General features: G+C 37.6%; 3 protein-coding genes and 1 long non-coding RNA gene across 4 annotated transcripts; 1 reads left to right on the forward strand and 3 right to left on the reverse strand.

The window, feature by feature from the left end:
- Positions 1–6,392: 6,392 nt before the first annotated feature.
- On the reverse strand, positions 6,393–7,001 carry LOC114282222 (uncharacterized). Its single transcript, XM_028224868.2, has one exon. It carries the CDS (start codon positions 6,999–7,001, stop codon positions 6,393–6,395), a length of 609 nt encoding a protein of 202 aa, XP_028080669.2.
- Positions 7,002–35,523: 28,522 nt separating this feature from the next.
- Positions 35,524–37,763, reverse strand: LOC114282244 (uncharacterized). Its single transcript, XR_003636175.2, has 3 exons — positions 37,624–37,763; positions 37,425–37,486; positions 35,524–35,577 (listed from the first exon to the last, which is right to left on the reverse strand). It is a non-coding gene; the product is annotated as an uncharacterized LOC114282244 (long non-coding RNA).
- Positions 37,764–40,676: 2,913 nt separating this feature from the next.
- On the forward strand, positions 40,677–45,019 carry LOC114282264 (transcription factor bHLH143). The gene is made up of 4 exons (XM_028224915.2): positions 40,677–40,905; positions 41,861–42,435; positions 42,624–42,784; positions 42,883–45,019. The coding sequence occupies exon 4, from the start codon at positions 42,901–42,903 to the stop codon at positions 43,906–43,908; it is 1,008 nt and encodes a 335-aa protein (XP_028080716.2). The 5' UTR covers positions 40,677–40,905; positions 41,861–42,435; positions 42,624–42,784; positions 42,883–42,900; the 3' UTR covers positions 43,909–45,019.
- Positions 45,020–53,259: 8,240 nt separating this feature from the next.
- NPH3 (Phototropic-responsive NPH3 family protein) lies at positions 53,260–57,121 on the reverse strand. The gene is made up of 4 exons (XM_028224914.2): positions 56,637–57,121; positions 56,291–56,360; positions 54,885–56,189; positions 53,260–54,156 (listed from the first exon to the last, which is right to left on the reverse strand). Exons 1-4 carry the CDS (start codon positions 56,747–56,749, stop codon positions 53,611–53,613), a joined length of 2,034 nt encoding a protein of 677 aa, XP_028080715.2. The 5' UTR covers positions 56,750–57,121; the 3' UTR covers positions 53,260–53,610.
- Positions 57,122–68,891: the final 11,770 nt, after the last annotated feature.

Here is a 68,891-nt window from a genome sequence, read left to right on the forward strand (position 1 = left end):
CACATGACGTTTATAAAACAACATATCATGCTTAGTAGAGGCTGATCTTTGATTAGGTGAGGGGGGGTGCTCATTTCAGGACCTTCCTCTCTCGTACCCAAGTTCCCGAGCCGAGACAACTTTGGTAATAATGGACACGTGGCCTTTGGCACAAGTCAGGGTTTCCTAAATTTTCCAAAAACAAAATATTTAGGTGACAACTCTGTAATCTAGCAAAGCAGTCCAGTTTTGGCATTATCAATTTTCCAAAATGATTTGTCGGATTGGACTCTTTGGTGTTTATCAGTCTCACATTGCACTTTGTGAGATTAGATTCAAAACCGTGACAGGAGTCCGAACTGTCGGAGACCAATTTGCGCCTCTCCGAAAGGGGGCGCGTGAAGAAAGTCGGGTCTACAAGGTACGCAAGTGGTGGTGTCCAAGTCGTAATGGCAGTAAAAAATGAGGTGTCTACAGTTGCCCTTCTTTGACAAAACTCAAAGTCATGAAATGACGTGAGTTAATGTGAAAGCCCGAAGACGGCCCATTTTGCCAAGGCCATAAGATTTGGGCAAACAAACAAGACATAAATTAAATGGTTGCGCTCGTAAGCGGTCTATGTATCCCTTTGTAAGGAATCAAACCAGCGTAGTTCTGGGGCAAGATGCAAATGATATGCACAAAGATACTTTGAAGTTAGACTCACATGCTTCGCGAAGCCAGCTATTTTGAAAACTCATGATCATGCAAGATGATGCAATAAGCAATAACAACATATGAATGAGCAGCTTCAAGCTTAAAACCAACACAGGTTCCATGCAAAAAGATCTACCACACACTCCAACCATGCCAAAATGTGAGACGAGGAAAGAGAACACCGCCCAGGGTTGCGTTTCACGCGTCCTGAGAAACTAAGAAACGAAAACCGCTTGGGGTAGCATTTCACACGTCTCGAGATGAAAACCGTTCAGGGTCGTGTTTCACGCATCCTGATATAAAAGAAAAACCGCTCAGGGTCGCGTTTCACACGTCCCAAGATAAAACCCACCTAAGGTCGCGTTTCACACGTCTTGAAATACTCGAGAAATGAAAATGCTCGGGGTCGCGCTTCACGCATCCTGAGATAAAAGCAAAACCACTCAGGGTCATGTTTCACACATCCCGAGATAAAACCCGCCCAAGGTCGCGCTTCATATGTCTTGAGATAAAACCAAAATCGCTTAAGGTCGTGCTTCACGCGTCCTGAGATAAATGTCACGTCCCTAAAAGTTTGGGCATGATCACTTCAGAAACGGACATCAATTCGATTTGCATGACATGTCGGGCCTGAACGGAAGCAATTATCAACATAAACAGTATCCATTGAGCTACCTCTAATATGCCAGGATCACAAGCATTGCATCAGATAGACACACATACACTGAACATACATATGAGAAACAGTTATGAGCATACATATTTACAGACCCGGCCCCATGATTGGGCGTGTAGTAAAAGCATTGGTAAAAGAGGGTTATACACATTTCATAGCATTAGACAGAAAACTTAGAACACAAAGCTAAAAGCTTAGCAAGAACTCCACAAAAATAAATGAGCTTCATCTAAGTGCTTGGACGCATTGAAGTTGACAAAAGAGGAACGGGCACGATGGGTTAAGACTGACCTCCAGGTTGATTACCTACAGAGACAGACATAACACGAAGTGAGCAAGGCTCAGTGAATAATAGTACATAAACAATTCACTGAATAAACTTGAATTATAATGTATATAGGTGCAGAGGGCATATGATTAATCTTATTTCGTAATTATTTTCAGAACGGCCTTAGGCCCAATCTTTATACAGAGTGGCTTCAAGCCTAGCAACATACAGAATGGCCTCAAGCCCAACAGATTTTACAGATCGGCCTTAGGCCCAACAAATTTTATAGATTGGCCTTAGGCCCAACAGACTTTACAGATCGGCCTTAGGCCAGGTATCAACAGAGCAGACTAGTCTTAGAGTCATACAGACATACACAGATTTTTTCAATTGTTCACGTAAGTTAACACAGTTGACTTGCGGTTAACAGAGTGCTAATAATAATTATTAGTGATAAGTAAAGCGTACTACTACAGTACTATTACTCGCAGTGCTATGGTGGAGCGGCAATTCCTTCCGATATGTGCCCTACATACACACGCAGTTCAGAAATTAGTTCATTTTCCATTTTAAACAATATCTGATTCGTTTCGCTTCGAATGAATTTACAAACATTTTAAAGGCATCAAATACAGATTTTAATAATACTAGAGGGTCAAACAAGTAAAACGGAGCAGACAGGATTTTTCGGCATGGGCCGCACATGCAGTTATGAGCCCCGCACGTGCTTTTATTTCAGTAGCTTCAGTCCCAAAATCCCTTGTTTTCCGCACGTGCAGCAGTGCTTCCCGCATGTGTGGCCATGACCCCCGCACGTGCGGTTGTTGTTCCAGTTTTGCATACTTCGAATCAAGGCTAATTTTCAACTTGGTAAATATATTACAAGGCACAAAATAAGGAAGTTTATGTAATATAACAGCTCAATGTCACCATAAACATAATCACAAGTTCAATTAGGGTCATCATCTTCAATTCCACATGCATAACCCAATTTCTTCAAAGTTTGAGTTATCTTTTGGTTCCAATCACATATACATATATATATAGCCATCTGAACATATAGATGAGTTTCAACATGAAATAACAAGTAAGATGCAATTTCTTCATATAACTCAAATGAGTTCCTAACACAACCAAATGGTAAGAATAACCTTCCTATTAAGCACTTATCAAACACATGACCTCAATTGCAAACCCTAGGTTACATAAATGTGAACAAATCTCACTCAAATTCAAGAGAAGAGTTGTAGAAGATGAATAAACTTACCTTGAGCTTAAATCTCTCAGATTCCTTTCAAGTTTTCCAATCTTCTTCCTTGCTGAACTTCTCTTCATCCTCTCTAACTCTCTTCTCCTCTAACCCTCTCTCAGGAGATATTTTATGCCTTAGCATTTTCTAAATCAAGGGTTAAAAGGATAGATATATATAAATGGTGAATAAGACAAAATTTAATCAGTTTAATCATTCCGAATCAAATTTTTACAGAAAATCATATTATGATCTAAAAATTATGCTGAACTCAAATATATAATCAATTTCAGATTATCAAGCTTCTAAGGCTTCTAATTTTTTATCTGAACATCATACTTGTAACAGATATTTCTCTTATTAAACAGATATGAATCTCTAATCATAAGATTCACTCACTTAAACTTAATTTCACACGAAATGTCACAGTAAGCATATAAATGCATAGAATAAGGGACTGAAAGCATACCAGAAAATATATATGAGGGTTGGGTTATTACACTCTCCCCCCCTTAAATAAGTTTGCTCCCTCAAACTTGTTTTACCCTATGACAGGAATAATTCCGGATATTGGTGTTGCATGTCCTTTTCTTTTTCCCAAGTAGCTTCGGTTCCGTAGTGTTCTTGCCATTCGATTTTCACCATCAGAATCTCTCGGTTCCGTAGTTGTCTCACTTGCCGATTCAGAATTCGAAATGGCTTTTCTTCATAAGTTAACTTATCGTCCAGAACGATTTGGTGGTAATCAATGACATGAGACGGATCCGGAAGATACCCTCAAAGCATAGATACATGGAATACATTATGTACTTGACTTATACTAGGTGGAAGGGCAACTCGGTAAGCCACCGAACCCTCTTTCTCTAGAACTTGGAACAGACCGACATATCAAGGTGTTAACTTGCCCCTTTTTTCGAATCTAGGATGTCCCTTAATCGAAGTAACCTTTACAAAAACATGTTTACCTACTTCAAATTCCAAATCTCTTTGTCGGTTGTCCGCATAACTCTTTTGCCTACTTTGGGCGATTTTCAGTCTTTCTCGAATAGTCTTAATCTTTTCAGTTGTCAGTTGGAAAATTTTAGGCAGTAACAACGCCCTATCTCCAACTTCGGCCCAACACACGGGGGAACGACATGGCCTTCCATACAGAGCCTCATAGGGGGCCATCCCAACACTCAAATGGTAACTATTATTATATACGAACTCTACCAACGGTAGATGAGTTTCCCAACTTTCCTGAAAATCCAAAACACACATTCGAAGCATATCCTCTAATGTCTATATCGTTCTCTCGGATTGTCCATCTGTCTGAGGGTGGAAAGCTGTTCTAAATTTTAATTCTATACCCATTGCTCCTTGCAGACTCTGCCAGAATCTAGATACAAACTTCAGATCTCTATCTGTTACTATTGAAATTGGAACACCATGGAGTCTCACAATTTCATTCACATAGATTACAGCAAGTTTAACAATTTTAATTCTATACTATTGTACTGAGTTGTCACAGGTAGGAAATGGGCAGACTTAGTTAACCGGTCTACAATGACCCATATAGAATTCATACCTTGAGGAGTCCATGGTAACCCTACAACAAAATCCATGGTCAGATGTTCCCATTTCCACTCCGGGATTGGAAGGGGTTGCAATAACCCTGCCGGTCTCTGATGCTCTGCCTTTACTTGCTGACATTGTAAACATTTAGAGATGAAGTCCGCGATCTCCTTCTTCATACTTGGCCACCAAAAATTTTGTTTCAAATCCCGATACATTTTAGTACTTCCCAGATGCATTGAAAATCTCGAGACATGTGCTTCTTCCATCAATTTCCATTTAAGTTCTGACACATTGGGAACACATATTCGGTTTTGAAATTTGAGCACTGAGTTTGCCAAAGCGAACCCGGGTTTTGGTTTTGTTTCTAATTCATCACAGATCTTCTTTAAAGATTCGTCTTCCATCTGACACAGTTTGATTTCTTCAATTAATGTCGGTTGGGCCACCACTACTGCTACTATGGCCTCCCATCCATGCATCACAAGGTCTATATTCATTTTATCCAATTCAACCACTAACTCTTTTTGTTCTGTAAGCAAATTTGCCAATTTTCCCATACTTTTCCGACTAAGTGCATCTGCAACCGTATTGGCTTTACCAGGATGGTAATGGATCTGCAAATCGTAGTCTTTAATAAGCTCTAACCACCGCCTCTGTCGCATATTCAATTCTTTCTCGGTAAAAAGGTACTTGAGGCTCTTATGATCGGTGTAGACTTCACAAGTAGTGCCATACAAATAATGCCGCCATATCTTCAAAGCAAAAACTACTGCGGCTAGCTCAAGGTCATGTGTGGGATAATTCTTTTCATGGGGTTTGAGTTGTCGTGAAGCATAAGCGATAACCCTTCCATTTTGCATAAGTACACAATCTAATCCCTTATGGGAAGCATCATTGTAGATCACAAATCTTTCGGTACCAGATGGTAAGGCAAGAACCGGAGCTGTAGTTAACTTCATTTTTAATTCCCGGAAGGCAGATTCCCATTGTTCTGACCATTCAAATGCAACTCCCTTTTGAGTCAGTTGAGTAAGCGGTATAACAATTTTGGAGAAATCTTGAACAAACCTCCTGTAGTACCCGGCTAATCCCAGGAAGCTACGCATCTCAGTCACATTCGTAGGGGTTCGCCAATTCACGATTGCCTCAATTTTGTGTGGATCAACAGAAACTCCTTCCTTCGTTATCACATGCCCCAAGAATGCTACCTCATGTAGCCAGAATTCACATTTCTTTAGCTTTGCATACAATTTCCTTTCTCAATGTGCTTAAAGAATTAAACGAAGATGATTCTCATGAGCTTCCGCATTCTTCGAGTAAATGACGATGTCATCGATAAATACCACAACAAACTCATCCAGATAGGGCTTGAAGACATGATTCATCAAATCCATAAATGCTGCTGGTGCGTTAGTAACTCCAAAGGGCATAACCAGAAATTCATAATGACCGTATCGAGTTTGAAAAGTTGTCTTCTCAACATCATCAGCTTTGACCTTCAGTTGATGGTATCCGAACCGTAAATCAATTTTCAAAAAGACTTGTGCCCCTTGTAGCTGGTCAAACCAATCATCGATCCGAGGCAAAGGGTACTTATTCTTGATCATTACCTTATTAAGTTCCCTGTAATCTATACATAATCGGAGTGTTCTATCTTTCTTTTTCACAAACAGAACTGGTGCACCCCATGGAGAGACACTCGGGTGAATGAACCCCTTATCAAGTAAATCTTGCAACTGAATCTTCAATTCCTTCATTTCAACTGGTGACATCCTATACGGAGTTTTAGAAATGGGTTGAGTTCCCGGTATCACTTCAATTGTAAACTAGATTTCACGGTCTACTAACTCCCCCGGTAATTCCTCTGGAAAAACATCCGGAAATTCACAGACGATCGAAATCATACTAGTACTCCCATTCATTGGTGGCTCCTCTAAGACACTGCACAAGTACCCCTGACACCCTTTCTAAATTAATTTACAGGTCTTCATTGCAGAAATCAAATAAGGTGGAGAAGTCACTCCATGTCCCTGAAAGGTAAATTCTGAATATCCTGGAGGGTGGAAACTGAGTTGCTTAGTCAAACAGTCAATAGTCGCACAATATTCGCTCAACCAGTCCATGCCCAGAATAATATCAAAATAAGTCATATTAAGGGGTAACAGATTGGCATATACCCGGATATCCCCAAATTGGAGTTCATAAGCAAAATAAACAGAAGTGCAAACCATAGTGTCTCCCAAAGGTGAAGACACACATAAAATATAAGATAACTCAGATCTATCTAAATTTTGAGCAAATTGTTTTAACACAAAGGAATGGGTGGAGCCAGAATCAAACAATACATGGGCAAAATGACCGTGAACAATAAATGTACCTAACACCACTGTTGCAGCATTTTGCACATCTCCCGGAACCAATGCAAACACCCTCCCCTGTCTCGCGGTGTCTTTATTATTAACAGGCTTGACAGCTGACTTGGTGCTGGGAGCTGGTGTAGACCATGTTGAACTTGCAGTAGCCCTATTTCCATTTTGTTGATTTCTCTGAGGACAGTCCTTTACCAAATGGCCCATTTTGCCACACCTAAAACATGATCCAGTCAACCGATAACAAGTCCCACGGCTGTGAGCCCCGCACGTGCTTTTATTTCAGTAGCTTCAGTCCCAAAATCCCCTATTTTTCGCTCGTGCGGCTGTGAGCCCCGCACTTGTGGCCTGGACCCTTGTACGTGCGGTTGCTGTTCCAGTTTTGCATACTTCGAATCAAGGCTAATTTTCAACTTGGTAAATATATTACAAGGCATAAAATAGGGAAGTTTATGTAATATAACAGTTCAATGTCACCATAAACATAATCACAAGTTCAATTAGGGTCATCATCTTCAATTCCACATGCATAACCCAATTTCTTCAAAGTTTGAGTTATCTTTTGGTTCCAATCACATATACATATATATATAGCCATCTGAACATATAGATGAGTTTCAACATGAAATAACAAGTAAGATGCAATTTCTTCATATAACTCAAATGAGTTCCTAACACAACCAAATGGTAAGAATAACCTTCCTATTAAGCACTTATCAAACACATGACCTCAATTGCAAACCCTAGGTTACATAAATGTGAACAAATCTCACTCAAATTCAAGAGAAGAGTTGTAGAAGATGAATAAACTTACCTTGAGCTTAAATCTCTCAGATTCCTTTCAAGTTTTCCAATCTTCTTCCTTGCTGAACTTCTCTTCATCCTCTCTAACTCTCTTCTCCTCTAACCCTCTCTCAGGAGATATTTTATGCCTTAGCATTTTCTAAATCAAGGGTTAAAAGGATAGATATATCTAAATGGTGAATAAGACAAAATTTAATCAGTTTAATCATTCCGAATCAGATTTTTACAGAAAATCATATTATGATATAAAAATTATGCTGAACTCAAAGATATAATCAATTTCAGATTATCAAGCTTCTAAGGCTTCTAATTTCTAATCTGAACATCATAATTGTAACAGATATTTCTCTTATTAAACAGATATGAATCTCTAATCATAAGATTCACTCACTTAAACTTAATTTCACACGAAATGTCACAGTAAGCATATAAATGCACAGAATAAGGGACTGAAAGCATACCAGAAAACATATACGAGGATCGGGTTATTACAATAATACCCGCCTAGGGTCGCGCTTCACACGTCCTGAGATAAAACCAAAACCGCTTGGGGTCGCACTTCACATGTCCCAAGATAAAACCCGCCCAGGGTCGCGCTTCACGCATCCTGAGATAAAACCAAAACTGCTCGGGGGCACGCTTCATACGTCCCGAGATAAAACCTGCCCAGGGTCGCGCTTCACGCGTCCTAAGATAAATGCAAAAGGTGTGAGATTGTACCACAAATACATATTGAAATAAAAGTGTGCAATAGATGCACGACATGAACAGGTGCGATAGATGCACAAAGCGAACAAGTGCGATAGATGCACAAAGCGAACAAGTGCGATAGATGCACAAAGCGAACAAGTGCAATGGATGCACAAAGTGAATAAGTGCGATGGATACACGAAGTGAACAAGTGTAATAGATGCACAAAGTGAACAAGTGCTATAGATGCACAAAGTGAATAAGTGCGATAGATGTACAAAGTGAACAAGTGTGATAGATGCACAAAGTAAACAAGTGCTATAGATGCACAAAGTGAATAAGTGCGATAGATGCATAAAGTGGATAAGTGCGATAGATGCACAAAGTGAACAACTGCGATAGATGCACAAAATTACAAATCAATATAGTGACAACGCATATTCCATGGAAGATAGACAACCGATGCCTAATGTTAATTAAAAGCATGTTCTATGCAAGAAAGAAGATGCACGTTCTATGCAAAACTTAAACATATTGCATGCATGAGTCATGAATGATACAGGACATGCGTGCAACACAAGTCTATATGAAAATGCATATCCAGTGACAACCTACAATTTACCTCTCAGAGACTTTGCAACATGTTCAAAAAGGATATACCTCGTTCATATTGGCAAGTAGGGCATATTCATGCACCGAAACGCAGTTTCAAGCTCCCTAAGAATCAATCTAAATCTAAAAGAGAACCTCACATACACTACTCGTGGAACATAAGCACAGAACAGCACCAAGACACAAATAAGGACCACCGGCCACCTGCCGACCTCAAGGGAAGACCGCCGGCCACCAGTTCGGCTTGCCGGCCACTAATGTGGCCTGCCGGCCGCCCGTGCTTATTTCGGGGCAGAATGGTCTTTTTGCCTCGGTTCTTTATTAAAACCACACCCAAGCATCATTTGCACACACACCCAAGTCCAAAAATGCTCTCCCTCTCTCTCTATTTGTTTTCTCTCTCTAGATTTGCGCTTTATATGCTTTTTCCAACGCCTCACACAAACTTTTTTTCGTAAAACCCTCTTGATTCTCTACACTTTGAACCAATCAGATTTTGATTTTGTCGCTTTTTCTACATTTTCACCACTTTAGGCTTGTTCTCCTTGAGTTTCTCTCGGGTTCTGCTAACTTTCCCGGGTTTTCACTTTTTCTCCCATTTTCTCTTTTCTAGGGTTGACTTTTTCCAAATTTACCATCTTTTCTCCATTTTTCTTCGTTTTTCACCTATTTTTTCACCCACTTTCCAGATGGCAGATGACATTCCTCATGATGGCGCTCCTCCTAAGGTTCCACCTCCATTATCACTCCATATCGAGTTTGAGAAGCCAGTGATTGTTGAGGCCGGTAGGGCGGCAGAGGACATCGTAGCTGATCTCGAGGCGAAGTTCGTTCCAGAGCTTAAGCCTGAGCCACTACCATTGAGGGTACGGCCCTTTGATCCCACGACCTATCATCCTCGCACACACAAACTGCCACCTGAAGGCATCAGATGCTTTAGCGATTTCATTGGTGGTGCCCCAGAGGATATTTTACTGAGGGAGCCGGACTCCCATCTTTCCTTCAGCACTACTGAGGTACGAACACTATTTTCATGCAATCCTGCATTTCCTTTAATTGTATTTCTTACACTGCCTTTTATCTGAATGCTCTTTTATCACTATCTAATTCACTCTTTTCCTGCCACAGGAGGACTCCCACTCTTATAGGGGATATGGAGCGACTACAGCTAGAGATTGGTATGATGAGCTCCCCCTAAGGTCCGTGACCTTATTAATGAGGTTGGCTTCGACCTATTCTGCTCTGGACTTTCATGGAACATAGTGAGTCGAGCTCTTCTCGGAGCGCTGGTGGAGAGGTAGTGGGACACCACCAACTCCTTCTACCTCTCTTCTATTGGGGAGATGACGATGACTCCCTATGGCTTCGCCATGCTCACAGGCTTAGGAGTAAGGGGTGATCCGATCCCCTTCGACACGGATATGGGCAAATAGGAGGTCGCTTGGATCCACCTACTGGGAGCACACCCACTTCTGTACAGATAGGCGATGGTGAGGTACAGTTGGCTTGCCGAGAAGTTCTACGAGAGCGAGCCCGAGACACCAGAGAAGATAGAGCAGTATGCCCAGGCTTCTTGATGTTTCTTCTCGGTACCACCTTGTTTTCGAACAGGTGGAACACCGTGGGTTTATATTTGTTGAGCGAACCAGTGACACTGCCCCGAGTGCAATTTACGACTGGGGTAGAGCTGGCCTCGTCACCCTCTATGGCTACATGAGCTCCGCTTCCCAAATAATGGGAGAGCGGGTCGGTGGCTACTAGAGAGCTTGGGAGGTATACACCACACCCTTCTGATTTTGTACTTTCTGTTCAATATTTTTCATGCATTGCGCTTTCTATTTTGCGCTTTTTGTATCTATTCATGCATTATGCTTTCTGCTTTGCACTTTCTGTATCTGTTCATGCATTGTGCCTTCTACTTTGCAATTTTTGTATCTGTTCATGTATTGTGCTTTCTACTTTGAACTTTCTGTATCTGTTCATGCATTGTGCTTTCTGCTTTGCACTTTCTGTATCTGTTCATGCATTGTGTTTTCTACTTTGCACTTTCTGTATCTGTTTACGCATTACTGATAACACTATTACCCTTTTTCTTGTAATTATGGGTTTATGCCTATTTCCCAACTCTGGCTTCGGAGCCTATAGTGGAGATTCCCCCTGTGGTACCTTACTCACGACAGTATGACGCCTGGTGCCGGCATCAGAGCTGCGACGACATGACCTTCGCCTTCTTCCATTGATACTTTGACACGATGGCTGTTGACGAGGTAATCCAAAACTCACAGTCATTTTTGCTTTATTACTATTCTGATTCATACTTCAGCAACTAACGACAACTAACAATCTGTACACTCTCTTTTTTCAGATCACATGACAGCCTTGGGCGACGATGCCGAGACTAGTACGCTGGGGCCTAGGCCATATCCCGCTTCTGAATTTTGCTGGAGGGCCTAGTCTGCCGGGCCTAGTTTCTAAGTGAGTGGTTTATACGTCAGACCGTGGGCTCGCCTGATCTAGTTATTCCCATGCCACCCCCAACGTCCATGAGTATAGCAGATAGCTTATCGGTTGAGAAGATTATCAAGTTCATGGTGGGCCTAGACGCTGACTTCTTCAGAGTGGAGGAGGACTATGTGACGTTCATCCAGACTTACCTCATGTCTTCTTTGATGGGCATTCGCGCAAGCGAGGCAGCCGGTATTCCTATGGCGAGTGAAGCTGCTTAGGAGGCCGAGGTTGATATCAAAGGGACCCCTTGAGTTGGGCAGATGACCAGTTGGCCGGAGATTCCCGATCTGCTCACATGTTGGCGACCGACCGGGACAACTTACCAGATTCCGATCGAGCCGGCAGAGGCAGGGCACGGGTATGTCAGAGTTCAAGGCGCACCTCAAGTATGGACCACACTTTACAATTTGCACCCCATATTTTCCATTTCAAATATTGATCATTCGAGATATTGATCATTCAAATGCACTTGTAGGCACCCCCAGAGTATACAAAGAGCCTTGTCGAACTAGTTGCTTCTCTGATGGACATGGTGCAGAGGAGAGAGATGCTGCTTGGTCTCCATGGTATTCAAGTAATTTCCCTCATTTCAGCATGCATTTCACTACTAAATCTGTTGTGCACCTGTTGGCTACATATTTTGTAAAAGCCAGTTACAGTTCGACACGTGGCATAGTAAGGGTAATAAAGGAAGGTTATTCAAGCCTTTAATCCTGATCGTACACGTGGCAATAAATATTGGTCCTCACATGATCTGAGTAACACTAGATCAAATAACGGGATGCAAGATGACGTGTCTTCAACGGTTACTCATATTCAAATCCAGTACAAGAGGGAAGCTCAACTGCCAGTAATGGCGTAATGGAGCTACTTTTAAGGAAGCATGATCAGCGATCATGGAGGAGCAGTTTGACGGATCGAAGTGCAGTTCGAAGGTCATCACTGACGAGTATAAATAGCAGAGTAGCCCCCAGGAAAAAGGACGGACTCAGATCATACAAACCAGTCATTTACTTCATATATTTTCTTTTCCAGTCATTTACATTTTCAGTCTTTAAATACCTGTTCTTTAAATACCTGCACTTTAAATACCAGCACTGCACTTCGATTCATAGGAGTAGCTTCAAGTAGATTCAAGTAGATTGCTGTTGTAAACCTCTCTGAGGCTGAGTTCGGACCATTGTAAGTGTTCATTTTTATGAAATACTTCAATTGTTCTTCATATTACTGTTATTTTCTATTAAGTTCTCCTAAATCAAGCCACCAGTAAAAGTCCTCTTCATTGAGGCTGAAAAGAACTAAAACACAATCGTCTGATAATTGGTTGGCAATCACAATTTCTGTAAGGACTGATTGATCCTTGCTGGTACGCTCACATTCACAAAAATACCCTTCGAAAAGCCAAAAAGCCATCATATATTTTTGGCACGCCCGGTGGGACTTAATTAAAAATGGCTAGAAGAAGACGACAAGGAGAAAATGAACGCTTCGAAGAATGCGTGGAAGGAGAGGTAGAAATACCAAATCCAGAGGATAATGTAGTAAAACATCCTGTGGAAACTCCTATATTGTCAGAACCTATGGTCGAACAGACCAGTACTTCTGGACAAGAACCATATGTTCATATTATTGGACAAAACCAAGGAATTGGACCGTCCACTGTGCCATTTATTCAACCAACAAATCCATGGGATGGTTTAGTAAATGCCATGGGACAACAATTAATGAACACAATGGAAAGGTGGGCAACATCCTTTTTGGATCGAATGAATAACCACCAACCAACAAACACAAGACACACGGAGGAAGTCGTAAATGTCCCCCAACAAAGATTGGCTAGAGAAAAACAGCCTATGCAAGTTAATGGACATGCTAATGGTCAAACTAGTACCCAAAACTTTGAAAGACCATCGCCTCAGTCTTGGTATGAACCCATTTCAAGGCCTATAGCAGGCCAAAATGCCTCAGTACTTAATAATGAAGCCACACAAGTTGGTGGATCTGGCCAAGCACAAGAAACTGGCATAAGAATGGTTACAAATCCCATGTTCGAAGCCATACCTGGCACGAGGGGGTACACTAATCCCTTATTCGAATTTACACCCGGGGGGTTGGAGGGTTTTCCCACAAATGGCAGAGACACAACACCTGTTCCAGCACCTTTTGCAGGTCCTTTCGTGGGTCATGCTCAAAGAGGTTACCCATACCCTCAACAGCAACCTGCACTGCAAGGACAACCAGCCCCAAATTTACCGCCTTATGGACCAAGAGGACCACAAGCACAAGTTTGTCCACCAAATCCTGTGTTTGCCCCTCCAGTAGTGGTTCAGCAGGCACAAAATATGGTCCCTAGAGACCAGATTGCTGATATTATTAGGGAGATATGTGGACCAATGGCTCAGGGGGTCCAGACTCCCACATACAGAAAACCATACCCAGAATGGGTGGATAGGGTACATAAATACCCGAGGGGATTCAGGATACCAGATTTTACCCTTTTTTACGGGACTGGAAATCAATCAACGATAGAACATATTGCTAGGTTTGCTGCTCAATGCGGTGAGTTTACTAACCATGACTATATGAAACTGAGATTATTTCCAAATTCCCTAACAGGGGGAGCATTTGTATGGTACATCAACCTTACACCTGGCTCCATTCAAAATTGGCAACAAATGGAAGAGGCATTTCATGCCCAATTCTTCCAATCAGAGCCAGAAGTATCTATGGCAGATTTGGCTAGATTGAGTCAAAGGCCTGAAGAAAAGGCTACTCAGTTTATTGCCAGATTTAAAAGGGCTCGAAATAAATGTAGAGTTATCCTGCCAGAGCCAGAATTCGTCAGATTGGCTCAAAATGGTTTGGAATTCAGGCTTCGAAAGAAGTTTGATTCAACTGAATTCAGAGATTTGGTCGAACTGACCTATAAGGTGTCTCGATATGAAGCATTATTAGAAGAGGAACAAGATCGAAATAATGCATCATATAAGACATATTATAGAGATCCTAATTATGAAATAGATGCAGTAGAGATTGTAGGCAAAGAACCTGTAATCTGTGAAGCATTAATTCATAAGGATACAATTATAGACCAGCAGTTTAAAAAGAAAGACTTTCACAGAAAATACTCTTTCGATTTAACAAAAGCAGATGACATCTTTGATCATTTGCTCGCGGCTAATTTCCTTAAGTTACCTAAAGGAGTAAAACTACCATCTCCAGATGAACTGAAAGGAAAAGTATACTGTAAATGGCATAATTCTTGGTCTCACTCGACTAAAAACTGCATTGTTTTTCGAGATAGGATCCAAGAACAGATTCGAAAGGGAAGTTTGAAGTTCTCAGCTAAAATAGAAAAAGCCATGGGAATTGACAGTGATCCCTTTCCAGAAGTTGGAGAGGCAGCAGCCAATGTCATCACATCAGACTTTCAGAACTTGTCCTTGACAGAATTGGAGGAAGTCAATGTGCAGATGCATGTTGCTAATCAAACCAACATCAAGAAGAATGCTAGAGGCCCACCAGTTATTGAACAAGGTTTCTCGCACCAGAAGGAACACTCTGATGCAGAATCACTGGATGATGATTCTTTAGAAGCAGCGGTGATGCAGAGAATGTGCCCCAGGTGCAGACTCAGTTACAAGTGGTTGAAGGGGCTCCCAACTGATGGGAAGCAATACTACAGGGATGTTCAGAGACGTCCTAAGTCAACCAATGCTTACAACAAAAGGCCGTATCCGGCTAGTGATAGGCAGAGACCACCAGTGGTTGAGCCTGTGGTGAACAGAATGCATGACAAAGGCAAGAAGCTCTTGCATGAATCCAGGCCACATAACTATTATAGAGTGGAGAGTAGCCATTCCGAAAGAAAACTGGAGAGAGGTTCAGTTCATGGAATCAGAGCCAGAGATTGGCCCCCTTGGCCAGTTTCACGCAGGACAGAAAATGGTCACCCTTATCGAAGGTCTGAATCAGATTCAAAACATGAGGACAAAACCAAGCACTTACCTTCACGGCCAGTTTCGAAGATGGCTTCGAAGGTGGAAAGGGGCAGTTCAGCGTCTGAATCAGCAAGTTCATGGGTACCTGGAGTCCCAGACTGGTTTGTAATGCAAAACAAACCTAGAGAATTGCCTGTTCGAGGAGATGTTGTAAACCAAGGCAGGATGATCAGGCCTCCTATGGTAGCTCCGAATAGCTGGGTGCTGCTTAAACACCCAAAGACGAAGGAACCAGGAATGGTCCCAGTCATCTCAAGGTCACAGAGAAGAAAAATTCAGCGCAGGTACACCCAATACCAGAAAGATCTGAAGGAAAGTGGAGAAAATTCTTCACCAATCAAAATGGAAGGAAGGAAGAACCCAAAGTCAGACCATGCTCCAAAGCCGGTTCCACAGAGCAAAGTGGTCTGCAGCCGAGAACAATTGGCTAAGGTTCATGCCGAACTAACAGCCAGAGAGAAGTCTAGTCTTGTTGGATTGGAGAAGACTCTGATGGAGACAGATAGCGAGACCGAAGAAGAGAGTAGCGTAAGCCAGAAGAAAGAGGTCGTGGAGGAAGAGATGTTCGAAGCCTTCATGGCTGAGCAAACGTTTCTGACTGAAGAACCAGTTGAGAAAGATCCTTCGAATGGATCAGTTAGCAATGAAATACCAGAATGCATCATGCAGGATGTTTCTGAGGGAGTCGACCAAAGTAACCAAGAGGGGGAACAAGTACAACCAGCCATCCAGTTTGGCTCGTTTCCCCCAGTCTCAGTGAACATGGTACACATACTACCACAGGAATTCCGAGCTGGAGATGAAAACCAAGAGGGGCAGGAAGCTGATCCAGTTCAGATTTCTAGTGAAGACTCGCAAGCAAGCATGGTGCAAGATAACTTCGAAATGGTTACACCGATGGAAGATGAATATGAAAGTGAGGAAGTGGTAAGCATCAATCTATCGTATCCATTCGAGTACCCCTCAGATTCGATGACGAAGCACGTCAGGCCTTTGTACATCAAGGCTTTCTTTGATGGAATACAGCTGAACCGAGTCCTGATAGATAATGGGGCAGCAGTAAACCTACTCCCGAAATCTTCTTTGAAGAAACTAGGAAAAAAGAATCCCAGGTTGATACCAACCAGCACAACCATTGCTGGTTTTGCTGGAGATAAGCAAATGGCTCAGGGGATTCTTCCCATTAATTTAAGTGTGGGAACCAGGGATTGTATGACAGCATTCTTCGTAATCGACAGTAATGCTAAATACAATGCTTTGCTTGGAAGGGATTGGATCCACACTAACAAATGTGTGTCTTCTTCTTTACATCAGAAAATCATGATGGCTCTAGGCAATGGAGAGACAGAGGAAATCGATGCAGATCCTCAACCCTTCATAGCCTGTGGAGACTTTGCGAAGGCTAAATTGTATATTGAGGGAGTAACACCTCTCAGTATACTGATGAAAGATGACAGCTCAGCCGAAGTGACGGCTGATGAGGAGGTGACACACCTGAAGCACTTAGTCCAAAAAGGTGCTGATGAAGAGGTTGTCCTTAGAGATGACAATGATGCCTGGTTATAGGCAAAGAGAGGAACCGCAAGAAGCCAAGTCCTTGGCTTTGATTAAATTTTCAGCATTGGACATAAAAGCAATAGTCCAGAAAGTTCAGGAGCAAGAGAGAGAGGCCATGATAATTGGCCGCAAACAGCAGAAGCAACAGGCTGGAGTCTTGACTCTTGGTAAGTACTGTGCATTGGACATTGAAACAAAAGTCCAGGAGATACAGGAAGAGGAAGCCTTGTGGACAGACTTTGTCTACGAGGAGGAGGACAGAGATATTGAATTGAAGAACCTGGGGGCAGAACCAAGCTTGAAGATCACTTCAAAGGTAGCAGAAACCAGAGGGAGTTCTCATGCACAAGACCCTTTAGAAGAAGTAAATCTAGGGGAAGGTTCTGTACAACAGCCCACTTACGTAAGTACTTGTTTGAACGCTCTGGACAGAAACCAGCTTTTGGTTGTTCTGAAGAAATACAAAGATTGCTTTGCATGGTCTTATAATGAACTACCAGGATTGGACAGGTCATTAGTGGAACATAGGCTCCCTATGAAGCCTAATTTCAGGCCATATAAGCAGAAACCAAGAAGGATGAGTCCAGAAGTAATTCAGAAGGTCAAGGAAGAGATCCTTAGACTCCTCAAGGCAGGTTTTATTAGAACAGCCAGGTATGTCGAGTGGCTATCTAATATTGTGCCTGTAGTCAAGAAGAATGGCAAAATGAGGGTATGTATCGATTTCAGAAATTTAAATCTGGCAACTCCCAAAGATGAGTACCCTATGCCTATAGTGGACTTGCTGGTGGACAGTTCAGCAGGTCACCAAGTCTTGTCAATGATGGATGGGCATTCCGGCTACAACCAAATCTGCATTGCAGAGGAAGATATCCACAAGACAGCATTCAGATGTCCTGGGAATATTGGCACCTTTGAGTGGGTTAAAATGCCATTTGGTCTAAAGAATGCTGGAGCTACATACCAAAGAGCCATGAACACTATCTTTCATGATCTTATTGGAGGATATCTGGAATGTTATATTGATGACGTTGTAGTTAAATCCCAATCCATGGAAGAGCACCTGTTTCACTTAGAAGCAGCTTTTGAAAGGATGAGGAAGTTCAAATTAAAGCCCAATCCTCTTAAATGTGCTTTTGGTGTATCATCTGGAAATTTCTTGGGTTATGTTGTTCACAAGAAAGGAATACAGATTGATCAGAATAAAGCCAAAGCAATCATTGAAGCCAAACCCCCATCAAGTAAGAAAGAATTACAAAGGTTCCTTGGGCAGGTTAACTTTCTTCGAAGGTTCATTTCTAACACTACAGGGAAAACTAAAGTATTTTCTTCCTTGTTAAGGCTGAAAGATGAAGAGGAATTTGTGTGGACAGCAGAGCATCAAATTGCTTTCGAAGGTATCAAGGCCTACTTGGCTAAACCTCCAGTGCTGATGCCACCAAAGGGGAACAAGCCCTTGAAGTTGTACATAGCTGCAGCAGAGGATTCATTGGGAGCTTTCTTAGCCCAAGACAATGAAGAAGGCAAGGAGCAAGCTATTTATTACCTTAGTAGGTTTTTAAATTCTTGTGAATGTAAATATTCAGCTGTTGAAAAGCTGTGTCTTGCTTTGTATTTTGCTGCAATAAAATTAAGATATTATCTTTTGCCTACAACTGTCTTGGTAATTGCAACCACAGATTTGGTTAAATATATGTTATCTAGACCAATGTTGAGGGGAAGAATTGGCAAATGGATACTTGCCTTATCAGAATTTCATCTAGAATATGTCCCTCAAAGGGCAGTAAAAGGGCAGGTTTTAGCCAACTTCTTGGCAGATCATCCATCTCAAACTGAGAGCCAGGAGATAATGGAACTTGGTATGACCAGTGTTGAGCCATGGCAAATGTGGTTCGATGGGTCGAAAGCAAATGGGTTAATTGGAATTGGTATTGTAATCAAGTCTCCACAGGGGACAGAAACTACCCATGGTTTTAGAGTGGATGAAGCTACCTGTTCCAATAACCAGGCTGAATATGAAGCCTTAATTGTGGGACTAGAGATTCTTATTGGATTACAAGTACATGCAGTTGACATATTTGGAGATTCTCAATTGGTGGTTAACCAAGTGAAAGGAATTTTCAAGTGTCAAAGCATAAGTATCCTACCATATTATGTTGTTGCATTACATTTGCTTTCTCAGTTTCAAATAGCAAATGTAACCCATGTTCCAAGATTCTTGAACAATAGAGCCAATGATGTGGCTCAAAAGGCTTCGAACTTCAAGAGAAGGGATAATACCCAACGGGACATAAGCCAAACAACATATCAGAAATTAATTCAACCTTTGAATAAAAGGAATGTGATCTTGGAAGTCAATCATAATGACTTACAAGAACAAGATTGGAGGCATCCAATAATGCAGTACTTGGCTGGTCCATCTTCGAAGGCCAGTAGAAAAGTTAAATTGTAGTCTATGCAATATATGATATATGGTAATGCTCTCTACAAAAGGGGGGGAGATGGCTTATTATTAGAATGTCTAGGCCCGAAAGAAGCATTAACAGCCATGGCTGAGGTTCATGAAGGCATCTGCGGTGCTCATCAGCCTGGTGTAAAAATGAGATGGTTGCTTCGAAGGCATTCCTATTATTGGCCAACCATCCTTAAAGACTGCATAGAATATGCAAAGGGGTGTCAGGCATGTCAAAAGCATGGCACAATAAGGCACGTGCCCATAACTGACCTACATGCAGTAGTGAAGCCTTGGCCATTTAGAGGGTGGGCCATGGATATGATGGGAAAAATACACCCACCTTCTTCGAAGCATCATTGTTTCATTCTAGTGGCCACTAACTACTTCACTAAATGGGTCGAAGCTAAGCCATACAAGGCTGTAGACCAAACAGAAGTTATTGGTTTTATTAAAGACTTGATCCATAGATTTGGCATCCCGCAAACTATAACAGTTGATAATGGAACTGTGTTTGATGGGAAAATGGTGAAGGCTTTTGTGGCAGAATTTGGAATTAGCCTTGTTAATTCCACACCCTATTATGCACAAGCTAATGGTCAAGCTGAGTCATCCAATAAGTCTTTGAAAAAAGGAATACAAAAGGTTGTGGATGACAATCCCAGGGATTGGCATAACCTATTATTGGATGTTCTGTGGGCATATAGGACCTCACCGAGGTCAAGCACAGGAGTCACTCCCTATGCTTTGATGTATGGACATGATGCAGTCTTACCAGTAGAGATTAATGTTAAATCTTTGAGAGTAAGATGTCAAGATCAATTGAATCCTGAACAATACCATCAAAGTATGTGCTTAGAATTAGAAGGCATAGATGAAGCCAGAATTTTGGCATTAAATAGCATTTTTTTCCAAAAGAAGAAAGCAGCCAAGAATTATAATAAGAAAGTCAAACACATTGGCTTTGATGAAGGTGATTTGGTATGGAAGACAATACTCCCAATTGGGATTAAAAGCCATAAGTTTGGCAAATGGTCACCTAATTGGGAAGGACCATATCAAATTCATAGGGTTCTGCCTTTTGGAGCATACCATTTAAGAAATTTGAATGGTTATGTACATCCCAAAAAGATTAATGGCAGATATTTAAAACCTTATTTTCCAACCATTTGGGAAACACAAGGGATAGAGTGAACACCATATGCAAAAACACAAGCTTGTTCAAGTAATATTCAAAATATTGTGCTTTCATAAAGAATTAAGTACATTGTGCCACAAATTGGCCCAAAAATCATTACAATGCTTTAGTTGTTTTTGTACAATAGCTTTCCTATTGCTAAGAGAAGGAAATAATTGAATAGCCGCAGCCATGTCTTCTTTTCGATTAGCCAGCCCTTGATTGGTGATGTGCAGTTTCTTATCAGTTCGAACCAAGGCTTGGTTTACCGCGGCTAACTCCTCTTCGAGCTGAGCTTTCTTCTCCAGAAGTTGGACTCGAAAGTGGGAGGCAGAAGAGTGTTGTTCTTTCAGAGATGATACTTCGGTATGCACTTGAGAAACAAAACTCTGGTCCTTAGCCAGCTTATCATCCGCAGCCTTAGCAGCATGGCAAATGTTGAGATAAAAATCAATAGTAGCTGTAGCCTGAGATAGATGACTTGAGACACTCATGGCAGACTGCTCAGCAATATTACAGCATTGAAGGAACCCATTCCTGATGATTGGCCTTTGTAAAGCCTCGAAGGGGATCCTTGAAAAGGAAGTCAGCAGTTGCAAGCATGTGTCCAAATCTACTGAAGGTACAAAAGGCTTGTTACTGGAGGAAGGAGAACTCTCGAAGATTTCCAATAAGGAGTTAGCCAAGGCTAATGGCTCAGCTTCAGCAGTAGAGGTGGGAGAGGTAGAAGGTATGTCAAAAAGACTAGCTAGTCTTCCTTCAAAAATGTCTACCTCATCCCTTGACATTAAGGGCATAGAGAGTGTTGTGGTGGAAGACACAAAGGGCTGCATAGGGATGGGAGAAACGGATGGAGCATCTTTGGCAGCCTCTATGGTCTCGGCCACCAGCAAATCAAGAGAAGAGGGACTGGAAGTGGGCATTGGTGATGAACCATGAATTGAAGGGCTACCAGTGTCTTCTGTGGAAGAATCAACTGCCATTGGGGATGGAGTAGCAGTTGGAGTTTCTATAAAGGATGGAGAAAGAGCAAGGCTCGAAGGAAAAGTAGATTGAGGAAGGTTACGAGCCAAAAAAGGGAGGTATGGCTTTAATCCAAGAAAAGGAGATGCAGGAATACTGGAGTCTAAAGAAGGTATGACAAATATAGGCTTTTGAAGTGGAAGCACGACTCGAACAACCCTGACATTCTGCATTTGGTCAACCTCAACCGAAATTGATGAAGGTCTCATTGGAAAGGTGAGTGCAGTAGTTGTCGCTGCAAAAGGAGGAAATGCAGAACAATGTTAAACTTCAATACCACAAGCTGACAAAAATAAAAAAAAAAACAGCAGAGGTATGAAAGAAATTACTTGTTCCAGAGGCACTGGTACTGATGGGAGAACTGTGGAGAGAATAGTGTCCAGCAGACCGTTGTTTTCTGGCTAGTTCCCTTTGCAATGCATTGGCAGCGGCAGTTCTCTCTCTTAAAATTTGTTGTTGCCGTCTTTTCCCAGCCCTTTCAAAGACGACTATGGCTTTGGAATGTTCTTGTTCCACGGCCTTGGCGGCTGCCTCATGAAGGGGATCTTCAACCAAAGCAGTAGTTGAAGCAGTCATTTTTCTTCTCTTTCCTATGGCTTGGGCAATTGTCTCCGAATCAGAATCCTCATCAAAACTGGAAGGGGAGATATCAAACTCAGAAGGAGAGACAGTAATCTTTCTTCTCCTTTTTCTTTGAATTGGCTTTGTATGCCCCTCAATTGTTTTCTCAGCCCCTTTAGCCTGAGGTTCGGATCCCTTAAAAATAATCTCCTCCTCTACTTTCCTAATGGTTGTCTCTTCTTGGGGCAAATCAATCGCCTTTTTTCTTCTCATCAAAGGTCCAAGCAGTCTCTGTTTCTTTTGTTTCTGATTACCTTCAACTAAATAAACTTCCATATTACTCACCCACCAACTCTGATATCTCTTCAAAAAGGAGCCGTGAGGTATGAAAGGGATATACTCAAAAGTGGCCAGATCATCCATAAACTTGAAGGTTGCCTCTTCTAGCCTTGACTTTCGAACCTTCAAATCCCTCTTGGTCAGAGTTAGGTTGGTGTTGCTGCAGAGAGGTATTGGAACTCCTTGTGTGAGGCCAAATTGTCTAGCAAATTGAGCAGGACAATAAGGTTCAGCTATGCATTTATAGGCTCTGGGGTTGGTGGTCCCAATAAACAGTTCTCTAGGGATCAGTAGGGAAGCCCACATATCTTTGTGAATAGGCAAGGCACAGAGCCTGTCACTAAGGAAGTGATTCAACCAGGCTGGACCTATGCTAGCTTCGAAGGGACGGAAACGGTGATCAGGAAGAGCAGCTGGTAGTTGATGAAAGAAGGAGAAATAAAAGGAAAAAGTAGCTGGATAGAGAGAAGCATTGGCTAGTTTTATGCCATGAGTGAGAGAGTGTAGCCCAGAAAATTTGAGGCATTTGGATTGTAGTTCAGTAAAGTAGGCAAAGAGCCAAAGCTGAAGGATCCAAAATGGTCCCCCTTGACTAGCATCTAAAGGTTTCTCACAAAAGAGGGAACAAACTCTGTATACATGACCCAGAATGTATGGGGCTAAGGCCACTCTTTTCTGCAAAACCAAGGCTTTGGCAATAGGAGCAAATTCAGGCATGATTCTTTGGGAGGAGGTGCAGAATAAAAATTTGCAAAGCCAATATAATAAAAAGGAAAAGAATTCCCTATCAGTTACTGGACCCACTCTTTTGTTCTCAGCTCTAACAAAATCACTGTAAGATGAATTAAGAGAGGGGAGGGAGAAAGGGACTGCTAAGTCAGGAAAATCTGGTGTTATGGGGGTACCAATGGGAGATACTCCTAATAGATGGCAAATATCAAGAACAGTGGGGGCCATCATCCCACATCTGAATTGAAAGAAATTGAAGACGGGGTTCCAAAAGCACAAAGCAGTAGGAACTAGGAAAGGGTCCTCAGAGATAGTTACCCTAGATAGTCGAAGGGCATCGAGGAGGCAGAGCTCCTGGAGATCCAGTGTCTTAGCAGGAATGATTCGATCATACCATTCTTGCCATTCCGGTCTTATCGTGGGCCAGCATCGATGAGGACGATTGCTTTTCCAGTTCTTCCAGTCAAGGCCACCTTCATAAAGGAGACGTTGGTCCTCCAGACGCGGATAAAAGGTTGGGAGCTCAGTAAGGACTTCCTTGAAAATTGGTCCGAGCACGTAGTTCTGCTGCTCATGATGGCGAGGGACGAAGATACGCCCATCGATGGCGCTTTTCTCTCCGGCCTTGTACTTCTCACATTCTGCGTCAATAAGCCTTTTCAAAGCTAAAGATGAGCCTACGCGCTCTGGGGCTGGCACCTTTTGTGAAGAAGAAGCCATTGATGATACACTCTTCAAAAGATGAAGACCAAAGCAAAGAGGAACCAGTAGAGAGAAGGGTTTGTAAAAGGTAAGAGATTTCGGAACACAAAACGAAAGGGTTTTAAAACCTTTGTGTCCGAAATTATACCCCGTAAGTCGTTAAGTACAAAAAGTACGAATGCGAGGAATTTCTTCCAAATTGATAGTTTTGGAGGGAAGAGCTTATTCCGGGGATTGGGGCCAGCTTCGAAATGAAATATTTGGCTTCGAAAACAAGATCTTGGCGTCAGAAAATCAAATAACAACGGCTTCGAAATACATAAGTCAGCTTCGAAGCCTAGTATCTGCTTAAAGGTGCTAAATTGCTTGATTATGGGTCTGTTTAGGAATCAAAGTAACGACCTTCGGAGCAAACCCTAGTATTCTCTGAGTATGAGAAGCATTGTTCAGAGCATACTACATGCTTAAAAATGCCTGAATGCTCAAAGTATTGGTCTACTTCAAAAAATCCAAAGACCCGTTTGAAGGTTATCAGTCAAAATGACTCTTTAAGGAAGAGGGGCACTGTTCGAAACATCCAAGACCAATCATTGGTTTCTGTATGAGCAAGTGGGAATTGCCATAGGTTGCCCTTCGAAGCCAAAAGAGATCAGTTTAAAATTGATTGGCTATATCAACCATGACCATATATTGGTTACAGTTAGTGTTGAAAAAGTAAAGTCATTGAAATCAAAGTACTAAAATAATATCTGCCAGAATTGTCAATTGTACTCCATGAATTGGACAAAGACATGATTGGTTCTTTTAGTTCTTCATTAAACAGTTGATTCGAAGGATGAGATTGTTCAATTCGAAGTTATGAGTTAGCTTTTAGAGATGAAAGGAAATAGAGTCAAACAGTGTTGAGTACAGAAAGACTTTGTTTATATTAAAGCCAAGATGATTACATTAAGTAACTCTATCTGGGCACAAATTCAAGCTCATAAAAACAAGGAATAGAATAAATAACAAGGTCATGAAATTTTGTCCAGCAATGGTCAATAAATTTCTGTTCTTTCTTTATTATTTCTTCTATCTCTTCTAAAGTTGATTGCATAAGCTGATGAGCTCTCACTTCATAATAGAGTTCTTCAGCCTTTGCTTCGAAGGCCTCTTCCCTTGATTTTTGTTCCAATTCATCTATAACCAAATCATCCCAGTATGCAGAATCTTTATTCCTGAAGTCATCGAACTCTTCGATAAAATTCTCTGCTTCATATTGGGCATGAATTCGGAGAGATAAGAGTTGATCCAGATTTTGGATGGTGATTTTAGAATTTCGATGCCAGTAGAGGAGCACTGGGAGTTGGTCCAAAAACAAATGAAGCTCTGCTTGGGCAATAGGGTTGAGAACATGACCTCTAGTCAAGATATCACAAGCCCATTGAAAGTTCTTAAGAGGAATGTCATCTTCAAGAACGTTGAAGGGCAGATGGGAGAAAGCCGCGAGCAAAAGTTGAGCTTGCTTTCGCTCGGCTGAAGAAGGGGGTGACGGAGGTTGGTAAGGTGGAAAGACTTTGTCCATGGGAAGGGCAAGCCTTAGTTTCTCTGTCCAGGAAAGGATGGGAGAAGGAGAAGGAGAAGATGGTTCTGCTTCAGAAGACGAAGGGGAAGGAGCAGGTGTTTCTATCTCAGAGGATGCAGATGCAGAAGAAGGTGTGGATGCTTCTATTATGGGAGATGGCACGGGAGCAGATGGAACAAAGGCATTAATGTAGTCAAGCCAATCAGAAGAACAAATCTTCGCCTTTTTGGCTAAAAAGGAAGGGGTGTACCCTTGTGCTTCTTCTGGACGCTGGGCAGGGTGCATTATCTTCGTAGGCATGGAAGAAGTATACCAAGCCACAAGCAGATTCTCCTCCAAGCTACGTCGAAGGTCAATGGGCACGTAAGGGTAGACCACTGAGCTTCGAGCGTAGGAGGGAAACTCCAAGGGGTCAGTAAACTCAACAAAATGGTGATTGATTCGCTCCCTTAGATCATAAGTCTCAGGAGTGGACCAGCTTGTCCAGCCAGAAGCTCCAGAGGATGAAGAGGTCACAGTTTCATCCCATGTAGAGGTCTGTGAAGAAGAGTTTCCTAGATCCATATTTGCAACTTGTCGAAGCAAAGGCTCGAGGGTAGTTCGGTCAGAATACAAAGGGAGCTTAGGGGAAGAACTCTTTGTATCTGTAAGTTTGTAAACCAAGGGATTAAAGGCAATGTGTTCATAGTCCAAAGGTTTATAATCTGCAAAAGCCTCCATTACCTGAATATAGAAGGGCGGGTAAAGGTGGCTAATGAATGCGTGGAGGTTCTTTCGAGGGGGAACAACATCACTCAAAGGCTCTTCATATGCTTGATCAATAGAAAGGGAAGTTGATGCAGCCATAGCCTGTTCGAATACTAAGGTATTGGGATGTTCGACGAGTTAATGCAGATGATCTCCAAATGGATGACGGTTGTGTTTCCAGAATATGGACTCCATACACGTTCTAGAAGCACGGGAAAACTGCAATCCACTAATATCACCAAGTATTGGGTATATTAGTACGGGGGGTAATGTTGGCTACATATTTTGTAAAAGCCAGTTACAGTTCGACACGTGGCATAGTAAGGGTAATAAAGGAAGGTTATTCAAGCCTTTAATCCTGATCGTACACGTGGCAATAAATATTGGTCCTCATATGATCTGAGTAACACTAGATCAAATAACGGGATGCAAGATGACGTGTCTTCAACGGTTACTCATATTCAAATCCAGTACAAGAGGGAAGCTCAACTGCCAGTAATGGCGTAATGGAGCTACTTTTAAGGAAGCATGATCAGCGATCATGGAGGAGCAGTTCGACGGATCGAAGTGCAGTTCGAAGGTCATCACTGACGAGTATAAATAGCAGAGCAGCCCCCAGGAAAAAGGACGGACTCAGATCATACAAACCAGTCATTTACTTCATATATTTTCTTTTCCAGTCATTTACATTTCCAGTCTTTAAATACCTGTTCTTTAAATACCTGCACTTTAAATACCAGCACTGCACTTCGATTCATAGGAGTAGCTTCAAGTAGATTCAAGTAGATTGCTGTTGTAAACCTCTCTGAGGCTGAGTTCGGACCATTGTAAGTGTTCATTTTTATGAAATACTTCAATTGTTCTTCATATTACTGTTATTTTCTATTAACTTCTCCTAAATCAAGCCACCAGTAAAAGTCCTCTTCATTGAGGCTGAAAAGAACTAAAACACAATCGTCTGATAATTGGTTGGCAATCACAATTTCTGTAAGGACTGATTGATCCTTGCTGGCACGCTCACATTCACAAAAATACCCTTCGAAAAGCCAAAAAGCCATCAGCACCGCACTACCATATTCTCACTGATGCACTGGCATTCCCATTGTAGTCTTCCCCCAAACTGCACTGATACGCTGCATTGGCACACTATACTCATACCTTATACTCACTTTACACCTTTTGCACTCATTCTTCATACATAAACCGTATCTAATATGTCGACACTGATTTTCCAGATCACATATGTACCGAGGATACTAACAGCAGTGGCACCAGCGACACCACCTCCAACGGCAGGGAAGAAAGGTAGGCAGGCCCCAGCATGCAGCTGAGATGTGCACTATAGTCGAGGTAGGGATAAGGGTACTCGAGGCCAGAGCATTCCCTCAGAGCCCATTTTAAGTGACGATAATGCCGAGACCAGCGACTCCGAGGAGGTAGTGACCCGACATTCTGAGTCATCTAAGAGCGAGGGCAATGATGTTGATTCGGGATCCGGAAGCGGAGATGATGCCGAGGCTGGTTTTGAGGTAGGGAGCGAAGATGCTAAGAACGGCTCTGGCTCAGAGTCTAATACTGACAACGGTGCCGATGGAGACAACACCCCCGAGTCCCCTCCGAGGAAGAGGACGAAGAGGACCTCTCGAGCTTGAGATGACTGGCATCAGTTTTTGTATTTTTGCTTAGTTTCTTTTTGTTTGGTAGCTTAGCACATGTATAGCTTCAGATAGGTTTTACTTTTGCTTTTGAAACTTGTACTCCCTTTTGTAAAAACCATGATCAGAATAAAACCTCGCAGTTTTTATAAAAAAGTGTTATTTTTTTTGCATCCATGCAAATAGAAATGGAATTGAGTTTGCAACAAGAACGCTTGACTGAAACAATGTTCATAATCGGGTAAGGAGCTGACCAACAACTAAAATACAATATACAACTCGATAAGCAAAGCAAAAACAACTCAAACACAGATATATACACTTGCTAAAAACCAAAAGACTCAAAACAAGACCTCACGGCACAAAAACCAAGACTGCCAGACCTAAAAGGGGACGGTAGGCCAAAAAGGGGGATCATTGGCTACAAAGGTGAGTTGTCGACCACAATTAGTGGCCTTGGTCACCATTAGTGGCTTGCCGGCCACTAATGTGAAGAACCACCAGAAAGTTGATGGCTGGCCTCCACTTACAGCCCTATCTTCTACAAAAGGTCTGCTTTCGTGATTTCTTATCCAGAGCCTCATTTTAGCTATTGTTTCTTCCACAAATAGAGATATTCCTTGCCGAGATGCTTAAGGATTAGATAGCCACTTTAGATGGCACAAAAAAGGAAAATTTCTAGGGTTTCGGCATAAATGCACTTTTTCCGTTAAGCCACACTGCACTTTGTTTTCCATTCCTTCATGTCGCAGTTCGATGCTGGGACCCAACTACATATGTATTTCACTTCGGAACACAGGAAATATGCCCAACTCTTGAAGAATTTCTAGCATTGATGGGAACCCGATGCGATGAGGAAATCATACCTCAGCCCGTTTTGGCCACGTCCATGCTTTGGGACGGATGTGTGGGCTCACTTTACACGAGGCTCGATCTTTGGCTCATAACGGAGAGCTAGACATACCCAGCTTGATTCATCAATTTTTCGACACCGGCGATAGAGGAGACCTTCTTTGGCGAGGTTTTCTGTAACATGCCCTCTGTTTATGTATGCTTGCGCATTTCCTTTTTGCCCTTAGTTACGGAAAAACCAGCATTCGGTTGATCGAAATGGCCCAATGTCTAAACAAGGGTAAAAGCTGCATCGGTTTGGCTCTAGCTGAGACCCTAATGGGCTTGGATGCTTTTCATCAGTGAGAGACACCAGATTTGCGAGGAGTCCACTATTTCTTCAGGTATTGTTTCCTACCCTTTCTCATATGTGTTTCTCATATCACTCGACACTCATGCTCTATTTTTCTCTCAAGGCCCTTTCTTTACTTTTCTCTCCACGCACACCTCTCTATTCTTTAATCTCTCTTATTTTTCATCCATTCCCAAGTATGGCTCATGGATAAGCTAAAGGTGGTGGACTCTTGTCCTAAGTATTCTGCTCGAGCTTATTTTTTCACCAACAACTAGTGGATTTTCCCAACGAGGGATAGTGGTGTAACTGGATGTGCAGTAAATCTACAGCTGACATAGCTTGGTGTTACCTCTGGCTTAACTTAACTAAGATGAGTTATAGCATGACTCGACAGCCTGGCATACAATTGATTGACCTTACGCACTGCGTGTTCTACTTTTCCTTCCAGTTCAGCCGCCCAGAGGAGGAGGTAGAATACTCGACTTCATTCCTGATTTGTGCTTTACACTTGGCTAGGTACCTTGCTGCTTGGAGGACGAGAGAGCTTCTGGCCCCTGTCCCTAGTTTTAGTCATGCCCTTTTTGGCAAGTGCTTGGCTGGGCTAGAGGATGAAGTATAAACCAGGCCCACTTTGGCTTTAAAAGCTTCCGCAAGCACGAGCAGAGGACGCAGGAGCACCTGACTCACTTATGCCCCTAGTTTTTTGCTTTGACCTTTCTTTTCAAGTTTTAGGATGTAAAAGCAACTTTAATTTGTATCAGAGAGCTAGAGAACTTTATGTTTGAAATCAATGGAATTAAAGTTGTGAGCATTAAAATTTTTCCTTTTGGTCCAAAAATGGTCTAAGTTGTAAAAGGTAAAATTTTGAACAAAATCAACTTTTATTAAAAGTTTCCAAAACCATTTTCGAAAATAATCACCACCTAACATGCACAAAATCGATCCTCAAGATATACATCCCCGAATCAAAAGATTATAACTACCCCTTGATCAAATACCACTATTGCTCTTTTTCCCAGAATGAAGATCACAACCAAACTCTCGGATAATGGACAAAGATGACCTGATCAGACACACGGACAGGATAGTTGAGTTGGAGATGGTTACGGCCGAACTTCAGGATGAAGTTGCCTACGTATCCCAAGGATGGGAATTAGGCCTTACGTAGTTCAGTTTAGGTTCACTCGAGTATTAACTTTCTCCTTTTGCGTTCTAACTTTTGCCAAAGTCGCCATTTAGGGTTTTCAACCTTGCGAGCTCAGTTTTTCTTTGTTTCTAATTTTTCATGCTCTAACTTTTGTCTAGGTCGCCCTTTTAAGTTTTTAGCCTAGCGAGTCTCTCAAGGATAGTATTTCTTTAACTTGTCCATGTTGATTGGCTGTGAAAATTCCAAGACATCTAAATCCATGAGAATAACTACCCCTCCTGACCACATAGCTTTGATGATGTAAGGACCAGTCCAATTGGGTCTAAACTTGCCCCTAGGGTCATGGATGGGAGCTCGGTTGTCTTTTAACACCATATCTCCCTCCTTGAGATTCCGGGACTTAGCTTTCTTGTTAAAAGCCCTAGCAATTCTGCGCTAGTAGCCCTGAACATGACACAATGCTTTTAGCCTCCTTTCATCAAATAGCATTAACTCCTCAAATCTGCTCTGTTGCCAGTCCGCCTCTACTATCTGACACTCAGCCATAACTCGCAGCGATGAAACTTCAATTTCAATTGGCAAAATGGCTTCCATCCCATAGACAAGAGAATAAGGAGTTGCCCCTGTAAACGTCCAAATCTATTAGCATTGCCAACTTGTCTAAGTCTGGACACTTACTGTTTCCACACTTGAGTGTGAGACATGAGGATGGGCTTCTTTGTATGATTCCTTAGCTAGGCTAACATTTTTGAATAACGTTTACCACTAAGCGCAAACGTTGCAGCAAAATAATGAAAAGGTCAAGGCCGACAAGGCTGTTATAACTCTAAGAATTTGACGCATAGCTCGTGAGAGCATTGTGTTGAATTAGACTCTTTAGCCTAATTCGCGCTTAAGTTACTTCAGGAGCTGTCATAGTTGATAGCTTATTCTCTCCTTCTTGTGGATAGTAGAATTAATTGCAAGTAACTATGAAGCGAGAAATAGATATGGCAAGAGGAGTATCGTCATCTTTCAACTAGATGCAGTAAAGTGTATGGAGAATAAAATTGACTTAAAGGTACAGGGAATTAGCACTTACTAGTTAAATTTGTGACTTAGGCGCACTTGATATCTCCATGACATCCTTTTATGATCTAGTGAATATTTATTAGTCGTGAGTCATTACCTAGTTGGGCCTAAACCCTTAAAACTTGTCTTCAAGAACTCACACATTAAGATGATTGGAATTAGTTTATGACATTGATCATGAACCAGTGGCTTATTATACTTAATCACATTAATGAGATGATGACACGATGGTTTGAGTAGGCCTTCTCGGGCACACTCGCTTATGACATCCTGCTCTCATGTGAATGTGTAACTTTGTTCACAATGGGTGCGCACAAGTAAGTAGGAAAGCCGTAGAAGGTCATTTGTTGTGGCGCATTTAGTCCACTATGATATTTGTGACTAGATATGTGTATGGGTATGATAGCTAAGCCTCAATCTCAGCACATTTATAGATTACGATACGCATCTGAGTCAAGACTATTTGATCTCTCATAAGTCAAAAGTTCTAAGATGATTTTTGACATTGCACATATGAGGTTGAGATCAATTAGATAATAGTTTTCGTGCCTTTAGTTTTGACCAAGTGGCGAGTATCTATTTGAGTTATTTTAGAAAACTCTGTGAACAGAGATGGATGCTTAGAAAATTGATTATTCCTAGTACTCAACAACACAATGGTGTAGTAGAGATAAGGAATTAAATATTGTTAATGTTAGGTGGATAATGGCGCAAAATGTTTCCCAATTGGGAATTGCACTAGTTTATTGCCTATATCCCTAACTAAGTGCCCTCCATATCAGATTTTACACTCCATTTTGAGTAATGGGTTAGCAGAGAGCCATCTATGGGCGATCTGTAACCGTTAAGCAGCTTATCTTTATTTTACTTCTCATAAGATTGCGAAGTAAAGACCTAGGGTTCTATAGCGCATTATTGTATGTTGTCTTGTAAACACAAAGGGTTGTGTGGCGCATTATTGTATGCGGTCATGTAAACCCTCCGGGTCATGTGCATATAGGTAAGCAGCTTTGTGGTAGTGTAACTAAGTCACATAAAGTTTTATTAGTAAAGGTGACGTGAATAGAGTTTTTAGAACTCTATAAGATAGAGAATTCTAAGCATAGCGCTCTATGTAGCCTAGTTGAGAATGGAAAGAAATTTCCAATATCCTAGGGACAGTGGGGACGATGGGCCTACTAATGGATTACTCCATTAGAGAAGAATACTCTGCATTCTTGGCTGCGTGGTAGCGAATGTGAAAATTTTCCACGTCATCACTAGATGATTGAGAGGGAAACATTCATGATTACTCCGCAAGATGATAAAGAGCATAGGATAATGCCAAAGGCTCTAGTCCCCTGTTTTTAGAAAGTGGATTAATGTTGCGCAGTTTAAGACAAAGTCTTTGAGGATTAACCATTTCTATAATTTAGTTGACTTTCCGTTATGACGCAAAACTGTTCTAAAGTTATACGTAATTTGGATAGTCATTATTGAGGCATAAGGCTCGCTAGATACCGAAAAGTCGCACCATTGAGAAAAGTGTAGACCATGAGAAGACTTCCTCCTGGGGAGTGAGGTTATTTTGACTTAGGCTATGATTGACATAAGTTCGGAACATTGATTTGTGGACATTGTGACCCAACTTTCTCGTTAGAGAATTGGATAAGTAGATCCATAGGGATTTACCTTCTGCTTTTATGGTGAAAATTTAGGAGTGCAAAAAGGTTGCTAGTTCCAATAAATCTTTTACAGCCTAAAACAGTTATCCAAATAGTAGTTCTTAGATTTCGTCAAGCCATGATAGGCCAACGATGATCGATGAAGACCACTGAGGCATGATCAATGGTCCAGAAAAGAAGTTTTTCCTTAGTCATTATGAGCCAGGAATTTATAAGGTTGTCGCCACCTAGGGTGGGCAGTCCTCTATTTTAGATATGATGGACATGGGTGATGTAATTTATATGCTCGGATGCATGATCCTTAGGGATTGCTTTGGGAAAATTCTCGGTTTGTCTTCGATGACTTACATAAGGAATATCCTAGAATGATTCTAGATGCAAAATTGCAAACCCATTGACTTAAGGATCGGTAAAAGCCATAGCCTTAGCTATTGAGTGTATCCTCGTATTGTCTTTGGGAGAAACAGATGACCTATATTCCTTGATCTTTTTTGTTGTGGGACCTAAAGTACGCTTTGTGGGCGTATTCGGCGTGATAAGTGTTATCTTTGGTAAATTGTCAACTGAGTTGTTTAGACATTGACCTTGCTCATTAGACTGTAGACAGCATGCTTTACTAGTAGTATATTAATTTGCTCCTTGTAAGATTCAATGTGCTAGTTGGGCGCATCAAGAATGAATGCAAATTGGTCACCAAAATATCTTTAGCGAGGTTATTGCGCAAGAGGTAGTGACCTTAAATCACTTCATGTGAGGCGCACATGGTGGATTCCATTGTATATACTTATCGCAAGAGGTGTTGATAAGGCTTATGTTTGGAATCTAGAATTGCGCAAGCTGTGGTCAATTTTTTTTTTTTTAAATCGATCACTTATTTTGAGATGATGGGATGTTGACACTATTATGGTTTGTGTCATAATGATTAGCAGATGATGATGTCAGCAGGCAAGATTGGCTCACTCACACGAGCAATCGCCCTTGGCGCTTGGGAGCAAGCAAGGATGAGACTAGTGGTTTATTTTTATTTGGAGCCAAGAGAGGCTTAAATAATCCACTATGTATGTCGCCTTGGTTACAACCAAGATGAGGTCGTGTTAAGGACCAAACATGGATGTTAGTACCCACTTTTCATGTTGTGCCTGTTATGATTAGCCAGATGCGAGATCTCATTTGGCGCCTGGAAGGCGAGCAAATAGAGAATTCGGGTTAGGCGCTAGAAAGCGACTAGACTAATATCTGTACGGTGTATCGAGGATGACGTCACTCTTTTGGACGAGTTACTCCACCATAACATGTATTCATACTAAATGTGCTTAGCGACTGAGTAATAAGGTGAGAGAATGGATCCCTGTTTCCTCACCGTGTGAGTCTTACGTGTCATTATTGATATGACTTTCATTTATGTACCCTTTTGTGACTTTTGACTATGTCATAAGGTAAGGGGTTGATGTCCTGCTACTTTGGTATGTTGCCTGCGGTCATGTATGATTCGGCCTTAAGGGATATCACTGGGAAAGCGGTCAATCCTAAACTAAATGGCATAAAGGCAAAGGGAAGATCATCTAGTATTACACCACTGTTGTATATTCACTGCCGGCAACTCACATCGCTCTGTATAAGAAGCGGATTGAGTGTGAATATATTGCAAGAATTGAGAGGGTCAAACATGCTCTTTTTGAGGGATTAGAGATATTTTTTGGACTAGTGTAATTAGATGGGTCTGGGGTATATGAGACACTATTTCTGTTCTTTTTGGGTTGATGTCTCTATGCTGGCTCATTTTGAGTTTCTAGTATAGAACTCCCACATGCAGGTGTTCTTAGCGGTCGCACGGTGCATTGGCTAGTATGAGATTGTTCATTTTTTGGGGAGATTGAGATAGAGATGTGGCAGTGTCATGCCAACTCATGTGTGAGTGGGAGATGTTAGAAATGGGCACCCTGTGGCATGACCATTTTAATGCTTTGAATTTATAACGGTAATCCTGCATTAATGGGGTTTGTAACTCCTGCATTAATGGGGTTTGTAGCTCCTGCTTTTATTGCAGAAATTAATGGTACATTAATAACCAGCTATAAAGGCTGGAGGCTTTTCCTCTCTCCCATATACATGTATAAATTGAGACCCTCCTATCAAGTCTCAGACACATAAATTTCCCATATTCTGACTCTCTCCCAAAAACAACGATCAAAACCGTTTGCACTGTGATTTGTGTGGGTGATATTCATTCTGTAATATCACTCCACTGCTGGGTTGGTTTATCAGATTCTGGAAGTATGTGATTTACCCACGAGGTTCTTCGCTAAAAGGTATGATTCTGACATTTTATCCGCTGCGTTATAACGCTTTTTGATTTACACTAATTGAACTATAATACGATAAAAACCCAATTCATTTTGTAGCCCTACCAAAGGTTGGTGAGAGACCAACAATAACAAAAGAGCAACCAGAAAAAAAAAAAAAAAAAAAAAAAAAAAAACCAAAACTGGCCAAGATTCTCAGAAGAGGCACAACAACTAAACCAAAAGGTCAGAACATTACCCGTAACCGAGCAACTTCTCCAACTTGCATTCCCAGAACGCCTTCATCCCATCCTGAGATAGAATAAATACTCCAAATGAATTAACAACCACAAAACCATTTATGCCACATCTTAATATGATACAACAATTGCCACCTCAGAGAAGCAATGCCCAACTCTAGGGCATCTTAAAAACATTAGATTTGAATATAATTCTGTATTACAGATTTAATTGTCCCTATAACTGATTCACCAGTACCATGCAACGTCATACAAGAAAAAGGATCAAACTTAATATGTAAGCAGGTTTTAAAGGTAAATCGGACCACATTACTACTAATGTGCGCAGGTATTTCATACCTCTGTGTAGTGTTTCGATTATGGGAAAAGAAATTTTTTGATAATTTTTCCAAAATTTTGAGTAAAGTAGTACTTGAAGGATGGATATTGAAAATGAGTCGAACAAAAATTAGCAAAGGTGCATGTATTTGTTATCTTCATATAACGAAAAAGGGGTGATATTTTACATATATATTGTAAAAGTAAATGGAAGACTGAGAAACTTTACTGCCTAAGATGATAATAACAGAGCCACTTTTCTGTTAATACAACTGAGGTAAGGATGTCTTCCAATAAAAATCGCAATTCATACAAGTTAGAAAAAGTTGGAGAATATTCGCATTGAAAAATCTCTTCCAATATGAAACAAAGAAATTAAAAAGGAATGCCTGCTCATCACAACAATGCTGAGAAGGTAAAATGCAGTCAAATGTCACAATGAAGACCTTTGAGCTCTGATCAATTTCACAGTGTCATAGGTTGCAAAAGATTTCTCTATTCATCTTCCCAACAAACTAATATCATGCTCCTAAGGAGCACAAACTCTTCTAAAAATATGGTGTGTCCGATGAAACACTTTCAAAATAGCTTAGAATCTTGTGATAAACTAAAAATAATGAAGATTTATGTCTAATAATTCCTCCAAATTTTAGAAATTAATGTTAATGTTACATTTTTTTATTGTCTTTAAATGAAGCATTCATCCGTATGACAGCTAATAAATATATAAAACTATATATTTTGTATATGTCCTACACGTGTCGTGCCTTGCATGTTGTGGAAAATTGCCATGCCAATGTGTATATGTTGTGTTCGTGTACATGCTTCGTAGTCATACATGGCCACCAAAAGAACTTGGAGAACAAGTAATTATTGAGCCCAAGCAAAAAGCCAAGACGTATGTATTTGGCTTCTAAAACTCATTAAACCTGTCTTGAACAAAGTAAATCAGCCCACAACCAACAGCACATGCTGGCAGCCACCTTTATAGGCCAAAACACAAAATTAAAGAAGAAACAAAAGCAATACTATAAAATTAAAATAATTAACTCCTAGGCAAGATAGAACTCATATGAGTAAAAATCTTGTCAAATAACTATAGTATGGTTTCCCCTTTGTTTGTAATATACTTCACATACTTTCCCTGCATAAGATTGCATCAAATGTCAATTTTTTTTATCCCAGCAATATAGTGTCATATTAGAAAAACAGAGAGAAAGAGAGAGGGAGTTTCAGGATAAAATGTCTGGCATTGTTACAAACCTATAAACTCTTGTGAGGAGCCAAAAAAAAGGTATAATCCAACAACCACAACCATACATCCAAAAAAAACAAAAAGAAAAAAAAAACAGAAAAGCAATATGCAAGTCAAGGAATACTTTTGTATCAGGTAAACCAGCATTTTTCTTAAGAGCACAAGTAAAATCAATAATGAGAAACAATCAGAATCATTAACACATATCAAGTCATATCCTCTACCATATGGTAAATATATACAAAATAGAACTAGATAATGGGGAAAGGGTTTCCAGCTGAATATCATTTAAATAGAAAATTATTGATTACAGTAATAAACTTTACCTTTACTAACAGAACCTTGGCCAATTTTAAAGGTGAATGGCTGCTGCCCTGCGTCCTTCGTGCTAATGTAGAAACAATTAACAGAGAGAGAGAGTATTAAGATAAGAGAAGGAGGCTACATAAACTAAACCTTACAAACTTAGGTTTTTTATTTAAAAAATAAAACCCAAAAAAAGAAACTGAAATTAATAATAAGTACCTCCAGAACTTCTGAGAAAGATTACCATTTTTTCCTGCAAAAAAAAAGGAAAAAAAATGAACACTACAATATACCCATACATATACTTGTCCAAAAAAAATGTACACATATTGATGTAGTGTGCAATAGGGGAAGAGAATAAAAAAGAAGAAAAGGAGGAGAAGAGGGAGGGGCACACCCTTAACATAAACTGTCAGAGTCTTCAATACTCAATACTATTCCAAAACTGAATAATACAATGCAAAGCCTAATATTACAGGTCATTAATCCTAATTCAAAATAGGAAACCAGATCCTGATAGAAAAGGAAAAAGAAAACAAATTAATAAAGCTCCTAACCAAAATAAAGTTCCTAATTGAACTCTAATTAAACGAAATTAAAATACTAAAATAATAAATAATAAGGACAAAATTATAAAATCTGCTTACAAATGTGTCACACCACATATATAAATCAATTGTCTAATAATTAAAAATTTATTAGAATATAATAATATCTTATGAATTAATTGAAATACAAATAAAAAAAAATTCCAATAAATTCCCCATCTATGTGTTGCCTCAGAATTTGTTGACCATATATTTAAAGGAAAAAGGCCCGGACCCCCTCCCCCCAACCCCCTTGACCCCCTCTCTCTCTCATTGGTTAGATATATTTTTTTTTTCCTTTTTCCTCCAATCACCACCCGCCACGTGTGTGTAGGGGGGGGGATTAGAGGGGTTTCTATCAAATCCCATATTTAAAACATTTAGAAAGTACTTGTTCTAGCCCTTTTTTTCTTTGTAAATATATCCACGTAAATATCTACTTGTGATTCTTTCCGTTGTGGCGAAAAAAAAATATCTAATTGTGAATACACCCAATTGGCAGGGCCAAAAGTTTCCTTGGAAGGGATTCGATCTTGAGAATTCGAGGGGATTCGATCTTGAGGAGTCGATCTTGATTTTGAGCATGTCGGAGGGAATTCGATCTTATTTTGAGCATGTCTGTGCACCTTTATAAGCACATGCTCTTGCTAATGCAAGACCATCCAAATAAGATCGAATCCAACAATCTTCATAATGGTATGGATGAGCTTCATCAACCACATTTCATTGTTCTCTCCAAATTCAAGTAAAAGTTTTATATCAAACCATTCATTTTGTTGTTAAGAGTAACATGATGTAGACCATATTGCATAAATTATTTGGTAAATTACTTGTACATGCCTTGGACTAGGATACAACAATCTTTGACAATGTTTTTGAGTGCAAAATTAATTGAATGAAAACACCTTAATTATGAAATGGACCTTCACTCAATTGCTCTCCAATTATTCACTCATGGCCTCCATATGCACTAATCTATTCCCTCATGGGTCCTATTGGGGGGGCCATCTGCTTTGGCTGCCTTCTAAAGGTACAGAACTAGATATAATGGCATATGTCTATCTTAGCCCAATGCTGCTAACAAAATAAACAATGCTAGGTATACAAAATTTATGTCCAGTATTACCAAAAAAAAAAAAATTTATGTCCAGAATATCTCAAGAAAAATTAGTGTGTTTTAGATTCATTCTAAATGTAGATTTTACGGTGCATGAGTTAAATCTAGACTATATAATATATTTTTTGAATTTTTTTGTATATCATTTTTGTGCACATATCTTTCCTGTAACAAAATTGGGTAAAATGTACTCATGGTCCTTAAAGAATATATTTTGTTTTATCTTGGTCTTTCAAGTTCAATTTAGTAAATTTTGTTCGTAAAAGTTTCAATTTAAGTGAAATTAGTCTAATTACAAATGATCAACTAAATCGTTAATGAAAATAATTATAACTTTAACTTATGGTCCCATTTTTTTATTAACAATGTAATTTTATGTTTTGTATTCTTTATTAGTGTTTTAAAACCAAAATGACAAATAAAAAATTTTAAGGATCAAAGTGTCACAAAAAATTTACATGCCACTACTGCAACACCCTAACTCTTTCCTCATAACATGCAAATCCTTATCCCTTCTCGAAATCCTAGATCTCCAATCTCCTCCTTTGGTATATTTCTCTCTACAAGTCACTTTACTCACACTGTCTCTCACAGTAATGATTTTAGGAGAAGGGGCTAGGGGTGGGTGGTTAAAGCGAGGTTGACAGAGAGATTGAGAGTTGTTTTAAAAACGTGATTAAAAATTAATTTTTAAATTTTTAAATATTTTTTAAAAATATGTAAAAATATGAGAGGGGATATGACTTAAAATAAATTAAAAGCTTAATCATATTTTCAAAATAGTCCTGAGAAGACAAAAAAGAGGTTTGAGAAGAAAAAGAGAGAAAATAGAGACAGAAAATATTTTTTTAATTATTTTTCAACTTTGTAGTTGAAATTGATAATTCAATATTTTGTATTTTTTTTTTCTATTTTTCATTTTTAAAATTTTTTTGTTCCAAATGTTACATTTATCTTTGTGTACTACATTTAAATTATTATTTTATGTGACATGTTTATAAAAATTCGATATTATTAAGATTCATGTAGAATCACTGCACAAACATATGTGTTATTAAGGTCAAATTTGACATCTACTAAATAATACAAAAAGTCAAAAAGTCACTATTTTAGGCCAAATTTGGCATCCTTCAAAAAATTTAAAAAGTCAAAAAGTCAAAAAGTCACTATCCTATTTAAGTCACATCATCTTATTTAAATCACATTAGCTCTCTAACACATCACTTCAAACCCAATCCAAATCTAACCCATATTTCATAAAAAGTCAAAAAGTGCACTTATTTAGTCTTCCCAAACTTGGCCTTAAGTCACATCATCTTATTTAAATCACATCACTTCTCTAACACATCACATCAAACTCAATCCAAACCCAATTCATATAAGTTAATAAATCAAAAAATATACTTTTTTAGGACATTCCAAACCAACCCTTCATTAGGCACATTGTTTGTTTTAAAACTAAAGAAAAGGTGTTTGAAAAAAAAAATGAAAAAAGAAAAGGGTAATTTCGTAATTTGGAAAGTCTATAATAATGGTAGCTAGCATTGCTCCCTGGTGCTATCACTTCTTGTTTTTTGACTATAAGTTGTATGTGTAACTGTTAATCTCCTCCCCCATCCTCCTCCTCAGCATCTCTCTCTCTCTCTCTCTCTCTCTCTCTCTCTACCCTCTCATTAATTACTCAATATCTTTTTGCAGTATTTTAAGATTCAATTTGCTGAGTCAACGATTTCTCTATTTGGATCTCTGAGCAAACAATCAGATCTTTTCAAACTCTGCCCTTCTTGAGCTCTCACTGTAAGTTTCTTGGAATCTTTAATTTCCTTCTCTTTTTCTTTCTTGATTTTGGACCTTTTGCTTCAGAAAGTTATGGGTTTCCATAGATTTTCTCTTTTCCTTTGTTTTTTCTTATGTTTAGTTCGCTTCTTCTCTGATCTTGATGCGTCTCTGTTTGGTTACCCAGAAAATTTATGGGAATTTCGCTTAGTTTCTCGTACAGGGTAATTGAAATAAAAATAAAAAAACTCAGCCATATGCTAGTATGCAATATACACAATTATACATACATGAGCTTTTAATTTTCCTTTTATTTTTCTGTTGTTTTTCTTTCCTTTTCCTATGGTTTCTCACCAACCAACCAAGCTCTGGGTATCTCTAACTGTATTCTGCTACGTCATTGTTTGTGATTGCTGTAATTTCCGTGTTTGAAACTTTTCAGCATTATCGAGGTCCATAAATTGTGATTCTTATGCTTCTCTTTTGGTTAGATGTTGGATTCTCTCTTTAATGAGCAAAATTTAGCATTTCCCTTGGTTTATTTTTGTCTTCTCCTTTAATTGTGAAATGCTTTTACTATGGTTTTTGATTATCTAATGTGGTACACAATCATACTTACTAGTTTCATCTTCTGCTAGGTCAAAATTGATTATTTAATGGGTCACCTTTTCTTTTTCTGTTTGATTGCTAATAATCAAGGGGTTATTAAATTGCTCTTTTGTTTTAGTTCTCAAGAAACCAAGGTAGTATGAGACTTGGATGAGTTTTTATAGAGGGTTAACCAAGATGAGGATTGAAGTACATTTAATTTGATGTCTATAGAAGAGGGTGAAAATCCAAATTCATTTACAACTTTTGGAAGTCCAATGTTGTTTTGATCCGTCAATAATTTAATAATTCAGTGTTTTTATTTATCATTGATCTAAGTTATTACTAATTATAGATCTCACAATGTTTTTGTTTCCTGCTTTTGCAGATAACTTGGATATATAGTGCTGAGGTTTGCAGTTTTGGGGATTTCATTCGTAGAACAATATGCGGTGGTCGAGTCAATCAATTGATGTGTTTCGTAAAGCTATCTCCTTGAACTTATATTGTAGGGTTATTTTATAAATCGCTATCCATTCCGCCGAACCCTAATTTTTGCTTCCAGTCACTGATTTCTGCAAGTCCATGGGATCCAATCACTTTTGTTTCAACCCTTCTCATATCCGTAGGATTAGCTGATTGAGAAAAAGGAAGAAAAAAAAAAAACAGCTAAACAACTTCAAGTTCGCAGTCCCTTTTTTAGTTTCTCTTCAATTTGACAACATTTCACATTCCTAACTTGCTATTGATTTATATCTCTAGTGTGGTCCCATTTTTTCTCTATTTTCTGCTATATCTTTCCCTTAGACTTCAAGCTTTAATCAAGGGTAGAAAGAAGTTATGGTGTGCCAAGCAGCGAGCCAAACGAGATTTCGGGCATTAAAACATGAGAGTGGGATTGCAGGAAGAGCAACTATTATAGTTAGAGTCATAGCATGCTTTCAACCTTTGCAAGATTGTCAGGTAAGTTGAAGACGATCTGTCAATTTTCGTAATTTCATTGCTCTTTGTAGTTTGTAGTTTTTAATTCCTTGCATGACTGTTTGTTGGACGAACCAATCGATTCTTTCATATTTTTGTGGATCATACTCCTCTAGATGATGATTAATGAGAAGGTATTCATAATATCATGTTTGTCTTGCTTTTTCCAGGCCGAGTACTTCCGTCACTTGCTTAAACCTGTCACGTAGATCGATTCCCCGTTTGCATCGTCTTCACATCGAGCTGGGAATTTTTTTTTCTGTTTTTCCTTTTTCGTTTCTCATTCCAGAAAGTGATTGCATATTACAGATATAAGTACATCTATATTCTGGTATGTATGTCGATATCTTGCTAGTAATTGCAGCTAGAACAGTTTTGTTTCATTTTTGGAAATCTCTAAGGGATAATAATTTCTATTTTTGTGTTCAGTTGACTTGCTTTGGCTGGATGGTTAAGCCCAAAGACTCTTGGCTATTTCCGCAGCATTCTGCTCGTCAATTGCCCCGATTGAATTGCACCAGCACGCTGTTACAGCAAGGGCAACAAAATGTTTTTCCGTCTTCTATGAACCATTGTACAGTTTCTACGGATGTGGCTTTTCCAGGGTTCAGAGTTCCTGGATTACATGGTTCAGGGAAAGGCCAAACGAATGCAGCTCATGGGTTGTTTCACTGTTTGCCTACTCACTTAGATTGCTTGCCTTACACTTCAAGCCCATATGTCAAAAAGGAGCCAAATGTTGTATCTGGGCCTACACAGAGAAGGTTCATCATCTTTGATCAGTCCAGGAATCAGACAAGATTGTTTTTGAGTCCAATTCGCCCTCCTGCCCAGAACAGTATTGTTGCGCCAACAAAATTTCTTGATGCTTGTGATATGGGTGGCAAAGGACAGCCAGATAAAATGGTGCAAAATTTTCCAACCAAGCCCGCCATTCAAGAAAAATCCAATGAGATTCAAATAATTGGGGAGGGAAGCGAAATGCATGAAGACACAGAAGAAATCAATGCCTTGCTTTATTCAGATGATGATGGTGGTGATAGTGAGGAAGATGAAGTAACAAGCACAGATCGTTCTCCATTCACTATTAAAGGAGGGAGTTATAAGAAACGCGAACACGTGGAGGACACAACAGCCGAAGATGCTAGTTCAGATGGTGTTAGGAAAAGGCAAAAATTGATTGATGGTGGGTACAAGAAATCATCATTAATGGACACAGTGAGTTCAGCAAAACCGGAGTATGAAGATGATGCAGAAGGCAGGACTCAAGGAGAGGATTTGGATTCCATTATAGGCACCGAGCAGTCAAGCAAGGATAAGATCCGTGAAACAGTGAAATTTCTCGAATGCCTCATTCCGAGCGTAAAGAGCAAAGACCCGTTGTCAGTCATCGAAGAAGCTATTAGTTACTTGAAGTATTTGAAGGTCGAAGCCAAAGCTTTAGGAGTTAGCTAGTAGTAAGTGAAATGATTCATGGATTTGAAAACTCTATAGTGGTGGCTTTGGTGAGGCTTTTGTGAAGCTCTTTTTCTTTCTTTAGAGGAGTGAATATGATGAACCAATAAAGGAAAGTCTTAATGGGATGATGGATTTGAACTTTACTTGGAGAGGTGAAGATGATGTGGGGGAGTTATAATTGTTGACCAGAATGATTATTTTTAAAGCTTTTTTTGTGGGGTTTTCAAAGAAAAGTCAGATTTGAAGGCATGGTTATGTTGGTGGTGTGAGCTGTGCTGTAAAATGAGGAACCTTTTTCCTGGAATTGTTGAGAGCCCCCCATGGATTGAGTGCATGCGCGTTAGGTAATTTTGGGTCCCACCCTCCACCCCTCTTTGTTTCTTCTTGATTTTATGCTTTTGTCATTTGGTACCCATACTCGAAAAGTTATCAGAAAATGAAGTATGTGGTGTTGATTCAAATTTAGTGTGAAGTGGGTTATGCCAGATTGAATCTGGTCCACATGCTTTATTTTCTGGTGATTTTTCGGGTAATTTGTTTTGGACTCCTTCGGTAATTTGGGTTCCACCCTCCACCGCTCTCTGCTTCTTGATTTTCTGCTCTTGTTATTTGGTACCCGAAAAAGTAGTCTGAAAAATTATCAGAAAAAAAATTGTGGCATAGATTCATACTTGATGATGTGGGCTATACCTAGAATGAATCTAATACCTCACTCTCACCATTTCTCTCTCTATCGGTAAAGCGTGAAGGCCCATCCATGATCAAATCTTGTCGTAAAGGTTGCTTTGTTTCCATGTGAACTTGGTGGTTGTACAGTGGGGTTGTGTGATTTTGTTGGGAGTGTTTGTAGAATGATTATGGACCTTTGTGTGTTCTAATGGCTATTATGAGGTAGTGGGCAGTTCCAGTGTTCGAGGCTCTACTACTATGAGATCTGAGAAGAATAAAATCATATGAGAGGCTGTTTCAGTGATTTGAGCGCATGATGCTCAAGTCATTATGGAACTACTTTACCGTTGTTTTTGTGTATTGTGTGCTAATAAATATTCCCAGAGTGGATTTGAATGTAATTTACTTTATGTTATTTTGAATGGTGCTGTTTGTTTGATTGTTGGCCTTTCCATGCATTGCATGTTTGTGTTCTTATTGGCCCAAAAAAAAAAAAAAAAAAAAAACTATGTAAACCATGAGACTCATGTTATTAAAAGCTGTCAGTATTTTTATTTTTGTGTGGGGACCTAATATTGATGATTTTCAGAGTAATTTTCTCTGCTGAGAGAGTATCTTAGGCCTCGTTTGGAAACAGGCTAATTTAATAATTTTTTGGCTATTTGGCTAAAATATGAGTTAAAAAAACTAGTATGTTTGGGATGATTTTTTGACTTTTTACGAAAAGATGTGCAAAAAGTAGAGAAAAAAGAGAATCCTTGATTTTTTGGTATGAATTGTTAGTTTTTTGACTAATTTAGTAATTTTTTGATTTTTTGACTAAAACAATCACTGGCCAAATGAGGCCTTATTGTGTATTTTTATGTTGGGGTCCTCAATGTTCATCATCTGATCATTTTGACGGCTTGTAAAAATTTGTATAAAAATTTGGGTATGCAAAAAACAAAATAGGCTTCTCTTTAGTAACTATGAGATGTTAGTTCCCTATATGAGAAACTAGTGGGCACTGGCCTCTCACAGTTAGTGCACTGGAGAGAAACGTTACTAGTAAAATAAGTCCATTTGATCTAACATTTTGCGGACCAATTAGATTAGATAATGCATTGGAGAAAAGTGTAATTGATAAGCATATATTACAGTAATAGTCATTAAAGTTTAATATCTTTTTTATTTAAGTTTTTAAAGTCTTAATTTTATCAATTAAGTTATTAAAGTATTAAATTCGAATCAATTCAAGCCTAAAAATATTATAAAAATAGTTCATAAGCTTAAAGGTTATATAAAATTGTGATCGAGCTCAAATTTTAATTTATTGTTAATTTAATTATCCTCTGCACGTGTATTTTTATAATTGATATATTTTGCTCTAACTGATTAATTCTGATTGCTGATGTATAACCTTCAGTGCATTGGAGAGAAACATTACTAGTAAAATAGGTCCATTTGATCTGACATTTTGCGGACTAATTAGATTAGATAATGCATTGGAGAGGAGTGTAATTGATAAGGATAAATTAGAGTACTGGTCCCAAAGGTTTAATATCTTTTTTATTTAAGTTCTTAAAGTTTTAATTTTATCAATTAAGTTCCTAAAGTATTAAATTCGAATTAATTCAAGTCTAAAAATAATATAAAAATAGTATATACGTCTAAAGGTTATATAAAATTGTGATCAGGCTCAAATTTTAATTTATTGTTAATTTAAATATCCTCTACACGTGTATTTTTATAATTGGTATATTTTGCTCTAACTATTAATTCTAATTGCTTATATAGGTCTTCTTCTATTTCTATTCTACTATTATTTAGTTCTTCTAATTCATAATTGTCCATTTTATCTATTTTTTTATTCTAATATTATTTTATATTTTATTTCATTATTCTTTTGGTTTTTTTTTTTTCATTATTTATGATTCATCTAGACTATAATTACTTAGATCTATTTTTTTATTTTTCTGGTGGTATTCCTTGGAGAGTTCACCGGGAATGATAAGAATAATTATTGTATTATTTTCTACGAGAGCTAACTGTTTACTAGGGGTGAGCAGCGGATATACCGATCCGTCAAAACCGACCGAACCGAACCGATCCGCCACATTTTGGACGGATGCGTGATGATGAGCGGACGGTTGCGGATTGATTTTCTCCAATCCGCCAATTTGGCGGACGGATGGCGGATTTAAGATTTTTTGGCCGCAACCGAACCGCCAAACCGCCAAATCGCAAGCACCTGTAGTAATTTATAAGACTTTGTATTTTCAATTTGATAAAATATTATGTTTGTGTTTTCAATTGAAAAAGAATTTAAATATTCTGTTGAAAAAAAAATTTCAACTTGAATATATTTTTGAATTGAAAAAAATAAACGTATTATTCATCTATATTTTTTAGTTTTTAAATCTAACTCTAAAAATAATAAATAAAAAATATGATATATGCTGGTTGGTTTTTGTTTTCAAAAACATATGTAGATGTAACAATATAGAGACATTCAATCTCTACTACTGCTCTGTTTATAGTTTTGGTGGTTTGAATTGTTATTATATTTTAAGAATCACAGATTGTAATACTTTATAAGGATGAATCATGCTGTGATTGTAATATGTGGATGAAGCATACAGTGATCGTGATATTCTAAAGTTTCAAACTTTCTTTTTTTGGATAAGGCATACAGTGATTGTAATACTTTTTTAAGTCATTGACTGTAATACTTTTTTTTTTCTTTTTTTTTTTAAGGAAGTGCACAAGTTGAATTATATTGAAAATTTATAAAATTTTAAACCGCCAAACCGATTCGCATCCATCCGCCAAACCGCCAATCCGCTCAATCCACATCCGCCGGATTGGCGGACGGATGCGGATTGATTTTCTTCAATCCGCCAATCTGGCGGACGGATGGCGGATTGGAGGTTTCGTGGCCGCAACCGACCCGCGCCCACCCCTACTGTTTACCTTCACCCAGTAATAGATGTTGAACTTCATTTATAATTTCTAATTGATATTTCTTAAGATTTTCGTTAAGTTGTTTTAGGTCTCGTTTGTCAATTATATATTTTAGTTAAAAAGTCATTATAAGTTGTTACATTAATCTATCTAATTTTCTGCATATCTTTTTGTAAAAAATTAAAAAGTTACTAAAATAACATGTTCTCAAATGATGCTTAGTAACCTGATTATAGTATTATTTTGTTCAATAATTATTTGTAGTGCAATACTATTATTTAAATTATCTTATTCGATTTCTTTAGTATATCTAATGCTCATATATTAATATTAGAAAAACTGAGAAACTAAACTCTGATATCAATTCTAAATCACATGCGCGGAGGATAATTAAATTAACAATAAATTAAAATTCAGGCCTTATAACAATTTTATAATTTTATACAACTTTTTGGACTTATATTTTATTTTTATATTGTCTTTAGAACTAAATTGATTCGAATTTAATATTTTAAAGATTTAATTGACAAAATTAAAACTTTAAGGAGTTAAACGAAAAAAAGTGTTAGACTTCAAGGATTATAATCGTAATCTATCTTGAAATATATTATTTGATCTGGCATTTTACAGACAACTTAGATTTTTTTGTAGGCTCTAATATTTTGGTACAATCTCCTTCCAAGTGCATGTTAGCAAAGAGGATCAACTGAATATTTTGAGAAGTCATAAATTTAAGGCTGCATATATCCTATTTCCCAAATCACAAAAATGTATGATCTTAATCAAATTATTACAATAATTCTCAATTATTTTTTCTCTGTCTTTGTTTTTGTTTTTTGGATCATGTATGATCATCACAGTACGTTCCCAAATCACAAAAATGTATGACCTTAATCAAATTATTACAATAATTCTCAGGCCCTGTTTGGTACAGCTTAATTTCAGCTTATTTCAGCTTTCAGCTTAATTTAAGCTATTTTGATGTGTTTGGTTTAGCTTATAGCTTATAGCTTATAGCTTTGTGGAAGTCAGAAAACAGCTTATTCTTTGAGTGGGGCAGGATATGCTTTAAGAATAAGCTGGAAATCAGCTTAAGCTGAAAGTTATAAGCTATAAGCTGTTTAGGCATAAGCTATAAGCACTTTCCCACAGCTCTACCAAACGGGGCTTCAATCATGTGTGTTTTTGTGTTTCTAGACTAGTGATATTGTACGATATGGAATATTGGACAATTAAAAAACAACATATAGCAAAGATGAGTGTTATTGAGATAAGAATGCTAAGGTGGATGTGTGGCAAGACTAGAAAATACAGAGTTAAGAATGAGTATATTCGAGAATAGGTAGGAGTAATACCGATAGAAGATAAGTTGAGAGAGAATAAATTGATATGATTTGGTCATATACAACGAAGACCAACAGAGGCAGTAGTGAAGAGATGCGATACAATGGCGGTAGATAGTAGTGTTAGGAAAAGGAGTAGACCTAGATTGACATGGACTAGTGTAGTAAATAGAGACATGATTCTCCTTAATTTGACTAACGAAATGATCTTAGATAGAGTCGAGTGAAGAAGAAATATTCATGCAGCCGACCCCATTTAATAAGACATAAGACTTGGTTTGGTTTGGTTTTATATCATGCGTGATCAATGATCATGATAGATTCTCAATAATTCCCAATTGTGTATATATATATATATATGTTTTCCCTTTTATAGTCTATGAACATCAATAGTTCTTTTATTAATTCTCAATCATATGTATAAAATTATTTTTTTTCCAATTAGATGACGTATCTCCATATTCATATCTACTTTTTAGATTTTTTTTTTTTATCCAGTCCGCGTACTTAAAATTTAGAGTTTGATATGTCTGACTTTAAAATATACATTTGCATCCAATAATCCTATCTAAGTCCAAGTAACATAGAATAAATATTACTAATTTTAGTAAACTTTTATAAATAAATAAATAACTGGAAAACACTTGAACCCAAGTACTTGATTTGGAGTAAATTTTTTTTGAGCTCAAAATAAAAATTGATAAGCAGAACTTGAAAACATCAGTCTCAACTTTTCGGTAATCAAATTTTCATTTTATATATTTTTTAAAAATTAATTGTAAGCAAAAAATGCACATATCAAATGACATTTATTCTCAAATAAAACAAAATAAAGTATACAATACATAATTTTAAGTACTTCATCAAATGGGTTGTGTTATACATTTCTAAAATTTATACAAATTAATGTCTCATATTCTTCTTCTGTTCACCTCCATTACCAACCCACAATCTCTCTTTCTTCAAGACCCAACATCACAAAATCAAATTGGGGATTCAGAATTTATTGTCTAAGGTTTGGTCCTTCTCTAATTCATAATTTATTTTTCTTTTTCTTTCTTTGTTTCCTAAACAAAAGTGGGGTCCAGCGTAACGGTAAAGTTACCCCATGGTGACCTGGAGGTCATGGTTTTGAGTTGCGGAAGCAGCCTCTTCACTTGCGGGATGTTGCGTACATCAATCATTCCCTAGATCCCGTTAAGGGGAAGGTTTGTGCACTGGGTACATCCGTTTCTTTGTTTCTTAAACATGGTTTATATTCTACTTAATCTGACTCTTGAATTTATTTTTTTTTTGGGGTACATAATATTGGATTTCTCTGTGACCAGTTGTCTGACATTGATGATCTTCTACATATCCCATAATTTATATTAGACACTGATGATAGATGTGTTTATTTTACTTGGCTTGTTACTTGTGATAGCAGAGCAACTAGTCTTTGCATGTTCTTATGTTTCTGAAAACTGTTGTCTAATGTGTTTAACAAAAGTCCAAAGATAGAGATTTTAGAATGGTTCACTCATCCTCTTTTTCTTCAACCCAACCAAATAGGCTGTCAGACGTCCGAGCCATAAACTTAGATGTATTGGATTCGACTCTCGCTAGTGTCTCTCAGTCTTAACCAATGTTTGTAATTTGCAAGTGATTGCAGATATACGGGGGTTTACTCTGCTGGGATGAGTCCAAAAGGCCCTAACTTTGTGTGTTTGATTGTCATTAGATTCAAACTGGTTGTGTTCTACACCAACTGTGCTAACAAGTAGCAGCATAAGAATGGAGGGTATAAATGAGGGAAGCCAAACCACCAGCTGATAACCTCTGTGGTATTTCCTGTCATCCCAGCAGGACCTAATTAGGACACAATTGTGTATGGCGAGTCTAGCTTACTTATAATAAATAGATAAATAAAAATAAATGAGCAAATCCAAACAAATATTGGGTTTTTGCTGCTTGGCATGGTTGAATCGGGATTGAGGTAGTTAATTTTACTCCGTCCCACTGAAGCAGAGGAAGAAAGATAACGCTTGAGAGAGAGAGAGAGAGAGGCTATTTCTCAAATTGCTCAGTGATAAAGGAGGCAGGGGTGCAGAGATAACTAGAAGGAGGTTTGCCTAGTAGCAACCACCCTTGAAAGAGTGCGTAATAGCTCACTGATTGAGTGCTTTTGTGCTGAAGATGAATGGGGTTAAGTGATCTTCCGAAGCTATAGGATGTAAAAATACATCGTCCATGTCTCATTTGAGTTATTCTGAAACAAAGTCCTAGAGCTGACTCAAGGGTTAGCATCACTGAAGTTTACATTTCAATAATGTGTCATTCCTTCAGAAACTAGGACCCCAGTAGATAGACTTGGCAATTTAAGAAACAAAACAAGCATGCTTGGTTTTTCCAAGATTCATAAGCTAGGTATCTGCTTTGTATGAACATTCCATGCATTATGCTATACATCAGAAATGGAGAAACAATGCAATGAGTAGTAACAAATTTTTTTTTCCCCCTGTTATCATTTACTCTGATATATGTGAATGTTCCTTGGGATAATATGCTATGTTACATGGATTTTTTTATTTTGTGATGAACCTGCATTGGACACTTTGACACTTGGAAAAGTGCATGGGATATGTGTCCAATAATGCCTAATTGGACATACTCCCAACTAGTATGTATAAATAGTCGAGTTCACTACATAACTATGCATAAAACTTTCATTTTATACATAAAAATGCTATATTTTAGTTCGTAAGGGCATGGGATATGTGTCCAATATACCTAATTGTGCATACACCCAACAAGTATGTATAAGTAGTCGAGTTCACCATATAACTATGTATTAAACTCCCATTCTATACCTAAAATGCTATATACGCATAATTATATTTAACACTATCTCTATATGTATGTTTTGCTGTATAATTGCTATAAAATGAGTAAAATGCCATTTTGACACTACGTTACATAAAACACGAGTTACCCAATAAAATAGATTAAAAGCATAGAAATATGATATTTTTTTTGCTATGTCCGCTTACCTTGAATTAGAGTTTTGGTGGGTCTCAACACCCATACCCGAGTCTATGTAACATAAATTTTACCCTTAAAAATTAAAATAAATAGTTGCCGTAGTGTCCTTAACTTAAGAAGTATTTGAGTCCGACACTAACACATGTCTATACCTGACACCCATATCGAATCCACAGACAACATGTGATTAACAAGGGACGGTGCCCAACACTATTCACCTTGAACATAGTGACAAACAAGCTGGAGTCCTAGTGTTACTATTTCAAAACTATTACCAAATTTATCTTCCAAACTCTCTCTTAGCCATTCAAAATTCCTTTTACAGTTAGCCTATTGACAAGACATGTAATGTGGACAATGCCTTCATATGCCAGACAGGATCAAATTTGAAAAATCTTATGGTGCATGTTTTTTCCATATTCATTGGGGTGCATGTATTAGCATTTCCCAATTATGGCCCATTTTAGGCATGGACTCACTGATTGCTATCAAAAGCTCATGTCCTTTCAGTCAAATAGTAGGGTTGTGAAGAGATATGTCAGGAGTCTCATGACAACATGCATGTTTCTGTTAGAGAGTTATTATTCAAGCCAGATCATTGCAACTTTATATACTTTCTTTCTTATCATATGAGCATGTCATGTTTCCATGTGTTCTGCTCCTCTTGTTAGTCAGTCTACTCCATAGTTGTTAAATCGAGATACAAATCATGAATTGAAATTCTTTTTGTGAAATCATGAATTGGTTAACTTTTTAGAAATAGGTAGAGCGACGTAAATAGACATGTAAAAATATGAATGGTGACTGTGTCATCAAGAAGGCCAAGTGTTTGCCTTCATGTCCAAAGATGCGGATGTTCTGTGTTACATGTGTTTGTGTGCATTGATTCACTTTAAAAAAAAAAAAAGCCAAAAAAAAAAAAATTTAAGAAATCATAGAACACTATGAATAGCAGAGTTTTCAAGGCCCATCATATATAAGAAGCTAAAGTTAAATTTGAATACGAGGCCTTGTAGAGGGAAGGAAGAAATTCTTTGTCTGTTAAAAGTTGGGGATTGAAAGCACAAAGGGTCTAAAGACAATAGATAAAGGAAATAAAGTGGAGAAGAATAATATAGAACTACCTTAAAAGGCTTTGAGAAACCATTTTCCAATAACAAAGCGTAAAGGGGCTAAAAATAGAAAAAGAACCATTCGGCAGAATCGATGATGTTCACTGATTCACCACTGATTCAGGCCTTCTGTCAATTCATCCAACCAAATTGTACCATATAGGGCTTGAATCGACTTGAATCATAAGATTTGAATCACAGTATGATTTTAACAACTAGTGCACTTTGTGCAGTGAGATTACTGATAGCCGAAAGGTCACTAGCAATCAAATGTTTGTCTTGTCATTATTTTTTTCTTTTCTTTTCTGTTTGACCAAACAAATTTATCTACCAGGATAGAAAAAAAAGAAGTGTGTTTGTTAACACTGGCATCTCCTTACACAAACTATGCACTCTAGAACAACGAAAAATGACAAGAACTACAGAAATCACTAAGAAAAAGACTAAAAAACAGATCAGAAAACGACTGGAGCTACTTTTGAACCAACTGCTATAAGGGATAAATCCCCCAAATTTACTCAAATCAATAAATTATAAAAAAAAAAAAAAAAAGTAACGCTGGCGATGAAGAGTTGAAATGTACGTAATCCATCTTTGCAATCTCTTAGTTCTCAGGAAATGGAATTTCTCCACCTTCTAGGTGCCTTTCTGGTCTGTTCTGCATTTGGCATCCGAGGGCTAGTCTCACTTGTCTCTAATGTTGTCATCTTGGTGAGCTTGCTCAGTTTTTTCCATCCACTGGTCCACCCTGATGACTGTTTCGGCTTTGCCATCTTATCAAACTGTCTCTGTAAGTTGTCCATGTCATTTTGGAGCTCTAGGTACTTGGCCTTGACAGTCTCGAGCTCAAATTTAAGCGTGTTAATGTCCTTTTTAGCTGCTGCCCATCCTTCTTGAAATGATTGTGGAGTTCCTTCGAGTAATGTTTTCCTGTTTGATATCATGGGCTGGTACTGAGACTCACCCGCTTCTTTCAGAGAATTGTTGGCCATTGCATTGCTTATTTTTACCTGTTCGGAGAACAGAACTTGCACCACAACTCTTAATGGGAGTCGCTCATTTTGGGCAGCATGCATACAAGCATCGATTGACAGCTTTTGGCAATCCATGACACGGCAGAGGCGCTTTCTTTCGTGCTCTGATAGTGTTGGATGTGCCTATGAGTTTCATAAAACAAATCAAACTTTCAATCCAATACAATGTTTTTGTTTCACAAAACAAAGGCAGACTTTTTAGGTTGAGTGAAAACTAAAAAATATTGAACCATTATAATATCATTTATGACATAACAGGCGTTTTTTCCCCAATTATTACCATACCATCATTGTCATTAGTTATGATGAAAAACAGTTACATTTTTTATTCTCTTGTTTAATTTCAATATTCTGTTGAAACAAAAAGAGACTTGATACAGTTTCTACTGTTGAAGTATGACTGTTTTACACTTTAAAAACTTACAGAGGAATCATGCCATTTAACTGTTCTGTTTTTGTCTTCTTTTCATCCTTACATTGTTTTAAAGAGTTCCTTGTTGGGTATCTCATTTTGTAACTCTTTTTGGATCATAGTCAAACTGATACGGAACCCTAGTTTTGGATGAACCACATAAATCTTGTGTTTGCGTGCGATTTACAATTCCTGTTTAGTTTTCCTCTCTATTTTTCGTGTCTTACCTATCCTAGTTAGGTGTTCTGTTATTTTTAACGTCTCCGGCATTTCTAATAATCAGCTATGTACAGATATGTTTGTGTTTGTTTTCACACCTTCTGTCTTGCACACCTTCTATGTACCAATATTTCGTAGAAAAACACAAAACTCTGGTATTAATCATTAGATCAAAAATAAAAGTTACTAGAAAAACTCACAGAATTCGATTCAAATTTACCTTGAGATAGGAATCAATTGCTCGGTACAGTCCATCGTCGCACGTTCTTGCTGATTCCGGCAAGGCCTCAGCCAGGACCTGGAACTTGGTCAGGGAGAGATTTCTATCTCTAGAAACTTCTGTAAGATAGCTATCCACAAGCCTTGCCACTCTCATCTTGGCATTTGGAATACCAATGTTACCCCTTTGAGTCCCTTCATACATGTGTTTATCCGAAAATGACTCCCTCCTAGGACTTGAACATTCTGTTTGTTCCTGAACCAAAAAATGCTCCAAAAGCCTTTGAACAAGATCGACATCGTACAAAGTCTCGGTTTTATTATAAGACGGTATGAGAAGATCAGGCAATGTTGCCTGCTCGAATTGCATTCCAACCCGCTTCTCCAGTTCGGTTACCAAAGCAGGAGCCACTTTCAACATGTTCGCCATTCTCAGTAACCGCAGAAGGAAGCTGCATGACACGCTGTCCTTCTGCGGCGGAATAATACTTATCAGGCTCTCGATGATCAGTCGCTGATCTTTCGCTTGAACGGTTGGGATATCGTCTTTAGTCGCCACTACGATCATATGGAGCCCGCCTTTCCAGCTGCTACTACTACTACTTCCATTGCTGTTACTGCCATTGCTTCCTTCGTCTACCATCCCTGCCGTATCTTTGATCAAACCAGGAAGCCATTTCGTCGCGTAATGCATTATTGCAGCTCCAATCAGTTCAAATCTCATACCCTTTACTTTAATCGCTGTAATGACGCGAACAAAGTGATCGATCCTAAGAATCGAAACGTCCTCAAACCACCAATCAGGAGGGACTGGGTGTTGGTGAGTCCTACTCGGGCTCAAGTCCTTCATTTCGTTCCATTTTGGGCTTGAAACTTTTGGGGGTTTCCCGGTATATGCCCACCTAATTCCTTTTGGATTGGCACAAGCCTTCCATGCAATTGACTCGCTGCATCTTCTCACGATTTGGAGGTTTTCTGACCACGGAGAAAGCTTTTCACAGCTTTTTAATACGAGAATTGAGTCTCTCCACGATGATAAGACGACATAGCTGAGAAACGCCTCAGTTTTGAAGATTAGATTGCCTTCTTCCAAGTCCTCTGTCATTTCTAGATACTCTGCTGCACATCTTAGGCCTGAAATGTTTGTTGCAGTGAGATCGACAGCAATTCCATAGCAGAATTTCGCTGCTAGCTCGAAAGCCTCGGGTCCTCCGGGAAGATCATCTAAAAGTACTCTGTTTAAGTCTGCGTCTCGTGATTCATATATGACTCTATTCATCTTTCCGCTCCGAGAAAGCAGGGGATACTTGAGAGAGAGAGAGAGAGAGTTGAATTAAAACCATTTTTGGTGATAAAATTTTCAATTTGAAGCGTGAATTTCAATTTTGTTTGGAGAGAAATAACTACCTTGTGTAAGTGGAAACTAGAATCTCCAATTTGAACCAAGAAATCAGTTGGAACATCAGTTGCAACATACCTATAAAATTTGAGAGCCAAAAGATTATTAAGAAGTTCTTAGTGATTCCAAAAACAAAAAAACAAAAGTGATTACTAGCTCTAGAATCTCCAATTTGAGCCAAGAAATCACTTGGAACATCAGTTTCAAAACACCTATTTACATTTGAGAACTACAGACAATATTATTGAGAAGTTCATGTGCTCTAAGTTGCTCTTAGTGATTCCAAAAACAAAAACACAAACAAAACAAAAGTCATTACTAGCTCTACAATAGAATATATTCAATATTTCATACCAAGATTTGCCTCTTTGCTCAAACCCATCAGTCTTTACAGCATGTTTGCTGGAAGTGAGGACTCCATTGCTGTAATCTCTTCCTCCAGCTGACTCGCTCTCTGAATCCCACATGACAGAAACTAAAAAGCCCAGAAAATCTGAACAGGGAAATTTCTCAGGAAAGTGACACTCTCTGGTTCAGAGTTCAGGGGAAGAACAGAGAGAATATAAGTGAGCAGAGCAGAACAAGAAGACAGAAGCTTGGGATGATGATCAAGATGAGTGAGTGAAAAAGGATGAATCCCACATGGGATTGCTTGGAATTATCTCTAATTGTCGGCTTTCTCTCTCAGATTTTCAAGGGTTCTTACAGGCTGTGAAGTCATGGGCATCACTGTTTACTGTTTTTTTGGGGGTCATTTTGCCTTTCATTTTCTTCATTTTTTTTTTTTTTTTTTTCTTTAGCTTTGGATATTTAGATAATCTCTCAACCCAAGGGGTTGTGGCATTGTGCTAAGGTTTTGGGGTTTAAATCCCAAGGTTACAAGTTTAATTTTTTTTGGGGCCAATTTTCTAGGCGAACACTGTTAGTTAGGAGGTTGGACCTCAAGGATGCCTAATCAGCTACTTGGTGTGGGTTTAATGCTCCCCGCTGTGCGAGTCCTGACTTAATCGAATCTTGCCTTGAGAAGTCGGGACAAACTTCCAGGTTATAATCTCTTACTCGGAACGGACAACAGGACACCTTGGTGATTTTCTCATGAGGCGCTGTCTTGGACCTGCGGGAGGGTGAGAGGATTTTCCTGTAACCAAAAAAAAAAAAAAAAGAAGAAGAAGAAGAAGAAGAAGATAATCTCTCTATTATCATTCATCTGCCATTCTTTGAGCTCCTTTCTATTTTTTTTTTTTTTTCTATCTTAACACTGTTTTGTTAATCTCGCCATCATGAACTAAAATATATATAAACATTCTATTTACATGAGAGTAATACTGTATAAACTTGACCTTTCTCAAATCTTAGGCATCATGGATTAGAAATACAAATATAAATTCGACGTATATAAGAATAAGATTGTATATATCTGGTTTTTTCTAAATCCTAGTATCATTTTATCTTTTTCATATATTTATAGCATATAAAGAAGTGGATTGGCTTTTTTTGCTATCTTGGCCTGGGTTAAAAAATTTGGTTTGAGAATGATTTTTGGCTTTTTGACTTTTTTTGTGAGAGAAGAGTGTAATGATTATGAGTTAGATGTGATATTTTGTTTTTTGTGATTAAAATAGCCTATTTTGTCTTTTGTGACTAAAATAGTCACTTTAGCCCTTCCCAAACAATACCAAAATGTATTACAATCCCAAAACATTAAGAGAAATAGTGAAACTTTTTTTAAAAAAACCAAATTGGATGAAATTCCTATTTTACTAACTTGCCACCCAGTTTTGAGGAGGTTGGACCATTTGCTTTTAATGGCATTGGCTGAATTACATTTCTAAGTGAGAATATCAATTAATACAACGAAAAATGATTGGTCAAGTACATGAATGAGTGTCTCAACTATTATGTGAACCCATAATTGACAAAAATGAAATCTGATTGGCTTATTTGGCTAATGGTTGATCATTTTCACGCTAAATTGACCCACCATTCAACTTAGTCATCAAATTTTTTGAAGTTTGGAATTATCATTAATCAATCTGACCCGATCCTTTTCATTTTTAGTACAATTAGATTCTCATTGATTTGTGAAGGGAAAGAAAATAAAATTTAAAAACCATTATGCAAACACAGATAAAAATAAGAGGATCATGAAGAATGACATGAAAAAAAAAAAAAACCTTCCATCTTTAATTTTATTTTTTTCTTTTTCTTTTTCTATATATTAGTATCTTTGAGAAATTTTGAATTTCATGTTTTATTTAGGTCTGCAACAATGTGAGGAAAATATATATATATATATATATTGTTTTTAGCTTGTTTGTTTGTGTTTTGTGTTTTTATAAACAAAAACAAAGGAAAGTTAGAAAACATCTTTTCTTTTCTTTTTTTCTTTTTTTCATTTTGTACGAAACATTAAAAATACTTTTTCTTTTTTGTATATAGACATTTTTTGAAAATTCAAAAATAGCTAAAAAAATTAAATAATAGAAAACAGAAGCACAACAAAACATGCGTTCTTCTCATTTTTTGTTTTTCTTTACTCCCACTACTAATTTAAAACCAAACAAACCCATAATTTATCACCTTAGCTGTTTAGTTCAATTGTGTGGGAATCTGCATTCAAATCCTGACTTGTTGGGATGATGAATTATTGTTGTACTTTATGCATAACAAATGGTACATTGCATATGCCACAAACACAACCTTGTCAATACTGAGAAAAGTCTGGAAATAAGGGTCCCAAAAACTTTTATGACTAGCCCTTTGAGGCAATTTCAAGATTGACAATACTGGTTTGTAGGGACCATTGTTTTAACGGTGGAGGACTATGCTCTGTTTCGTTTTGAAGTATTCAAAAATTGTTTTTGAATTTTAGAAGAGTATATTTTTGTTTTAGAAAATTTATCCATAAATCCTCTATGGGAGAATATTGATCCATTTAGTTTTAATGGTTTTCTTATAAATCAATTAGTCCACTTTGTTTTGAAAAGTTATATACATTTGATTTGGTGCCATTTGAGTTTAAGCGAATGTCTTTTTATGATTTATTTTTTTAATTTTCTCATTAGTTTTTTAGATGTGAATGGATAGGTGAGGTGTAAAAGATTCTCTTTAGAGGAATTGGTGACTGAAGTGTTAATTGTCAAACGTTGAAATTTACATTTCTACTAATATGGTTTTATGGTGTTATATTGGAGAGTTCAATTGGAGTATTACATTATAGTGCGATATTTGAAAAAAGTACACTAAAAAATTTTTGTATATTACATTGATTAGAGTGTTATGTTTGAAAAAAATACACTAAGAAGTTTTTTTTAAGTGTTACATTTGAAAAAAGTATCTAAGGAGTTTATTAGAAATTTTCTTGGAATGTTAGATTATTACGTTTGAGAAAAACATACTAAGAAATTTTTTAATATATTATATAGTAAAAAGTTTTTGTATGTTACATTGATTAGAGTGTCACATATGAGAAAAATACACTAAAGAGTTTTTTTAGAATATTACGTTATTACGTTTGAAAATTACACTAAGAAGTTTTTTTTAATGTGTTACATTAGAGTGTTACATTTTTTGAGTGTTATGTTGGAGGATTACATTTGAGAAAAGTACACAAAAGAATTTTTTTGAAATGTTATGTTTGGTAATTTTAACATTATGAGAAAACTCACATTTATCCCTTAACACATAACACACGCACGTTTATGTTTAGCCATTTATGTAATTCATACTAGAATGAGATCTTTAGGTTCATAAAAAAAAAAAAAAAAAAAAAAAAAAAAAAAAAAAATCATATTTGGAATTTATTAGTGTTTTACCTTTTTGTTTTTAGTGATTTTTTAAAAATATTTTAGTCAAAATTTTTTATTTTTAAATTCACTTAATTTAAATATACTTAAAAAAATTCATTAAATACAAATATATATATATATATATATTAGAAAAAAAAATAAAAGTTTAATACATTTTCATATATATATATATATATATATATATATTGTATTTATTGAATTCTTTTTATATTTTTTCACATATATTTTACTTTTTAAGTATATTTAGATTAGTTGCATTTAAAAAAAAAGACTAAAATACAAAAAAAAAAAAAAAAAAGTTCACTAAATATAACAAAATACGAAAAAAAATTCAAAAACTCAAAAATTATAAACAATTTTTTTTTTTTTTTTTGGGTGAATAATTATAAACAGTTGAGATAAGTTGCATCAAACACTACCAATTTTTTGTATTGAAAAATTAGAAATAGATCTATATATCAACTACACAGAAATCCATTTTGGTGTTCACACCATGGCGGCTCAAGATTTTTGGAGGCTTTAACCTAAATATCAAAATAAAATCTTATTTAAGCCTTTAAAAAATTGAAGCTTTCAACAATAAAAAAAAAAAAAAAAAAAAAAAAATTTGAAATTTTATTGTGAACCTTACATAGTCGTCTAAATAATCTAATGGTTGAGTCGCTTCTACCCTCACTACAGCAGTATGAGAGTTGATGAGCCATTTCAATCACAGACCCTCCTGGATCTGACTTGGCTTTATCAGTTATCATATTTTGCTTCCTTTTTTAACATCAAAGGCTGTTCATATCTTTGGCCACTTACCTCCAATGCTCTGTTTAGGACTTTTATGGTCTCTTTCAAGATACATTGAATGATTGTTTGCCTGAAGCTTGATTTGATCACTCACAAAAGCTACTTCATTTTTTTTTTTTTTTTCTGTCTTTTATTTCTTCATTTAAAAAAAAAAAAATTAATAATAATAAATTATATTAACTTTCTTTGAGGTTTACAAAAAGACAAATTTCATAATTTTAATATAATTACATCGATATCTCTTTTAATAAAAATAAAGAGATCAGAATTAAATACATATGATATGACAAGAATAAATAAATAAAAAATATACATTTTCAATGTAAAAAAAAATAATAATATCATTTTTCTATTCATATGACTGATGAATTATTAATGAAATAGTGTGAATTAAAACCTTAGTGAACCCAATATCATTATGTCAAAATTGTATAATGTACTTTTTTTTTTTTTTTTTTTAAAACCTTAGAAGAGTTCGTTATAATTTATGAAAGAATCATATTCACTCCACAGTGTCAAATACAAATGTAAAGACTTTTTTGAGAAGAACCAAATGAGAATTTGTTTTTTGTTTTTTTGCGAAAGCTAATTTATTTTTACATTTTTCTTGGCCTTTGATTTTCATCCAAGGTCTTTTTTAATCTAAATTTAAAATTCAAATATAATTACAAAAAAAATAAATTGAAACTCATAAGCTGCTAATTATTGTCATGGGTGTCTTTCAGAATGAACTCACAGAGCAACAAACATAACACCGACAGTGATAGAGACGATGAAGGAGAGTGGGACCAAATGATAGCTCTAAGTGGCTCTGCGTATGACCACAATTCCTCTTATCTATCAACTATTCAATTCCATTCCCATATGCTGTTTTTAGAATTAAAAATAATTTTAAAATCATGTACAGTGTTTTTGTTTCTACTTCATCATAAGCCAACAAATAATTCATTATTTGTTTTGTCAATGAATGAGAAATTATTTATAATATGTAAAGAATTATATCAAAACAATAATAGTTCAATAATTACATAAATGTAATGCTTCATTCAGCAAAGAGTCTCATAATGGAAAAGAATTTAACAATATAAGAAAGAGTCACATAATGCATCTGTAAAGATTAACTATCTGACCTCTCAAGTAGAAGTATACATGAGTGACCAGTTGAGATAGCCTTAAAATAAATAAATAAATAAATAAATAAATAATTTACATTGGCCTTCTCCCCTGAAATTTAAAAATATATATTATGTCCTTGTCTATCCATATGTATTTTGTGCTTAATTACCCTCTTCCCAACAAATTTAATTCCTCATTTTGAACTTTTATCGGTTCAACCAATGAGATGTTGTGTATTGTTCACACAAGTATGAACAATTTTACACCACCATAACTTATCTCGAATCACTTTATTTTCCACGTTTTATAAAACATATATATATATACTATACAAAAATTGTAATTTCTTTGTCCAACTTAAAGGAGTATTGTTTGTTCCTTTTAGTTGATAATCTAACATCTTATTTTTCATTGCAAAAGCATCACATATTAATTACAGTTGCAAATTATATTTTCAAAATGGGTTGTGACTAGAGTTTCTAATATGGCCAACCACATTCCATTGATGAAGACCTCGCACTAAATGAGACAAGCCATGTCACTTTCGGCCTAGCCAAACACACCTCATATTTCACTGCACTATAATAAGGAAAATCCAACTAAGCCTATCTCTCCTTTTTTTTTTTTTTTTTTTTTTTTTTTTTTTTTTTTAGATTGGAGAAAAAAAGGGCTTTGTGGTCTCATCATGGCCCTGTTGGCCCCGGGGTAGCCGGTTGTCAGGTAAGAATTAACCTCCACCAAGTGAGGGACCCACCACCAGGGTACCAATGGAGGGCAACCACACGCTGCAGCAGAGAACAAGGTTCGAGAGGAGTATGAACGTGTTCTCAAGAAAGATTTCAAACGCCCCTCTCAGGAATCGACCATGGCTCTCAGTTAGGGAATGTGCCGCATCCTCCACGAGGCCACCAACCCTGGTGGTTAGCCTATCTCTCTCAAGACCTTACTATTTGTAATGATGTTTGTATCAAAATGTGATACTCTTACTATGTGAGTGGAACTGTGCCATGTCTATGCACTATTACACATCTTGTGGACTTAGACAACTAACCTCCACATGGGAGTGCCTTGTTCACTCCACATTTAATCTACGTAGAGCTGTCATAATTTTGAAAATACATTGATTATTCAATAGTCTTAAATTAATATATGACATTATTTATATAGTATTTTTTTTAAAAAAAAAAATAGAGTAACCAAGGTACGAGTTGAATATGTTGACATATTTTTGTTAGGTAATTGGAAGACAAATAATAACACAGTATCTATTATATTTTCTTATTGACTAAGAGTATTACGTAAGCAATGTCATAATCCTCCAACTTCCAAGAGTGTCTAATAAGGGAAAGTCTATAGTACATTTTGTTTAAAAAATGTATGGTACATCGAAAATCAATGGCTCAGATTGAGCCACATCATTAAAAGTGACCTGGTAAGCAGGTCACTTTTTATAGTTATGAGCCAAAATCATATTTGTTCATAACTAGAATCAAATTAATCATAACTTAGTTATGAGCTCTCATCACTTATCTCATAACCATATCTCATAACCAGCACCATTTTGTTGATAACCAATATCACATATTTCATAACTACAATCACATATCTCATAACTACATCTCATAACCAATATCCTTTAGCTCATAATCACACCACTCTAATCCTAACCACTATCACATATCTCATAACTATTAATCACATATCTCATAACTACTACTCATATAGCTCATAACCACATCTTATAACCAATCCCCATAGCTCATAACCACATCTTATAACCAATCCCCCTTTGACTCATAACCAACATTACATATCTCATAATCAACACCCTTTTGCTCATAACCACATCACTTTGATCATAACCAATATCACATATCTTATAACTAATAACCACATATCTCATAACCAAACACCCTTTTGACTCATAACTACATTACTTTGCTCATAACCAAAATCACATATCTCATAATCAACAATCATATATCTCATAACCATTACCCACATATCTCATAACCAACACTCTTTGGCTCATAACTAACATCACATATATCATAACTACTAATCACATATCTCATAACACCCTTTGGCTCATAGTCACACCATTTTGATCATAATTAACATCACATATCTCATAACCATTAGTCATATATCTCATAATCAATACTCTTTGGCTCATAACCATACCACTTTACTTATAACCACTAATCACATATCTCATAACCAACATTCTTTGGCTCATAACCACACCACTTTACTCATAACCACTAATCACATATCTCATAACCAACATTCTTTGGCTCACAACCACACCACTTTACTCATAACCACTAATCACATATCTCATAACCACATCTCATAACCAATACGTTTTGGCTCGTAACCATACCATTTTGATCATAACCACCATCACATATCTCATAACCACATCTTATAACTAACATCATTTTCACCCATAACCCCTAACTTTGATCATAACCAACTCAAAACCACTAACCACATATCTCTATTTTAGATTTATTTACTAAATACAATAAAAAGGGTAATATACAAACAATCTACATTTTAAAATATTTATATACACATAGACATACATATAAATAATTTGACTAAATTTTAATAAAAAAATGTGTTGAAAAATTTTATCTACGATTCACTACAAGAAAAGTGGGCTTATGAGACGGAACTTTTTGCGACGGCACAACTTGCCGTCTCAAGCAAAAAATGTGACTTTTTGAGACGGCATAACTTGCTGTCGCCAAAAAATGTGACTTTTTGAGACGGCACAACTTGTCGTCGCAAAAAATAGAGTATTTGTGACGGCAGAAATTGCCGTCGTAAAAAAAAAAAATAGAGTATTTGCGATGGCAGAGATTGCTGTCGCAAAAAAAAATAGAGTTTTTGCAACGGTACTAGCTGCAGTCGCAAAAAAAAAAAAAAAAAAGAGTTTTTTGCGATTGTAATACGTACCGTTGCAAAAAATAAAATAAAAATAAAAATATATATATATATATATATTGTGGCTTTGAGACAGCTTCATATATATATAGTCATAAAATGGTTTAAATAAATGCAACGGTATTTTTCTGTTACAAAAAAAAAAATAAAAACGACGTCGTCTTACTCTTTTGAACATTTCTCTTTTCACCCATTTTTTCATCTTTCTATCTCTCTTCTCTCTCTCTCTCGCACTCATCACTCTTCTTTATCTCTCTATGTCTCTGTCTCTCTTCTCTTTCTCTCTCTCACTTATCACTCTTCTCTGTCTGTCTCTCTTTCTCTCTGTGTCTCTTGTCCATCTTTCTTCTCTTTATCTCTCTCATCTCTCTTCTCTTTATCTCTCTCGCTCATCTCTCTCTGTCTCTCTCTCGTTTATCTCTTTTCGCTCTTTTCTTTCTCTCTCTCTCTCTCTGTCTATATCTTTTCATCCATTTTTTCATTTCCATCTCTTTCTTCTCTTTCTCTCTCTCTCTCTTACTCATCACTCTTCTCTCTCTATTTGTCTGTCTATTTGTCTCTCTCTCTCTGTGTCTCTCACTCATCTATCTCTTCTCTCATCTCTTTTCTCTCTCTGTCTCTTTCATTCATCTCTCTTCTCTTTATCTCTCTCGTCCATCTCTCTTCTCTCAACCTCTCTCATCTCTCATCTTTCTCTGTCTCTCTCGCTCATCTCTTTATCTTTCTCTCTGTCTCTCTATCTTTCTCATTGTCTCTCTCGTTCATCTCTCTTCTCTCTATCTCCATCTGTCTCTCTCGTCTATCTCTTTTCTCTCTCTGTCTCTTTTCTGTCTCTCACTCTCTATCTCTATCTCTATCTCTATCTCTTTCTCTTTCTCTTTTTCTCTCTTCCCCTACTATGTTTGCGTTGCTCACTCTCTCCCTCCCATCTTCTCTATTTACTGAGCTCCCTCTCGATTTATCGATCCACTACAAGAAAATGCACTTTTAGCGACCACTTTGTCTCTCTCTCGCTCATCACTCTGTCTCTCTTTCTCTCTCTCTCTCTCTCTCTCTTTCTCTCTCTCTCTCTCTCCTTTATCTATCTCTCATTCATCTTTCTCTCACCACCCATCTCCTCTACCACCTTCACCACTACTGCAAACGCCATTCCACTACCACCACTACTTCCACTGTCGCCACTTCACCTCTACGACTACCATGACTACTACCATTGCCACCACTCCACTACCACCACTACTACTACTACTATAACCTCTCATCCACCGCCGCCACTCCATCTCCCATACCACTACCACAACTTCATCACTAATCTCCTTCGCCATCACCACCACCACCACCACCACCACCTCTTATCCATCACTTTCACCACTACTGTCGCTTTATTTCCTCTACTACAAAAAAATTGTTTGGTTATGATTTTTTAATAGAGTGTTGAATTGAGTTTTGAATTGTATGTGGAATTGAGTTTTGAAAGTTTGATGTGACATGTGAAATAAAAAAATTTGTTTGGTGATGAGTTTTCAAAACTTAATTCAACATATAATTGATAATCAAACACACAACTCATAACTTCATATCCGTATTTTTGATCAACAGTCATAACCAAACTATTTTTAAAATACTTAACTAAAAAAATGTTTTTTTTTCAATTAATTGTTTTTAAGTAATTTTTTTGAATATTTTTTTTTTCAAATCATTTTTTTTTCCAACAACTTCTATGTCAATTATTTTCTGTCAATTAATTTTTTAGGCCTGTATAAACATTAAAAATATTAAAAATATTTAGAAAATTAAAATATTAAAAATATTCCGAAAATCTAAACCTAACAAAACCTCAATTTCCCCCCTATTTTTTCCCCGTCTTTCCCAATTTTTTTTCATTTCCTTTCAGGTTTGTAGAGCCCAAGTTTCGGAGCCCTAACTTTCGAAACAACACTGTCTCTATCTCTCTCTCACGGAGGCAACGACGAGCAGCGATAGTGGTGGCTAGCGACGATCGGCGATCGGCGACAACGGCGGCGAGCAGCGATCGAATCATCGATTCGAAGGTATTCTTCTCTTCTCTTCTATTCTCTTCTTCTCTGCTCTTCTCTTCTCTTCTCTTCTCTTCTCTTCATTGCTCTATGAGATATGTGATTAGTAGTTATGATATATGTGATGTTGGTTATGAGATATGTGGGTAATGGTTATGAGTAAAGTGGTGTTAAAGGGTGTTTGGTTATGCTATATGTGTTAGTGGTTATGAGATATGTGGGTAATGGTTATGAGCAAAGTGGTGTCAAATGGTGTTTGGTTATGCTATATGTGTTAGTGGTTATGAGATATGTAGCTAATGGTTACGAGCAAAGTGGTGTCAAAGGGTATTTGGTTATGCTATACGTGTTAGTGGTTATGAGATATGTGGGTAATAGTTATGAGCAAAGTGGTGTCAAAAGGTGTTTGGTTATGCTATATGTGTTAGTGGTTATGAGATATGTGGGTAATGGTTATGAGTGGTTATGAGATATGTGGGTAATAGTTATGAGCAAAGTGGTGTCAAAAGGTGTTTGGTTATGCTATATGTGTTAGTGGTTATGAGATATGTGGGTAATGGTTATGAGTAAAGTGGTGCCAAAGGATGTTTGGTTATGGTATATGTGTTAGTGGTTATGAGATATGTGGATAATGGTTATGAGTGGCTATGAGATATGTGGGTAATGGTTATAAGCAAAGTGGTGTCAAAGGGTGTTTGGTTATGCTATATGTGTTAGTGGTTATGAGATATGTGGGTAATAGTTATGAGTGGTTATGAGATATGTGGGTAATGGTTATGAGTAAAATGGTGTCAAAGGGTGTTTGGTTATACTATATGTGTTAGTGGTTATGAGATATGTGGGTAATGGTTATGAGTGGTTATGAGATATGTGGGTAATGGTTATGAGCAAGTGATGTCAAAGGGTATTTGGTTATGCTACATGTGTTAGTGGTTATGAGATATGTGGGTAATAGTTATGAGTGGTTATGAGATATGTGAGTAATGGTTATGAGCAAAGTGGTGTCAAAGGGTATTTGGTTATGCTATATGTGTTAATAGTTATGAGATATGTGGGTAATGGTTATGAGCAAAGTGGTGTCAAAGGGTATTTGGTTATGCTATATGTGTTAGTGGTTATGAGATATGTGGGTAATGGTTATGAGCAAAGTGGTGTCAAAGGGTGTGGTTATGCTATATGTATTAATGGTTATGAGTTATGAGATATTGGTTATGTGACTAGTAGTTGTGAGATATGTGATGTTGGTTATTAGATATGTGGCTAGTAGTTATGAGATATGTGATGTTGGTTATGATCAAAGTGATATGGTTATGAGCAAAAAGGTGTTAATTATAAGATATGTGATTAGTGGTTATGAAATATGTGATATTGGTCATGACAAAAAGGTGTTGATTACGAGATATGTAACTAGTGGTTATGAGATATGTGATGTTGGTTATGACTCAAAGGGATTGGTTATGAGATGTGGTTATGATGTATGTGGGTAGTAGTTATGAGATGTGTGATTAGTGGTTATGAGATATGTGATATTAGTTATGACAAAAAGGTGTTGGTTATGAGATATGTGACTAGTGGTTATGAGATATGTGATGTTGGTTATGACTCAAAGGGATTGGTTATGAGATGTGGTTATGAGATATGTGATCAATAGTTATGAGATATGTGATATTTGTTATGATCAAAGTGGTGTTGGTTATGAGATATGTGATTATGATTATGAAATATGTGATGTTAGTTATGACTAAAATGGTGTTGGTTATGAGATGTGGTTATGAAATATGTGATATTAGTTATGAACAAAATGGTGTTGGTTATGAGATGTAGTTATAGCTAAGTTATGATCAATTTGATTATAGTTATGAAGAAATATGATTTTAGCTCATAACTATAAAAAGTGA

The sequence above is a fragment of the Camellia sinensis genome, chromosome 12, assembly GCF_055761805.1.
Source record: "Camellia sinensis isolate YWXY chromosome 12, ASM5576180v1, whole genome shotgun sequence".
Lineage (NCBI taxonomy): Eukaryota > Viridiplantae > Streptophyta > Magnoliopsida > Ericales > Theaceae > Camellia > Camellia sinensis.

Bases quoted from the DNA above. Each gene is read 5' to 3' on its own strand.
- LOC114282264 (XM_028224915.2), top strand. From the start codon at position 42,901: ATGGTTAAGCCCAAAGACTCTTGGCTATTTCCGCAGCATTCTGCTCGT.
- NPH3 (XM_028224914.2), bottom strand. From the start codon at position 56,749: ATGTGGGATTCAGAGAGCGAGTCAGCTGGAGGAAGAGATTACAGCAAT. The intron at 56,361-56,636 runs GTATGAAATATT...CAAATTTTATAG, and splicing joins GAGCAAAGAGGCAAATCTTG to GTATGTTGCAACTGATGTTC. The intron at 54,157-54,884 runs GTAAATTTGAAT...TGAAACTCATAG, and splicing joins CAATTGATTCCTATCTCAAG to GCACATCCAACACTATCAGA.
- LOC114282222 (XM_028224868.2), bottom strand. From the start codon at position 7,001: ATGGGCCATTTGGTAAAGGACTGTCCTCAGAGAAATCAACAAAATGGA.